Raw genomic sequence first — 70,530 nt, forward strand, 5'->3', positions numbered from 1 at the left:
ATCTTAGTTTAGTTGTGTACAAAGTCATATGAAGGGAACTCGCAAAGTAAGAATTTCATTGCTTAGTGTAACCTCTGCTGTGTAGTCGGGTAGTTAAGAGTTACAGCTTGATTTGAATCTTTTCACGTACTGGAGAAAACAAGCAAAACTAGGGGCATTAACATACTCTCTTATTCTGGTTATGTTTTGCATGTGTGAGCATCTTTTTTGTGCTTTCACCTGAGTGCTGATGAAACAGTGTAAAGTGTCATGTCAGCAATTTGTGTTTCTGAACTGCATGGCTGAAATGAAACGTAAAAGATGACCTAATGATCACATATAGTCATATTTCTCATATCCAGAACCAGGATACTAATGTGCAGTAAACATCCTCACTGATGGTTTGTAAATAGCCATTAGAAAATAAAACATCACATACGAGATACGTATTTAATTGTGGATTATTTCTCAGTACAGAAATATTTATCTCTTCAACATTCTTCTCTGTAATGTAAAGTTGGCAGCTTTGTCTTGTAGTGGCATTAAAATGAAATTTCCCCAGTCTAGCAGTGAAACTGCCCATCAGCTTTCCTCAGATAATAACAAACATCCCGTCTCTGTACTACAAACTTTCACAAGACAAATAAATAGCATTCATTTTAAATGCAGCACACTATGTTAACTCAAACATTCAAACAGAGAGAGGAAAAGCAGATGACATGAAATGGTCTCAAGCAGCAGAAGACAGTGTTCCGAGCATTATTATCTGAACAGGTGCAGCACAGAGCAGTTCTGCATGAAGGTGTTTACTGGGCACTGACGAGCCAAAGTGGTTTTTCACACAAGTCACATTAAAATGTTATATTTTCATTGTGTTACATTTATAACTAATTGGTCTAATGTACAATGTTACCAAAAACATATTTTCATCCTAGGTGTGCTGTACGCTGTATATGACAGGATTTGTCTTAAGAGATTATCAAACAATTATTTACCAATCCTCCTTTGTATCATTGGACTAAAATGAACTAAATGTTCAAATATTAAAACAAAAAAAAGTTTTTTTTAATCCAGTCCTTATTAACACTTTTCAAAATAGCACAGAATTGTACAACCTGTTATCGGTGTGAAACATTATTGCCTCGGAGGAAAACACAAAGTTGGATTTTTTTTGAACGCTCACCCCACAGATCAGGTAACAGCATCTTAAACAAACACACTAGCAAGAATCCACTTTAAAAAATAAAAAATAAATAGACAATCAAAAGGACAAACTTAATATTTGGCAGGTATGCACAGGCTCAGTCTGTAAACAAACATAATCGAATGGGGTGAGAGAAAAGCTTCCAAAACTCTCCTCATCATCAGGGATCACTGCTCTATTGGAGGCAGCAGTGGCTTCGTCATTCAGGATGAAGTGGAATACTGTATGTGCTCTGTATGCATCTCCTCTGCCCTCGATAATAAGTCTCTCAAGCTCCCCCCAAACTTCAGCTGTAAATAAGAGCAATCGAGGGAGGGGGCCCTCTGTGGACTATTGAGGTGAATACTCAAAAAGAGTCAATTTACAACATGCAGACAAATTCCATTCCCGTCCCTATTCCCTCATAGAACAGACTATCGGATCCTGGTGAAGAGGTTCAGCACTGAGACTGATTCCTGAAATTAGGCAGAGAAAGGCGATAAGACAAAACTGGGAACTGTAATGAAAATGTGTGTGAAAAATGAGAAGAATCAATACCTTTGTTGATCTCATCTTACTGAAGACGTTCCAGAATCTAAGTGTTTCATCTCCAGCCCCTGTCACAATGGCCTCTCCATCGGGTGACATGGCCTGCATGCGACATTATCATACAATGAACTTAAGAGTGTTGGAATACTGTGTGATCAAGGTTACCATTAAGCTGAGGAGACACACACATGTAAACACACTATACTGACCAGGTAGAGAACTCTATAGGAATGTCCTGTAAGTTTGGCCACTTGAGTTAGAGAGGGATACTTCCACACCAGGATCTGGTTCTGGGAATAACCGTGTGTGCTGACCTGCCAAACACAAACAGTGTTTCCCACATATTGTTAGTTTAGGTCATGTGTAAAACTGGAACCATTATTGATTCATATTGATTCTGTTTTACAGTGCACTCACCAGTTCATTTGTGTGCTTGGACCAAGCCAGGTTGCAGACCTGAGAGCCGGTGTCGGTGCACTGCAGGGGCTGGCCTGTCAGGGTGTTCCAGAAGCGTATGCAGCGGTCGGCGGTGCCACCTCCAGAGGCTAGCAGGCCGTGCTGGTGAGGAGACCAGGCAATGGCCTTTACTGCAGCCAAGTGCTCCGTATACTGCTGCACTGGAAGGACACTCGAGTGGTTCCACACAAGAAGCTGCAGACAGCAGGGAGAGTACAGAAGTCCGTCTGTGATCCTCATACAGAAGTGTAGCTTCACAGGTGAGATTCTCTGTCTGCATACCTTGTTATCGTTTCCTCCTGAGGCTAGCAGCTGATGGTCTGTGCTCCACTTGAGGCCGCAGACTTCTTGTCTGTGTCCTTGGAGACGCCGCTCTGATTGGAGAGGCGGGGCTCTAATGTCCCGCTGCAGGATCACCCGATCACGGCTCCCAGATGACAGCTGGTCTGCATTCCATGCCAGAGCACCTGGCAACAGAGAATGAGATAAAGAGGGGAAGGGCAAAAGGAAGATGATTCAGGGGCCATGAATGCATGAGAGATGTTGCTAAACAACTTTGTGAATATGAATGGGAAGTCAATACTTTGACTCTTCCTAGTATCTCTGCCTCCATCAACTCACCCACTCTGGCTGTGTGTCCTTCTAATACAGAGAGCTTCTTCCCTGCTGCTGCATCCCAGATCTGTACATATCCTTTATGAGTACCCACTGCTACCAGGTTACCCTAAACAGAAAGCACACTCTGAGCATCATAGTGACTCATGCTGGACTTCAAATCATTTCCTAACAGAATTTGCAAACAAATGAACCTGCAATGAAGACACTTATGTTACAACATACATTTTTATCTTTAAAAACAACATTTTAATTAAGCAACTTAATTAACCCACCCTCTCTGACCAGCCCACTGATGTCACAGAGTCACCTTCTACAGAAAGGTCACAAAGTCTTGTCACCTAAAAAATATATAAGCACACAAAAGAGATAATTAACAGGGACAGCCTATTCATTAAATAAGTTACATTACTACTACATGATTACTTTGTAATTTAACTGTGTTTGTGATAAGAAACACAAGTTAAATGACAAATTTGAATGGGAAATGAAATATTCCGGCACATCACACACCTGGCTGGTGCAGGCACTCCAAAGGTATACGCAGGTACCCAGCCCAACACTGAGCACATTCAGAGAGGACCAGTCCACTAAGTTGAGGTAGAAGTCATCTTGAAGCTCTGGAGCATCCAGAACTTTGAAAGGTATTTTGGAAATCTTGCGTGTAGGTTTACGTGGCGACCGTAACAGTTTCTGGCTGCAATGATGCATGATAATATTTAGTTATGACTGTGCTAATGTTGTTTAACTGATACCTGATCAACGGGAAAAATGTATTACCTGTTACTACTGACAGGTGATAAAGAATATGGAGAGACTGTGTTTCCATCCTCTTCTGGCAGAGCTCTCTTAGCACTTACAGAATACTACAGGACACAAACAGAGGATTAACAATGCCAGAATATCCACAATCAAATGAACACTTGTGATACAGCTAGGTTGTGTGTTTTACACTAAAAAGGCTCCTCTTGGCAGGGGTAGATGGCTGCAAACGACGATCTTCTGACTGGGGATCTTGGACTTTCTCAATGCCCGCTCCTAGCAGCTCATTCTTCAGCAGAGCTGAGTAAGCCAGGCCATCCGCTGAAGACAGAGGGGAAATCAAACCAGGCTGTCGATATGATTAACTTCAAACGCTACACTCCCTCAGCAATTTCTTTGCTCACTCTCACATCTCTAAAGATCAAGGAGAATTTTTCTTCCACTAAGCTTTGTTTACTCCTTATCTCCAGTTTCCATGAACCTTGCCAGGCTCAGCAAACAAGAGAAGGTCAAATTATCAAGTTTGACTGGAGAAGACAAAGATACCTGTGGAAATAAGCCAAAAATGGATAGAACTATACCATACATACAGCTACAAAAGAAGAGGGATGGGTTTTGGGGCAGACAATTACAAAGTAGCTGAATAATTCTTCATAACTATGATAAACTAAAGCCTCACAATACATATATAATTTGCTGCAGCTGAAAATGTTTAGCAGTAACTTCACACAAATCTAAAACAGTAAACTGTAAAATAAGGTTAAGTAAAATGAACCATTTGCAACCAATGTAGCCAAACAAAGCCAGCAATAAAAGCTAATAGTTATGAAGGTGATGAATTACCTTTGTTGCTGTCGGTGGTGCCATCTTTAGTTTTCCTGTTTTGATTGTGTGACTTTTCAATTTCCTGTATCACAATTAAAATAAATAAATGAGCCTTCTAAACCATTTCATTACACTGTGGGTCATATCACACTTTGAAAGTGATAACACTGTTCTTTTGGTAGGACAGGCAGTGCAGTCCAGGGTGTATTGCAGTCGACTCACATTAATGCGATGGAAGTTGACACTCCAGTTGGCTCCAGCCCGGGAGGGAATGAAGCGATCGCCATGCTTGCTAGGAGAGGACAGGGGGGAGCTGGTGGGTGTCAGAGATCGCACCGCTCCTACAGCTTTCTACACAAGGGAACAGAGGAGCAAGTGTTTTCTGACTGGAGGTCAAACACAAACAGGCTTTGGACAGTGATTTGATGAAAAAAAAAAAACTGGATAATTTAGGCGGCAGATGGTGCATTTGTTTGAGGTGTTACGAACAGGAGGCAACATTCACAAATGTTTGTCATTTGGCTGGTAAGGTCTTGTTTTTGCTCAACACTAGTGACACTGTCAAATGACAGGCTTGTTAAACTTTTTCTTTACTAGCAAAGCATCGAGAGTAACACCTTTCCCACTCATTTGTAAAGCTCACTGGTTAACAATTAATCACTGGGAGGGTCCATCATCATTTAACACAATACCTAATCACACCAATTGCAGTCTTTACTTCATAGTAGAGACTAGATGAGGCAATTTGTTCAATTTTCGGAACTAAACGTAAATGAGGAAACAGCTCACTCGAAGACGAGGACATCAGAAAAAGAAAAGAGTACTTACTATGGGGCTTGCATTCTCATTTTGGATATTGATTTGTCTGAGCAGTCTGCACTCGTAATCCTGATCCATGATACCTAAAAACAGGATAACACAACAATAAAAATCCCAAAACAATTCCTTACTATACCCGTTAATTAAACATTATTCATTTTCTTAAGATTAGATATTTCTTTAAGGACAAAATATAAATGTGGCTGATAAACAAGCATTCAAGCATATCGTGTATTTTGTAATCAGACAAAGAGACCTAGGTTTCAAGAGATTTAAATCACTTTAAATGAGTGCCAAAGAAACGATAAGCAGGCAGAAAGCAGATAACGAGAAATCACTTTGTGGTAAAACATTAGGCATAAAGCTGTGGTTTAACATCCTCCGAAACAAAGACAAACCAATCATTTGCTAAACATTGGAGCCTTGGTTTAAATCTCCAACTAAAACTATTAGTAAATGACAATGATATTAGTTAGCGAACAGGACCAGCTGCGGGTGGGCTCAGTCTATACGCTTACAACAATACTAATATTCTTGTGAGAACTAGCAATGTATGTCTTCACAGTCTCGCCAACAGCAAGTATGATGATGCCGAGATAGCAGATACTACTGAATCGAAAGCCAGAATAATACAATCAACCAGCTGCATACAGAGCTATGCTAATGCTAATGCTAGCTCAGCTGGGCGACTTAACCTGAGAAACGCTAGCTGTAGCGCTAATGCTTTGGCAACAATGTTTGTTTTAAAATCGGCACTAATATTTACACCTACCGTCCCACAAATTACGTTTTCCTTTACACGCTGTTGAACTCCTTCTATTGGCTGCGTCCGTACCAATTGAAAGGCCTTGTAATTGTTTTATACGCTTAAAAACAACACATACAAAATACAAATGTTTTCTTTTGCCGAACGTTCAATTTGTGTTCGCAAAGCACCACGGGAAGGATGTGACGTTGCTGTTTTTGAATCACACACTTGCGTTGCTAAGGAAACGTTTCTCTCTCACACACAAAGGGCCTCTTCTGCTCTCTTCAGTTAGCATCTTGGCCTGATTCAGAAGACGAGCTGCTGAGTTTATATCAAGTCAATACATGGACTGAAGACAAAGTAAAGTAGCTATAGATTAATTCACATACGAACTGAGCTTATTTCTTTCCCTCTCCCATGAACCCTCTGATGAAGCTTTCAAATTAGTTCAACTATCTTCACCTCCAGCAGTTTATTATGTATGTGGAATAAGAAATTTACTGAAAACAATCACAAACTAATAATAAATAGACTAGAAATAAAATCTTAGTTGGATTTCTCTGCTTAAGCAAACATGGCTTTTTCCTGTTTTACTTTCTGTTCAGACAAATCTGACATCAAGCTGGTGTTTTGCTTGTGATGGAGTTTTTATATTGCTTATTAAAAGCAAGTGTTTCTACCTGGCCTCTACCAATATTTTCTGTGGTGTGTGGCCCCCATCCAGTAACAAGAGAAGAGGTGCAGGGGAACAGATCTCAGGTTAATTCCCTCCTTTCTGGATGCCGTGGTGAAATAAAGTGGGATGAAGTGTGCCCTTCACAGATAACCATCACATTTATTAATATTTGTATTCAACTGAAATATCTTTGACAGATGACACTATGCATGAATGTACAGTATCTTAAAATGGCTTTATTAGTATAAAAAGAGATGCCAGTGAAACAAGTGTATTATAACTAAGTAAAACAGACTAAATGCAATTTATGTGCAAAAGTTTTAAAATGAAAACACATTCAAATATGTAGGCAATCTGAACTAAGGAAATAAATATGTCACCCACTTGCATGATAGAGACCCTTTCAGTAAAACATAGTTACATTTCAGTATCTGCTAAAAGTAGAAATCTGGATTCTAACAGCTTAACTAAAGGAATCTGACTCAAAGTGCCACAGAAAAAGTACAGTAGATTCAAGTACATTACTGAAATTTCGGTGATAACCCTCTAGTGATGCATACAAACGGACTTTTTAAACTACATGACATCAAAATATACCAGGGCAGCTAAAAATCATCTTTATTCAAAAAAAAAATTGAGCAAAATATGTGGCTCAATACAGCAGGTCCGAGGGCTCACGAAGTTTAGATCAGGACTGCAAACAGTTCATTTTAAGTTTTTTTCCTAACTGGCTGCAATTGCTAGATTAATAAAAGGTCCAATATCTTGGACTGACTCAGTCACGCTCACATTATTATTAGTCCTGAATGAAAGTGAGCCCACAGCTTAAGAAACACAAACAGAGGCTCATAAAATAGTCTCAACATACAGCATGACCTGAATACATTCTATGAAACATGAGAAGTGAGTAACTAAGACAGAAGTCTGAAAATCCAGAAAATGGCAGGTTAAAAAACTAAAAAACTATGATTTTTTTTTTCTCTGTAATGAACAATGACACAAAATGACACAAAACGCTATTTGCTGAAATCACTGTGGAGTGAAGGTTGGAATGGCAGAGTGAACTCAACTGAAATACATCTGCATGCTGGTCTAAAGGGAGGAGGTATGCCGGTCTCTGTGCATGAATTGAGCACCATTGCTGACCTGGAAGCGAGTTTCCTCTGATATACCATACTGCTCCAAGGGGTCCTGTTGGGAAAAAAAACAGGCAGTGAGCAAAGATTGTAAGAAAACAGTGCACAGAGCAAACTCCCTGCTACTAAAGCAGAGTTTAACCTTTATATGAAATGAAGGTTCACCACAAACACAGACACAGAGTGCAAGGTACTTATGCAATAAAACTGACATAGCAGAGATGGGATTTCACTTGTCATCCTTTCTGCTTAATACAATAGCATCGTTCTTCTTCAACTTCATACTTGAACTTCTATATTCTGCTGATATTGACAGTTATGCCAGTCACGGCACACACTGCCATGTGCAATCCACACTGCAGCCATTCCCATGGTATGACAATGTTAATCAGAAGCACCATCTGCGTGGCATTTAGTGCAGCGACATGCTGTGAGGGCTCTCACCTTCCCAGTGAGCTTGTGGATTTCAGTTCGATAGAATATAAGACTCTTCCTCATGAACTCATAACTGCAAGAGATGAGACAACAAATTAATTTGACATTTAGAGGGCTAATGATGCATATATGTATGTAGTAGTTAGCACAATGAATAAAATACATGAATAAATAAAAGGTATTTAAATATAAGTTCATAATTTCTGAGTGAATTTGTCTTCTTTGGAACAATGAGATGGCATGACCAATAATCAAATAACAGCTGTTCCATTATTGAAAGCTCTGCAACCCTTAATATTTGCTATAATACTGGTAAGTAAAATAGTCAGTCTTACCTAGCTTTGGTGATGGAGTCCATCCATTCTTTACACTGCTCCTCAGTGTTACACTCAAACAGATACTTCCTCTCTGCTTCATCCAGAAATGCTACAAATAAAGATAAACACGGATTCAGAGTTACACAGAACAGATGTACAGACATTATATAAGTAATGGACTGTGTGTCTTGATGTTCAGTGACACTCATCTTCACTAACTGACGGCTGATGTGGAAAGCAACAGAGGATGCTCACCAATAGAGAAGGTCTGGCTGTCCACCTTTGTCACCACACATTGCTCCAACAGCAAAGCTCCAATAGGCTGACAAAGAAATATTTGAATATGTGACACTGTGACAATAAATGCAGTATGCACAAGTGCTCAAACATTGACTCAGCTGACCTCCTCCTCATCAGTCCGGAAGTAAAAGAGGAAGTTGACGATCAGTTTCACCAGTCTCTTCTTTACAACTATGTCACGACATAGAGGAAACGAAAGTAAACATTACTACAAAGACGTTACATTATCCATCTGTTTGGCTGATCCTAAGAGTGTCTGCTGCTCAGAATAACATAAAACAGAAGTGCGTCTGATAGAAGCTGAGGACGTGTGTAGTATTACCGTCCCCTTTCTTGGGACCTCGCATCCCCAGCTCAGCTGCCATCTCCGGAGGCTGTCGGCTTAAAAAAACCAGCTCCTTCTCGTTGAAACGCATCACGGACTCTCACGCAGATACACAAATGTTGGGGACAAACAGACGGACACAGGGACTGAGGTGGCTAAGACTGAACCATTTCCACTGCCGAAAACATACTAATAGAGTTGACTAACAGCAGAAGAACATAATAACTGTTGTTTATATCACGAACCTAACCAAGCCGCTATCTGATGTCCTGTCCCGATGTGACGGGGTGTGTTTGGTCATTTCTGCGGTCAAGTAAACACAGCACTGACGGACATCTCCTTCATGCTAGTACAGTACACACCGGACACACATCGCTCTGAGCACTGACACGCCTCTCAGCTGGTGCTAATACGGCGGTCGGTGAGGATCAAACAAGGCGGGCATTTGGGAGACCTACAGTCAAAGGGAAGTTCCTCAAACCTACCACTATTACAGCAAGGTGTGAAAATTTCATAATAAAAAGAGGCCAGCTGTTATTTGACGTAAGAGAGCAAAAACGGCAACGTTAAAACAGCCGGTACTCCAAACCACAAGGGGGCAGTAGCACGCCTGAAGTTGTCACCGGCCGATACCGAAGCCAAAACAGGAAGTAGCAACAACCGGCGCATGCGTAGTATAAATCTACGCCATTCTGTCGTTGTGGAGCTGGTGAGTGTTTGCTAGACAGCGTGAACTGATATTAATAACTTTTCTTGTCGCGTAATGAACAAAGCGCCTACCAAATACACAACGTTATCGATTTATATCAGATAATTTTGTGTTTGGTTTGTTATTAAAATGATTCATTTCCAGCTTGTACCACCATTAGCTTAGTATTAGCATGGCTACAATGAATTCAGTAGCTAGCGTCACTGTATGCTAACAAACCACAGTTTACTGGACATTGTGGCAGAAAGAATTTGTTCTATGGTAAATTACTAAATGTACTTTAGATTTAATTTTTGGCTTTGCTTTCTGTTTTGTAAAATCATCTTATGCTTACAAGGCCTACAGTAGCCGATGCTTTATTTAAGCGCTCAAGCAGTAGTATAACTACACATTGCATCGTGTAGGGCCATAATCCACTGCACGGTACAATGTATTTAGAATAATATAGCAATAAAATGTTGTTCCTTGTTTGCATCGTCCAATGATTTGTGTTTTACTTCGTCTCAGATAATCAGGGGGGATCTGTTCAGAGTAACTGTCCAGTTGTGACTGGATACTCGACTATAGTTGTCTGTGTGACCAAGTCCATCACCTTGCAAAGATGGATTTTCAGCATCGAGCTGGAGGGAAGACAGGGAGCGGTGGGGTGGCATCTGCCTCTGAGAGTAACCGGGACAGGCGAGAACGGTTACGTCAGCTGGCCCTGGAGACAATTGATATCAACAAAGATCCCTACTTTATGAAGAATCATTTAGGTTCATACGAGTGCAAACTTTGTCTGACACTTCACAACAATGAGGTGAGGAGGCATATAAATCGCACCATTTGCACTCTGTGTTACCTGTTGTTATTTGGATATATATCTTGTTTGAAAAGTAAACAAGCAGCTCTCTTTTGCATTACAGGGCAGCTACTTGGCCCACACACAAGGAAAAAAACATCAGACCAACTTGTAAGTCCACACTCATCTGCTCTTCTCAAATGTCACAGACTGCAGCTGTATCTGTGTTGGTGTTTAAACATGACTGCATTCTCATTTATACACTTTGGGTAATTTAGAGCGAGGAGAGCAGCCAAAGAGGCAAAAGAAGCTCCAGCTCAGCCAGCCCCAGCAAAAGTAAAAGTTGAGGTCAAGAAGTTTGTTAAAATTGGTCGACCTGGATACAAAGGTTAGGCTGCTTTGTTGCTACACATCATTTGCCATAATAATGTAGAGTATGATGAAGTAGATTCATTGCAGATGTACTGTGTTTTTATATGTGGTCCCTTTTCATCTGTCTTTTCTAGTTACCAAACAGAGGGACCCAGAGACTGGACAGCAGTCTTTACTTTTCCAGGTTAGTACCTTCAGAGGGAATCCGGATCACAGTAATAATACAGGTGTCTATTCTTTGTGAAAAAGTGGAAACATTTTTTGATTTACAGCAATGCAGACGTTGATACACTTTGCTTTGTATGTCACACAGTTTTGTGTTATATTTTCTTGCAAAACTGAGATAGAGTGGGTCTCAGTATTGTCTGTCCGAGGAATCACTTGAAGCTGTAATCAGTGTGCGGTGTCTTTCTGATGACTTGCAGTATTTGCTCAAAGTGCAGTTAGTGTTTCGGAAAGTGTCATGCATGTCCTTATTTGTGGAAATGTGGTAGTTAAACTACTGTGCAAATAAAAGTAAACCCCTTTCAGTCACAATATTGTCCATCCAAACAACTTCAAACCTGGAATGCACATATTTTGGTGTGGAGTAGATCAAATGAGTTGTGAGTAAATGAACAGCCACACACATTATGATAAAGAAAGCAGCTGTAAAATGAAAATAAGATGCATGTACAAAGCCTCACCTTATATTCCAATGATGTTTCTTAGTGCAATATAAATGACTGAATGGAAAGCCCTGTGAGTGTGAGTGTTATCGTCCTGTTTCATATGTCTGTGCATCAGATTGACTATCCAGAGATTGCTGAAGGAATCGGACCCAGGCATCGTTTCATGTCTGCTTACGAACAGCGCATAGAGCCCCCTGATCGTCGCTGGCAGTACCTGCTGTTTGCTGCTGAACCATATGAAACTATAGCCTTCAAGGTTAGTGTGACGTGCAGTTCTCTCATTTGGTTTATCTAGCTGCAGTATAACATTGATATTTCTCCTGTTTTAGGTCCCTAGCAGAGAAATTGACAAAGCAGAAAACCGCTTCTGGACACACTGGAACAGAGAGACTAAACAGGTGCCAAGAAGTTTTGAGTTACAAAGCTAATTTGACCCTGTTAGAAAAGAGGACATGTTTGTTTTAACTTGTCTTGTGTGTTATTGTTTGTTACAGTTTTTCCTGCAGTTCCACTTTAAAATGGAAAAGGCTCTTCCCCAGGCCGGTGGTTCAGCACCTCCCCCTGGTGTGAAGCGTCCCCCTCCTCTTATGAGTGGAGTTGGACACCCACCAAATGACGGTCTGCCTCCTCCCCCACCAGGAGGAATGTCCATTCCTCCTCTTCCTCCTGGTACTCCAGGTACCCATCAGATGCCACCTCAGATGCCCATGCCTCCCATGCCAATGAGACCGCCCCCTCCAGATGGTCTTGGAATGAATTGATCCCCGACCACTGTTCTGTTATTGGTTTCTTGTGCAGTCACACTCGCCCTGCCTGTCCACAGCGTCCATCTCTGTTTTTAGAAATAGACATTTGGTCTATGTGACTGTGCTGGGCAGTCTGAGATTGCAGGGTTATAAATATGACCTCACTTTTATACCTAAATCTGCATTCTGAATATGGAGTTGTCATTAATAGATTATCTTTTAAGATTTTGTTTTTTGTAATTAAATACTGTGGAGAAAAAAAACATTGTCTTACAGTCTGTTCTTTCACAATCACACAGAAACATTTATTGATGCTTCCCGTCTGTTTAAACTCAAGGTTGCTGATCAGGATAAAAGCTTTACAACCTTTTAACTGGGTTCTCTGAAGCAGATCTTTGACAACATTACAGGCTTGGTTGGACGGATTATTGATCCTTTGATCTAAAGTTTGCCATGTTAAGTCTCTACTATCCACAGTTTATACTGTTAACATTTTACCAAGCTTCTCATGTGATTCATTAGCTGTCTTATAACCTTCAACAACAAATCAAAGATCATTCATGGTTAATCCATCAAACAAAAATCACGTTACCAGGAAAGAAACAAGGAAGATATAAAATTGCTGTTAATTGTTCTGCCATTTAACTGTAAGCATACATTCTCCGTAGCTGAGTTGTTTCTTTGTCTAAACGACAAAATTACTTAAATAAGTCATAGTCTGCCACTGTAGAATCAATCAACCTTTTTGAGTCTTTTCTTTCTTCTCCACCGACTTCTTTTTTTTCTTGGAAATGGTGTCGTCGCCTTCACCTTCGTCTTCTGTTGCCTCTTCGGTGTCTTTGTTCTCTTTGACTTCTTCATCCTTCGCTTTCTTTGCTTTTCTGTCCGTTAACTTCCTGCTTTTGCTTGACTTCAACAGTTTTTTATCTGGCAATGGCTTGTTTCTGAGACTGCTTGGTGCCCTTGTTGCTCCCTTCTTTGATTTTCCTTTTTTGACCACTCCATCATCATCATCATCTTCCTCTTCATCATCTTCATCATCAAGGTCAGGCAGCCACCAAAACATGACTTCCCACAGAGATGTCTCAGGCTTCATAGAGAGATCAGTAAAAGAAACAGTTCAGCTGTGTATTCTGTTTGGATGATTGAAATGATAATACATTATAAATACCAGTTCACCTCTGGTGGATGCCCTCTCTGTCGTAAAGTGCCCAGCCGTCTCGTTCTCAGTCCAAACTCTTCTTGCTCCTCTACTGGCCCTTGACCACGCAAGGTTTCTGTTTTTATTTTTTTAAAGGAGCCTTTCAGTAACAGCATGTTTGCAAAGTGTTATCTCATGTTTGTTTACTTGCCGTGAACTTTCTGAAAGCCTGAGGTGAGCACCAGGATGGTGATGGCCACAAAGAGACAGCGGTTCAAAGTGACATTCTCCCACGGCGTTTCAGTCTGAGTGAGGCCCTGGACAGACAAGGTTTTTTGCAAGGACACTGACAGGATGGCAAAAAAATAGAAGGGGAGACTTCCTTAGAATCAAAGCATACAAAGGTTGAGCAGAAAGATAGAAAGGACTCACTTGTTCTGGAGGAGGTGGGTTCTCTGGGTAAAGTCTTTGGCTCTGCTCGTAGTTGAACTGGTGCTACTTCCTGTTGAGAGAACAAAGTGAGGCTCAATATAAAAAGATATTTTGGGATGTAAGTGCAACATTTACAATTTGTTCTCCAACTAACCTCTCTAATTTTCCTGGTGGCATACATTTCTGGAAGAGAGAGAGAGAGATGTCATGAGTCAGTAACAAAACTCACAAGCAAACATGGCCAGATCAGCTTCATCATTAATAGAACAGAACAAGAACAGCCCCGCTTTCTCTATAACACTGTAGCCAAGCTGACAAAGAGTCACAGCTCTGTTGATCCTTGTTTTCCAGCAGCTCTTAGTAGTAGCTCTTAGAAGACTTCATGAACTTCTTCACTGATAAAATCTTACCTAATCTAACTCTGGACTGCTTCATGTCCATAGACCTCCCCGGGCTGACCACCAGCATCAGTAAATCTAAACCAACTACATGTCCTTTAGACCCCATCCCATCTCGGCTCCTCAAGGATGTTATTAGGACAGATCTGTCTCTGGCAACAGGATATGTACCACAGGCTTTTTAAACCTATGTGATTATTCCTAAACTTAAACAATCTTTGTTTTAATTATTATTAACTGAAATTATAAACATCCACTATAATATAAACACAGTAGTTTCAGCTTCTTGACAACATCAACAACCTGTCGTTCTCTGTAATGTATGATGTTTGTTCCTCTCACTCTTTTTCATCGTCTCTGTTCTTTCAACCTCTTCTTCTCCTCCTCTACCCGGCCGGCCTTTCGCACGAAGGTTCTCCTTATCAGCCGGGTCCTGCTCAAGGTTTCTTCCTGTTAAAAGGGAGTTTTTCCTTGCCCATTTTAAGGTGGTTGAGGCTCTGGTTTTCTGTAAAACGTCTTGAGACTATTTTGATTAATACGTATCTATAAGGACCCTGCTGCTGCTAATTAACTGTTAAATTAAAAGTAGATTTAAATAGTCCAAAGTGGGTTGTGGTGTGCTGCACTAATGTAATATAAATAATTATTACAACAATTAAAACCTGTATAAAATTTGAAAATGTAACCATATCTATCATGTTGAGAATAAGAACCTCACTCATTATAGATTATCTCTACCCACTATGAAGCAGGAAGTTCAGCGAGAGAGTTCTCTTATGTTGCTATATAGTTTAGCTTGTTAGCTTGCTAATATTTAATAACAAGCCAAACTAATAAAAAGTAATAAAAAGACTGAGGTTGCTGCCAGTCCACCTCAGCCTTTTCAATTTTAAAGTAATACACCCACTGATGTTCACTTAAGAACATGTCAGTGTATGAAGGCACTAGATGGAAAGTCAGGGTATCACCACAGTCTGTATCCACTGGGGACCAGCAGGCAAGGCTGCAGCAGAGTGGGAGCAAATGAAAACACATTTTCTTTATAGTCTTTGTAGAGCCTGCCTCACAAGATGGATGGTGTGTTTGGCGGTGGGAAGCTTATTCTAGCCGGCTGCATTGTAAAAAGATTCATTCAGCATGGGTGAGCCTCATTATCACTGTGTTGCTTTTGACCAGGAGTCATATTTCAGTAGCTCCTTGTTCCTTAGTATTTATAGACTTGTACAATATACTGCACATTTACAACAAATGAAGGCAATTATGTGCATGCAATACAGATTCTGTGTGTGTGTGCTGCCACCTGGTCTGCGGATCTGTCGAACAGGCTTCTGTGGAGGAGGATCTGCTCTTGGTGACCCCAACTCCTCCTCAAATGTCTCATAGCTTTCTTCCATTCCTCCCCTGAGATAAAAAGGAAGCTGGTCACTAAGTATTTTAAATGAATTAGCAGAGTTAATGAGTTCAGCGTCCTTCGTCACTTTCTACCATAGAGATTTTTTTTTCCCAGTGTCATCAGCATTCATTTTTTATTTTAAAAAACAAGTAAAAGGTCAACTTCTCCACTTGGTGAATAAAATAGAAGCAGTTTCCTGACCTTCACATTTACAAATGAATGCTGTGAGGCCTTATGTGTTACATGACATTTCTAAACGGACATCGAGCTAATGTCCTTGCTGCTCTAAAAATAGATAAAGCAAAGCTACTGCAGAGACAGACTGAAACACGCTGTATAATACACAAAAAAGGCCTAATGTTTCTGCTTTACCTCTGACTCTTGCGATGAAGCCTGACCTTTGACCTGTAATAAAATAAATACCTACCTGCCTTAACATTCGGGGTCCCCTGGGCAGCTCTGGGGGGAACCTTTGTTACAGAGCTGTTGTTCTTCTGCAGAGATGGCAGCAGTCAGAGTCAGACTATGAGCTGTCTGACAGCCAAGAACAGGTGCTGGAGAATAAAAAAAAACAAAAAGCCATTGAGTGTCAGTAAGAGGTGTTGACTGAGGCAGGGGCGACATTACCACGTCTAACATGGCAGTCAGAGCCCACAGAGAGGAGAGAGGCGTACGTGACGACATGTAACGACACTTTTTGTGATCCACAGTGAATGTTACAGCAAAAATACACTTAGAAATATTTTGTTTTTCATTTTAAACAAACAAACAATGAGTGCCCAAAATATTTTAATTGAAGTTTTATGTTAATAAGAGTCTTTGGATGCTTTCTCATTGTTTGTTTAAAAGTTGGAGGTCATTGGTCTGGCTCACCAGCTGAGGGCGCCACTGCTCTGTTCTACAGTCTACAGTCTGTATGTTGTCACACTGAGTAGCTGTCACACAGATTAACAAGGGGGCTGACACATTTCTTTTTATGAGCTGCCCAACAGCTGCAATATCAACACATTGCCTTATCACATCACACACGTAGAATCTTTTCCAATCTTTCTCGCCCGATGAAGGACAGAAGTGGTCACACTGTGTATTGTGAAGCCCAGAGGGAAAGACTCGCCTCTTTACGTGAATGGAGGCTGCTAACAAGAGACTGTGTAAACAGATGTAAAAATGATTGCGTTATATCGGGGTTATGTGGTTGCAGGCCACCTTTATGTGGGAGGGGAGTGGAAGTGTTGATAAACAGACTTGTGGCAATGTTGACTCACACCTCTGCTGCCCAAATCCAGCTGAATCACACATCAGTAATAACTGGACGTTAGCTCTGTAACCTTTGATGTGGGTAGACTGACCACAGGAAGGAAACCCAGGCCTGCATCATAGCAGTGGATAGTTGACGCAGCAAACTGATACCTGCAGTGGTCATTCCGACAAACAGGGTGTTTGCTGATGCTGTTGTGTCGACCTTTAACTGAACCTCCCCTTGAATCCGTTTTGTGGTTGCTTCCCCTTTCCTCATTAACGTTAGGCTATGTGTGTTCTGGCAGATAAATTGAGGCTGAGGATGCTCACTGTCCGCAGTGACATCATCATGCTGAACTTTTGTTATTTGCAAAAACATATTTTATTTCATACAGGGGGTCACAATAGCTTGATTGAACCAACAATTTCAGTTGAATTTCAGCAACTCACATTAAAACGTATATTTACATCTTCTCTTACAAGGCAATATATATGAAGTACCTTAACCAATTTGTAAGTCAGACTGCAGTTTACTTCAAACTCTTCCTCTAAGTTTATATTGTTCCTTAAAAAATAGCAGGTTTCTGGAAACAACTATAATCCACTGAACTCCAAACAGCCCATAGTAGACTTTAAGCTGCTTATTGTGTCTTTTAGAATGCAAAACAAATAATGTATTTTTGACGTTCGTGCTGTGAGACCTTGTAGTCCAGAACACATAGCACAGTCTGAACAGTACAGCGACATCATTGTGTGTTTCTTCAGTGTTGTTCTTGCTTATAATGAGTTTGTCTGCAGACTTAATTGACCAAATGCACACTCTCACCCCACTGATTTGTCAGAGCTTATTAGTCCCAAGGATACAGCTTTGCCTCTAGTTAGGCTGCATCATCTCTGTGAACAGTTCTTTCAATTATCACTGATTGAAAAGCGTGTGTGCTGAGTAATCCCTGTATTTTATTCTCAGCACACATGGAGATAAAATAAAAAAAAAGTCTAACCAGCCTGGGCCAAAGTCTTAAAGAATGTTTGAAGGGCAACAGAAGTCCCCTGTGGACTCATCGTACCCAATAACGTGAACAAACATTGCTCGCGGACATCTCTGTTCTAGGTTCAAACACTAGAGAGATCCAGACTGGGTGAAGCTTTCTGTCCCCCTTTTGTCCTTTTGTCCTCTCATAATGAGAACTGTGCTCAGAGGACAGAATGACTGTCCAGTACCCAGTGGGAGCTGCCCTTTCTCCTCACTCACTGAGGAGCAGCAGCATTAGCTGCAGTCTGTATGGACCTCACAGGCTTACAGAGGCTTTACATTTGTTTTTATTTGAATGAGTTTATGGTTAGCATGTTGGCTTGTTGATGTTTCCAGACATGCAGACTTGAACTGAAGCAGGCAGTGTTGTGTAACATATAGCAATGCATTGCTCTGAACGTAGTGCCAGCTCTGCTGCTTATAGGCTGCAGAGCTTTGCAGGTGCATGTGTGTTAGTTGTAACTATACTTTCTCAAAGCAGACAGCATGGAAAATAAGTGTAACAATCAGAGTTGCTTCTTTTGTTGGTCCCTATTCCATGCTCTCGTGTAAACACACTGGAGTCTACACTGAATACAAACAACCGCCAACATGTTGCCATTCATTTGCTTGGCCAGTCATACCCATCAACTCTGCAAATCTCTCTGGAATTCCTCCTTTTCACAGCCAGGTGCACTCAGTAGAAACCCTATAACACATTTATTTGAAATATGCAACGTCTTGCTGTTGACTCGTTTACAAATATGTGCAGAATCTTCATGTATTTGTCTTGCAAAACCAACAATGGTAATTCACAAGTGCAACTACTCCACTGCACACGGCTTTGGGTGTATTTTGGTGATACTATGACTGCTTTACATGCTTCATTTCTGTGACTGGTTGTATGTAAATTAAAAGTGCCCCCTGAAAATCCAACTTGAATCCACAGGGACCGAAATACCTCTTTGAATTGAACAGAAAAGAATGGCTGCCCAGCGTAACCGTACATCAGAGGTGCATCAAAATACCTTTCACCCAGAATGAACAGGCAGTATGAAAAGGGCAAATGTCCACATGATAACCTTTTCCAGAGCGTTCTATTTTAGCACATGTCTCTGTAAGTGAATGGAGATGACCGTGTTGCTATGCAATGCAAATTTGTTGTTCCTCTACTTACGGTAATCTCATCTTTAGACCTTCTCATTCATGTTTGTTCTGAACCTTGGTAATGGTTCTATTAAAAACAGCTCCTACTCTGAGCTCCACCACTTTTACTTACTACAAAGATGATCTTGGCTTTTCCAAAGCTTTGATACATTTTGGAGGAACAAATTATTTATTTGCAAGCATTGAGGCCTGAACTTGAAATTTGCAAAAGAGTTTTGAAAAATGTGATATAATGCACATTTTGACAGGTGAGAAATGAAGTGTGATCCTAGATGTTGGAGAAGGAACTAAAACTGAACTTAGCTAGTGGATAAATGAAGAGCTGGGGCCGAGGCTGCCATGCTGCTGAACAAAAGTAACAAATGATTCATACTTTCTTGGTCTTTCTGCATTTTCTACAAGTCCTGTAATCCACTTCACAGCCAAGCTGCCCCATTCATCTCTGTATGGAGTGCTGTGCGTCTGTGAATCAAACCTCTGCAGAGCAGCGTCAGCAGTCCTGCTTCAGATTATTCATGTATTGAAGTTGTATGTTCAAAGTATGGAATATGCAGTGTGTATGCGTGGTATATATTGGTAAAGAGTCTTTATCACTTTATCACATAAATTCCTCACATAAAAGGCTTCTGTGCAACTTCTGTGTAGAATAAAGTGAATCCATAATATGTTTTTTTTGCCTCTTTTTAAACTTAATATTTTATCTACTGTAGCATTTTTACTCTGATTAACTTCATCTGTACACATAGTTTTATAAGTAACTTTTAATTCCTGCTGCCCTGAGAGCAAGTCAACAGAACCAAACCAGCAACCCCCACTTTCCAGACAGCCTCCCAGGACAGCCTGCCTGCCTGCCTGCTGGTGCAGCTATCTGCCCATGTGTTAAACATCCTCCTTCCTCAGATATGCTGAGACAGTGTAAAACTTGCATCTAAAGAGGAATGGCACCGGATCCTCAAGGAGTCGATCATTCGTCTCTGCTCTGCTCTCCCTTCACTTTGAATCTCAAACCAAAGCCTTCATGTTCTCCTGGAGCCACAGTGGGACTCTCGTGTGTTTCTCTGCCACTCTGGATCTCTTCAGGCAGCTCATTCAGCGTTTGAACTTTCAGAGACCACAACATGTAACTGCCTGGATCATAAGCATGAGTCCTGCTGGGTCCAAGCAGAGGTGGGGAGGGCATGCGTGCGTGTGTTCTTCTGTAATCCTAACTGCACCCTCAGGCAGATGAATGTTCATATGTCCAAACAATGTGATGAAATGTCCATCATTTACCTGCACAGGAGAGGAAAACACAGGACCACAATGTCCACAGAGTACGAAGAGAAGGAGCTGGAATGATCCAGACTCTGATTCAGTGAAAAGCAAACAGACAGGTTTCCATCCATGAGCAGGCGTCATGTGTTTCCTCATTCCCTCATTGATCTTTTTTCCCCCAAATACCTTGAAGCCTTGTTTCATCATTAAGGGATGAGCACACAGGAGATCGAGGGAAGATGAGAGAAGCAAAGAAGGAATAGAGGGGGCAGTAATTGGTTAGGGGTATTGGATTTCTTAAAGGCAATGGAAATCCAATTGGTAGTGTTTGATCATGAATAATAAGGTCACCATTATCATCTTACTGCTACAGAATGCATAGTCTTATTTAATGTAACTTTGGTGCTGAGGTGGTTTAATTCTGATATCTCAGTCCGTCCTCAACAGGAAAACGTAAGATGAGGTCGATGGCTGCAGCAGGGTTGTACAAAATTCAGAATTGATTTGAGAATGACCCCTAAATTCCAATTCAATTCTTGACTTTAAATTGAGATTGCAAACAGTAGCAGGATTACAATTCAAATTTAAATTGAAGCTTTACAGTATTTATGATGACAACATGAATTTCATACAGATATTATTGTATGGACTTTATGTACACAATACTTTATTATAGTAAATAAAACACAAATTACCTTAACAAATCATTAAAATTGTAATAACTTTCAAATGCACTTCATTTCCCAGAATACCTTGCTGCTATCAAAGTCTTCAAAATGGTTGTCCAAACATTTAGACCATTTTGTTTGGAGTACACACACTCTCATGAATGAAGCTAACTGAGGGCCAGAGCTGGTTTGTACTTTTGATTTTTGTAATTACAGCACCATGCAAAGTGATAACACACCTAAAAGAACATTGTTCAGTTTGGTGAGCCAATTCCCACAACACATGGAAACCACAGAGCAATCTACCATTACTGCAGTGCTCCAGTCTGTGGTGGCTTCTTCAAATTTCAAACGACAGCTCCAGGTAAGTTTAAAGACTTGTAATCTGTCCTTTATTTTGATGAACATGCCATGTATTTGCATTGGGAACTGTGAGGGAACTGTGTGTACTTTGCAGTACAAATGTAATTGTAGTATAACTTCAAATCATGAACAGTCAGACCAGAACAATGCCGCCTCAATGACAAAACATTTGAGGAGCTGTTCACCATTAGATGCAACAACCATGTCACCCTGTAAAGGAGCCTTCTTTTATTCCTGGTTTTGTTTAACATTTTCTTCCTATTTTCTCCTTTGACATTCTGTCTTAACTGTTTTTCTCCATAGAGACATGACTGATGGATGGCCATCTTTTTTTTCTATCAGACACCTCAAAGTTTCTCAGTACAGCGCTCTTCTCATTGTGTCTGTTGGCCAATGTATTGATGGAGCAATTTGACCCAAACTTGTACTGCAGCCTCCCGAGCACAGTGTGTATTAATTACCATCTATTCATCTGAGGCCGTTCAGCCTTTCAGCATGCTCCAAAGCAGTGGTTCCAGGCCAGTGCTTCACAGCTTCTGTCACAGCCCTAATGCGCCGACAAAAGTGTGTGAGCCTGTGGGAGACGAGTAATGTGAAACTTCATGCACTGCGGAAGCATGTGATTTATTGCTACTGCTCTGCGGTGATCACGTTGTTGACATTTAGAAGAAATGGAATGCAAACCCGGACCTACACGATTTTGGATCTTTGCTAATATAATAGAGAAAAGACGCAGAATGTTGTGTCTCCATACTCCCTATCAGCATTATCCTTGTATGTGAGCCTGGGATCAATAACTCTAAACACATCGCATTAACATGGAAGATGGGGAAATGTGTGGTGTTAATCCTGTTATCAGTTTGATTATTTAGCGAAAAGAAGCAATTTGCACAATTTAAAATGTGCATATTTGAAAGACCAGCTCAAGGTTCACCATGTTCTCACAAAAAAATGTCGCATTAAATCCCCCATCGCTATCTCAAGCTGAAATGAGTGCTGCCTGACAACATGTTAAACCCTCCTCTTACTCATCCATCAGCCTTCTTCCCAGTCTAATCAAGGAGCCAACACATGCACTTAGTTTCTTTCTGCCCGTCTCAACCATTAGCAGCAGTGTTCAGTCAGTCTGTGTGTTACTATAAATGTAATCTTCTCAGGCTTTAAGGATATGTTTAAGTTGGAAGGTGGTGAATGTGACAAAACACCTTACAAAACAAGCAGGCTGCTTTCTCTACCTGCTAATGCCAAAAATACACTTTAAAAATATGTCCCTTTATCCCCACATCACCAAGTTTTATATGTCAAGGAGTGTATTTACTCAGTTTTCTGAGAATTTCTAAAGCAGAAGTGTGTCATTAGTCATACCCCACAGCCCAAAACAATATGTAAGATAAGTCACCAACATCTGTTTTTAGATTTTAAAGGAAATAATGAAATGTCATCAGTGGGTAAATACTGGCTCATGAGTGGCAGATGTTTAAATAATATGTTGGTATAGGAGTTTATTTCGAATGGCTTTGTGACGTCTCATCAAACAGGCACTATGTAAATAAAATGTATTCTGTTGAAAACTAACAGGCATGACTGTATAGAGACATGAGGCTGTGTGGGACAGAAGAGACAGCAGCCTTCTTCTGGTGTCGTTTCCTCATCTGATTTGTATTCACATCTGCTGCAGCTCCCTTTATGATCTCAATTATATCACGCTTTTCACAACCTTACAGCCTGATTTCGAACATCGCTGCCATTTTTTTCCCTTTTCTTGTCCCTGAGATATTTTACCCTCCATGCCCCTTGATGCCTCTCTCCATCCACACCATGTTTGTGTGTGAGCAGCCTTTCAGCCGGCCCCTGGTTGTCAACTGATTGCAGATAATTACAGCTATTTGACTGCAGCTTTCACAGCCAGTCCTTTCTGGAGGCACTTAAAGAGGGAGAACATGCCAAGCAGAGGCCCTTAACTGCCTCTGGGGATAACTACAGGCACAAGGGCACAGTGAATATTAATCATATAGCTGACTGAGCCTGGTGCTATCATGTGTTCACGCATCAAGCTATCTCATACTGAAAATCAATATTTAAACAGCCGTGGTTTTCAGTTAAAATGTAGATGATCTTTCTACACGTTAGGGAAATTAATCTAATACTTTTTAAATGCAGAAAGGCTGTGAAATGTAAGTTAAGATATCCCGTCTTTACAAGGATATATTGATTTAAAAATGAGCAGTAAAATAACTTTCAGCCAGACACAATCATCAGTCTCGCTGGAAATTGAGTTCTTCTCAGTCTAGATTTACAGACTGGCCCGCTCCTTCCCATATTATGAACCTAATCCTGGTTTTGAAGGAATGTAATTGTTCTCGAGCTGTCGTACATTAACTACATTGCTCTCAGCTCAGTGCTATATCCAGCACAGTAGAAATGACTCAGACTCTTTATGATGACAGCTCTCACCCTGTCTTTCTCTTTCTCCCCCAGCCTGCCTGACACTGTCTTCTTTTCCCGTTCTTTTTCGTCTCTGCTCGTCGTCTTCTGCGTCCTCCCTCTCTGCCTCTTTCCATCATCTCCTTCTTACATAAGCCGCATTGTTTGCAGTGACAGCAAAGACTTGAGAACTCATCACAGTCCTCACTCAACAGGAACACCCCCTTTTTTTCTGTCTCCTTGTTTCATGGGGAGCTTTGACAGCCGCACACTTGACCGCAGGCAGAGTAGATAATAGCAAGAGAGATCAAATCAAAGTAGGCTAACACAGACACATGCTCTTTCTTTCTTTCATCCTTCTTTACTTCTCTCCCACATTCACTCCTCCTCTCTGACTCTTAGCCGACATCATATGTGCGTTTTTTTTCTTTTTAAGTGGGACCGAAAGTCCAAAGCAATAACTTGTTTTTGATTTTTTTCAATGTATGATTTATGAAGACTGTCAGATGCTGTCCCTCTGATGAAAGGAGATGCAGTGTGTCAGGAGTTGGAAAAAGAGGCACAAAACTTTTGTGAATGTAAAAGTGAAGAAGACATGAAAAGGAGGATTCATCACAATTAAGTGTAGAAGATGTTGTACACAACTTTTCTTTGAGTAGTATCAGTACAGAAACTTTACATTAGCTTCATTTAGATGCTTTTTTTCTTATTTAAGATCTTTTTCTTAAAGATTCAGTAACTTTGAACTTAATTAACTAACTTAATTTGATCTATTCCTTCAATGGAAGTGGCACTTTTTTCCTAGCATACATACACAAATCAGCTATTTTCTTCTGCCAATAAATAAACAAAAGTCAGCATCAGGAGGCAGCGGACTCTTACCCAGGACCAGAGCACTGCCGCCCTGCTGTGAGGATGTGCTTCATTCTGTCCTCAACATCACATGATAGGGTTTAAACAAGATGTTAAAAAACAGGGTAAGGTTGTCATGCTGGTGTACATTATGTCACTATTTAACAGAAAAAAGGCTGTGGGCACAAAACTCAATTCCCATTGAAATCCATTATTTTTGTAGACATCCTTCTGCCTGCCAGAGAAAACTGGAACTTTCTGTCACTCTACACAAAACAATACATTAAAAATTACATTACTCTTTCACATTATGGGATGAGACCAGGATGTATCATGAAAATGAATAATGTAAGTAATCAAAGAAAGTACTGTGCACTACCAGTCTCTGCAGATATTTTGTTGTTAAGCAACAGTGTGCACATTATGACAGGCGAACATGAACACAAAGAGCTGCTCTGGTCGTGCAGTGGTAGGAGTTTATCTTTTCCTTCTTGTTCCTCCATCACTGGTCTCAGTTTGTATTTAACGGCTGTGAAATGAGGCAGCTGAAGGAAAAGCAGGTGATAAAAGAACTGTGAAGGGGAAGATGGCAGTAAATGTATGATTATTGAACTGAAACGTGCCCCTGGTCTCCTTCAGGCTTGTATTGTCCTGGAAGCTGGAGATTCAGATGCACACACACACATAAAACACGCATGCTGACAAATGGGCAAGCCTTTGTTTTTTGTTTATCTCAACACTGCAGGCTCTCAGACAAACCCCTCTGATTTCACATGCAGGCTCACATATGTGATTGTTATGCCTACTGAGTGTTTACTGGCAACTGACGACAGATTTCCTATAGCCTGTTTTGCTGAGGGTATGCACACAGTGTACATGCTTGTGCACATTCTCAGCGGCGATACAACCAGCAGTGAATGTTTTTGTCGATGAGGACGCTTTAAGACAAATTTCATCCCCTGTTCAGTTGAGTATATTCCTTTACATGTGTGAATGGATGAAACGGATTTGCTCCTGTCTCCTTTGATTCACCCCCCACACACCTCCAGGCTGTGTGCATGATTGTAGCTCTGTATGCCATCACAGATCATTCAGACGTTTGTGTGTGTGTCTGTGTGTGTGTGTGATATTCATTCCCTCCATCTTTTCTTTGCTTCCTTGGTGCTTTTATTTATGTGTATTTGACATTTACAGTAATCCAGAGAGCCAGATATATAGCTAATTTTAATCTAGCACAGCAGTGAAAACAATCAATACGTGATCAATATTAGGGGATACGTGTGACAGGATGCCTGTGTACTGTAAGCATGATGAGATGTCGGTTTGCGTGTGGACCTGCAGCAGGTGATAAGAGTGTGATCAAATCATGCCTTGTAATAATGGTCCAAGATGTTTCCTCTCCTGCCAGTAGTCCCACGCCAGGTGCCAAAATAAAATATGATCATTATTATATTTATTATATCAGTGCAGTGAGAGAGCAGTAATTAATGTAAACCTGACGCTCATTTATCAGTGTTTTCTCTTCTGTATGCATCAAATGCCACGGCTTTTGACCGAGCACTTGTTAATTTGTAAATATATCATAGGCTAATTGGAGCCCAAAGTGAGAATGGGTTCTGAATTAGTACCCAAACCATAATTCTTTCTGCAGATGTGATGCATTGTAAAACAAAAAACATAGTGTGCTTTTTTTCTTTCATGACTTTGCCAAGGCTTGTGTTCAGGCTATAATTCACAGTGTATGTGCTCTCTATAACAATGAGGTCTGCATCAGCTGTGATTGGCTATGCCGCCTTGGCCCTGGTCTCAGCTGTTAGGTGGTCATGCCAGGCAGAAAGCAGCCCGGTCTGCATCAACACGCATCATCTATCCCTCTCAGCCTCCTTCTCCGCCGAGAGATAGAGCTCTCATCACTCACCCCTCTCCATCAGCCTCAGTGATTGGCTTATTATCAGATGTCCTGCACAGAGGAAGAATGAGCCATGCATCACTGCACATATCACTGCTTCCACACACACACACTCACACACAAACACACACTTGTGAGACTCTGTATACACAAAATGACTACACAAACATACACATCTAGAAGCACTAAAGGGATAACACCTTTGTTTGTCTCTGTCAGATATAATGGCCTGGTGGGACACACTTGAATGTGAATACAGGCTGGGGCACACATGAGGATTCATAGATACAGACAATGCCTGTGCTGCTGCTGCTGCTGCTGTAACACAAAACCTGTGTGTTGTCATAGTTACATTGACATGATAAAGTGACACTCCAATGTCAAGACAGTTTACAAGTCATGGTCAGTCTGTAGCTTCTGGAGAAAATTTACTTAAGTCTAAAGGTCATCAGGCATGAACAACAAATCTTTCTTTTGTCTGCAGTGAGAAAGGGTACATTCAGCCTTTAGTCCCAGTTCCACCTACATGTGTATATATATATATATATATATATATATATATATATATATATATATATACTGTATTTATTGTGTATGATTTTTATTATATAGGAAGTTCAGGTATTTTCTGGCTGCAGTTACAAAATGTGCCAATATATGTGCAGCCAGCTGGGGCTCCTTTGAGGTATGTAAATTCAACTCATGCTAACTATTCTATACAGTATATATGGAAAGTTTAACTTGGATAAATAAGACGGCAATTTACATGCATTGGTAAATATAGTGTGGGAGTTTAAATTCTGTAGTAGAGGTAAAGGAATTGGAGGCAGGCATACAGAGAGGTTAGGGTGTTTATCTGCATCCTCACACATGTTCTTACCAAACCCATGCATGCCATAACTCTATCCTGCATGGCTGCAGCAGGCTATTTATAGCACATGCATAGAAACTATAATGCCACATTATATCACATCATCAAGTTCAAAGTGCAGTCAAACGTATCCACTGCCAGCTGTTACTACCTGGGCTGTTTATGGAAAGGTATGCTGCCCATAGGCTTACTGACTTTCTCTTGGCTGAGGGCCTCCCCAGTCATCCAGGATTAGTCTTCTCCTCCAAAACCTTTATATAAAATCATTACTAAACAATGAGACAAGTGGCGAGGGTCTGTGCAGTCTATTGGCTGAGCTCACAGGATGCATCTGCAGCAGAGCGTGGCTCTGGTGTAATAAACTGCAGTGTGCTGGAACAATCTCTCCACGTTTCAGGCCTGATTTCACATCAGCCAGAGAGCAGGGACGGAGAGAAAGAATGGAAGGGAGGCACAGGATCCATGCTGGAGTCAATGGGTCCAGAGATCAGCATCCTACCTTGCGTGTGTTTGTGTCTGACTAAGTGTGTGTGAAAGAGGCCGAGACAGACTGACAGAGAACTTACGTATATGGGTGTATTGGGTTTCCCATAGCAAGGGATATATTTTTCACTCAGAGGTGAACAGAGGTAACCACCGCCAGCCTTAACACTCTCCCACCTTCCTTCTCCCTTATCCTCTTTGTACAATCCTTTCATTTTCTGGCCTCTCCACCATCACTTCTCCAAATACACTCTAATTCTGCAACCAATTTCATACTGTATTTCTGCCCCAGCCTCCAATTTCCCTTCACTTCTACCCAGTCACTTGTCAATCCCCCCCTACTTCACACTTTATATACTCTCATTTAGACCTCCCTCATTCAGACCACTTAATCTCTTCCTCTGATGCTCCAATCCACTCCTTTTACTTTCTTTCTTTCCTGGATCTTCTTCTCTTTTATCCCCTCCCCGCCCTTCTCTTTGACCTTTTCTAACCTGGCTCTGAGCCTTCCTTCTCTAAACTCTGAGAGTTGCCCCCAGAGCTTAAACAGCATGGAACTTTTTCCAGACTGAGTTTGAGGTCTGTGAGGTTTAGTATCTTAAAATGTAGGGATGTCAGGTGGAGTTGTGAGTCCTACCGGTTTGTGATTAATGTGCCGTCGTTTCTCCACTCATGCAGATAGATCGGACATCCTGGGAAGAGAAAGGCAGCACAAGGACAGGAAGTGGGGCAGCTGAAAAGGGGAAGGAAATTAATGAAGGAAATGGATTCTGCTGATTTTACAGGGAAAAGGTGCTGACAGAGTGCGGTGCTTAAGATATAAAAAGATATTTTTCATAATACAGTCAAGCAGCCAGTGTGATGACAACATGACAACAAGCTCAGAGAAATACCTTCAATGATGGTGTTTCCCCACAGAGCCCTGGTCTGAACATCATGCAGTCCGTCTGGTCTGGGAATACGAGAAGACACATAACATGCTGAGATGGCAGGTCAGGTACAGGTCAGCAAACTGAACATACTGTAAAATTGCTGCTGATCATTTGTCAGTATGGTATTTCATATACATAGCTTCCAGTTATTATCAATGACAAGCAAGACGAAAACTTCCTTTAGACACTTGAGACAGAGAGGAGCAACCTATTAGTGGCACTGCAATAGTTTTTTTTTAAGTTTCTGCCTGTGTGTCTAAACTAAATGAGCAGCACTGAACTCCTTGTGCAGCTGGTGAGAGTAGACAAAGATCACAGCAGACCTGTATGGCATGAGTGACACTGTAACCAAGGCATTGTTCACAAAGCCTCCAGGCTTAGAGCCAATTAAATGTCCTTGACCTAAAGACAAACCGTTGTACCAGCACTAACTGCACTGTCGCTTCAGATTCTCAATTTCAGGCTATTCTGCAAAATCCCACATAATATTAATCATTGCTTTCCAACAAAGAAAATACAGTATGGTAAAATAAGGTGTGATGGAAAACTTCTGATTTTTGGCAAAATTGAGGAAAAGGACAACAATTCTTTTAATAATAAAACATGATATTAACTCCTGTGAAAGTTCAAGAAAATAATATTCGTAGTTATTTTAAACCCCAAACTGAGGCACCAGAGCTGTGTGATAGTAAGTGGAGAATTTTGTCACATGTATAAAGCTGAGGTGCGAATATGCTGTATTTACTTGTGAAAGTTGAAGCTGTCAGGTTGGGGAAAAAAAGAGTGCACGCTCAGCCCTCTATTTCTGGATGAGGATTTTAAAAACGAGAGAACCTGGATGGATGTGGTTATGAGGTGTGATAAGACCGTTGAGGAAATAATTGCAATTCTCCCGACATGGAGGCTTGGGCTTGACTCCAGGTTACGTTCTGCCTGCTAGGACTATAGAGGAGGTGGATGGAGGGAGATATAGACGTGGAAATTAATTAAAATTCTTCCTCTCCTCCTTTTCTCTTTTTATGCATACATAACCACTCACTGCTCATGACCACAGGGTGGAGAGCCTCAAAACTAGGAGGAGGGTGGAGAAGGAAAAGGTTAGGAGTGGGGCGAGATGCTGAAACAGAGAGAAGGGTGGAGAGGCAGCAGAGTGATGAAGGTGAAAGATTAATAACCACCTAGTCCCTGGCTAACAGGCTAAAATGTACTTAATGCCATAAGAGTGTGTGTGTGTAATAGTCACAGAGGTGTTGTGGGATTCATACCAGCAATGTCAAGCTGCATGTTTCAGTACTACCCTTCAAATAAGAGATTGTAAATGCTCTCATTCCCGCTACACTGAACTCTTTCTTTTCACACAGATGAATAATTCCTTAAATATTTTTATTATACTGTAAGACACAGTCATTGTGAGAATAAAGCACAGGGCTGAGAGCTTGTATTTTCAAAAACAGATGTGGAAAGTGTGTGTGTGTGTGTGTGTGTGCGTGCAGGCTTTCATTGGGTTTTTAATCAGGGCGTCACGCTCGCGGTTCCGATTAGGTACAGCAGGCAGGGCGCTCCAGCCGGCTGCTTCTGAACAACAACACCCTCTAAAGAAGCAGATAATGCTCTGACACTCACGGCTTCAAAGAAAATGAACTCCCCCCATTTCTCTTTTTTACTCCACCGCATCTGCGGCCCGAATCAGATCGATGGTGGGAGAAAATGAAACTCAAAAAAAAAAAAAAGCAAGAAGGTGAGGGCTGCTGCGTGTATTGTCAGGTGAAAACAAGAGAATCTAATATGAGGAATAACCAATATGACTCAGTGTTCTGTCCTCTGGCCTTCCACATGTCCCTGATCACTTTCAAAGATCATCAGATGCAAAGGCACAAAAACACACACTGAACAGACTGCAAGGCATGCACAGCCACGATGATTGTAGTATTGCTCATCTTCAGTGACAATATGTGATCCTCACAGTTCATTCCACATGTCAAAAGACATTATTCCTGCTGCTTACCATTAATTGACTCATCTTTCTTTCATTTTATCTCTATAACCAGCATGTACAAGGATTCATCTCCAGGCTCTATTGGGGACATTATAATGAACAGAAAAAGGAAAGTTATAAAGATGAATATGTGCATAAATTATCACTTCTCATGTTCATGAGTTTATGAATAGAAAAATAAAGTCTGGGAGGAAAACCCTTTTTATGCAGTGAAGCTGGTATCATAATGAGATTGACCGTTTAAAAACAGAGGAGAGAGGGCGACTGTTCAACAGCAGCTCCATTGTCTTCCCACTGTGATGATATTCATAAATACAATTCAGCATGTGGTGGAAAAAATGTGCACCTGAGCACCCACACAGCACAATCAGAACTATTGTGAAACAGTAGAAAACACAAGTGTGTGTAATAATGAACAGGTTTGTATGCTAGAATTCATTCTTTAGTGCATCTGTTTTCTTTTTCTGTTCATAAAGAGATAAATAACATATACGGTACTCCTTTTAAGATATGGAGGATATGCATGTGCCTTGATAGATTAATTTTTATTCCCAGAGTCTGGACAGACTGTGATTCATGCAAACTGATTCACATTAATCTGCCTGATAAATTGGCCAGCTCTCCATTAATAAAGTCATAAGCCTATAAATATAGGTTTGCTTGCAAAAGCTCTGACTGGAATTCATAATACAGATTTATGTCTTATAGTGAGGAATGTGTCAGCCACAAGTGTACAAAACAAATGTGAGTAATTATTTCTTTAATCTTTAAGACAGGCTGCACCTTTGCAGCTTCAAGCCATTGATTTGTTTTGCAATTCGGTTCAACATTAGTGTTATTAATTAACACTTAGAAATTCCACAGACTCATCCATTGTACAAACAGACCCAAAATGCACTGCAACACAACAACAAGTAATTTCAACACAATCCATCAAATCAACACTGACTGCAGTCTGATGTGTTTACAACCTTGTGTTTGGACAAAACGGTCCATAATACATCCAGCTGATTGTGTAGACGTTTTATTCAAGACCACCTATGTAAACCTGAGAGTCTTATCAGTGGAAACAGACCTGGATTTAAAAAAATCACCATCATCCAGGATTCATCCTCTGAAGATGATAAATGTGTACCCCTTAATGCCACAGCAGTCCATCGACCACTGAGATGAATTAGTTTCAACCAATAAGGTCGACAGACAGGCTGCCGCTTGATGGCTGAAAACAGCGTTAGCCTATAAGGTGATGTGAGCATCAGTGATGCTGGCAGAGATAAAACAAATGTTCTGGTGTTATGGAATGACTTCTCTGTAAACTCTTTAATCAAAAATAGAGACTTAACACAGAGAATTGATGACTGCTTCTGTTGCAAACCAAACACCACATACTGTAATAAAATGCTTGGTAAGATACCCAGAATTTTCCTATTACCCATATGGTGTGGAGCGACTGTGTGATGGAATATCGCATGAGCAACTGTGACAGACGCCCTGTTTCTGGCTCTGAATGGACACTTTTGATTCACAGCGAGGATACCTTCTGCCTCCTGTTTATTTCTACCATGTTTCTGATAATAACATTATATCAGCAGGTGATGTGAGGCAATCAGCCACAACCCCACCACTGACCAGCAGGTACATGCATGCCAGTGTTTGTGGAGGCAATGAGGTATTACATGTTTCACGCTAGAGATGTGGAAGAAGGGGCAGACACTAGATTTATTCTCCTTTTGGCTCCACATGTCTCCTACTGATGAAATCTAAACACACATCAGATCTGCTGCTCTCATCTCTGCAGTGGCCTCGAGAGATTTTTAGATTTGATAGTAAGTTTTAATTATAGCATAAAATACCTCAGTGGGTCTTTGAGCTGAGTCCATTTTCGAGCTGCTGTTTCCTTTTTTTCAGTGAGAGGGCCCTCAGGTCCCAACAGGAGTCCTGCCCATTAGAGTCCACATTCAAATCAAGAAGCAGCCAAGGTTTTTTTTTACAGTCTGAAACCAACAGCGCGTCTTAATCTCTTACTGTGTTAGCGGCAAAATGACCTCATTGAACCAGAGAGGGATCTCACACCAGTACATTCATCCATCTTCCTCTAATAGCTGACATCAGATTTACACCAGCCGAGTAAAGGACGTGAAACACTTCGATTTTAGTCAATGAGAGTATTTACAGCAGAAGTGTAGCTACGTGCTGCTCTGCGAGTGAACTCTCCCACATTTAGCATTGCAACTGGTGGAGAAACACAGACACAGCCATGTACGAAGAGAGGTTCTTTTTGGAAGTAGAGAAACAGCATTTTATATGATATAACATGCCTTTAATAAGGACAGCATCAGGCGGTGTAAATCCAGGGTGAGACAGACTGTCAGACTGTATTTATAAGAACTTCATCTGATGATGATCACCTGACTTTAGTTAGATGGTGCTTCTCTTAGTATGTCTGAATAATTCTTGTCACTTGTACGTAACTCTAAACAAACACCCTTATTTTAAACAAATACAGACATTTTTTTATAATTAACTTGTACATAATAATTGGTCTTTGGCCTTTGTTGTCATACAGGTATGTGCAGAATGTGTCACATGCATATAAGTAGAGTAGTGGAAAAAAATACATTAAACAAAGGACAACAGTCAGCAGAGTTTATAAAGTGCAGCTTGGGAAAAGTGTGAACATCTGCTCGTTTATGCATTCATGAAATGCAAACTTTACAGCGTGGGCTCTGCTGCTTACAGGCCCCCGGAGGTCAGGAATGATTCTGGATACAAATAAAACTGCTGTATTTGCTTGTTTTTACACCATACACCAAATTTGCAGACAGTAAACAATTGATATTCTATTGCCCAAATGTGACTACAGTATCTGTATATTCAGCGTCAGTAGTCCTTTTGTCCATCAACAGCTTTAAAGCATTCAGACACCTGTGGCGCAGTCTGTCTCGCTGCAGACTCTGCTCAGTAATCTGACGGCCTGTGGCTGGAAGAGTAAAGACAGGTGGGGTAACTGGTATTTAGGCCATGCGGGGCCCAGTTTAGCTGTATGTGAGGGTGAAACAGATGTAAATGAGCTTTTAAGCTGGAGCTAGTGAAACAGCATTCTCTGAAGCTAACTCATTTATCCCCCCTCATCCTCTCCTAAGCTGGGGATCCAGACAGCCGTTGGAGGCTTGTGCTTGAGTTTTTGGAAGCAAGGGAGTCATTTGGGACGGTGACCCAGATGCCCTGATCTTCTGTCCATCAAGCCTCTGTTTCAGGCCTGAAATACTCTCATCTCCCAGAAGCTATGCTTGTCACTGTCTGGGTTCCCATCAGGAATTTTCTGACTAAGAGCCCTGCGGTCTGCAGTGGCACGATAACAAAAACATCTCTTCCCCGTTAGGCTGCAAGCTCTTCTCTCCTCTCTCATGGTAAAAATAACACCAGGCGTGGATTATTACAGAAATGATTTTTTTTTTTTTTTTGGGGGGGGGGGGGGGGTTTCTCAAAAGATACAGCATCTGTAATGGCACTGCCACACCTGATACTGTGCCTTCTTTATTTGCGTGTGAAGCAAGTGGCTGTTACTAGTGGATTACAGTTGCCATGGTTTCTTCTGTTTTGATCATTCTTATATAATGTTATTGGTGACTGGTTGCTGTGAAAAATGAACACACACACACTCACAGTTTGTGTCAGTAAATGTTGCTAACCACCCCCACATTCTTGTCCTTCCTCGAAGAGAGCAGCCTGAGGACAAACAACAGCTTCTCTCACATCATCTTGCACTCTCTTATATTCATCACCCTCTCTCTCTCTCTCTCTCTCTCTCACCCTTCCGTCTTTTGCCCTTCTTTTGGCTTTATTGTCATCGTTCCATCTCCTCCTCTGCCCCAGTTCTTCTCAATCCACTTTATCTCTCTCCAGTCATAGCTGTATTGATTTTCACAAGGACTCTCCTGTCATATCTCCATATCTCTTAATTCGTGCACACTCCATCTCTCTCCACCTTGCAGGGTTGTTTTCATTTTACTAACACACACATATATAATTTCTCCCTCCCTATCACATCTCTATCTCCATCTATTACTGGCAGCCACACACTCTATCCATCCTTCCCTTCCAGATATGATTATTATTAATCTCTTTTTCTACTTTTCTATCAATCCTCTCTAAAATACACACTATCTCCACCCCCTGAGGCTGCCCCACTCATTTTTTTCAAATTTTTCTGACACTCCTTTTCATCTTCCTTCTCCTCAGCTCTCTTTTTTTTATGTCAGAGCTTTTGTTGTGCCTTTCTGTTGGACGTCACGTCATACACTGACTCTGGCTGCCTGCTGCATCTTCCAAGCGAGGCGATGTGTGTGTTTGCAGTGCCTTCAGGGCACCAAATAGCTGCAGAGTGTTTTTGGGGCAAATCACTGATAATGCCCTTTTATTTCTCTCTGATGGTATCACTGATATACACACATACACACATTGTGTGTCTGTGCCATGCTGCAGATTTACATCCAAGTTCATGGTTCATGGCAGCTGGTTGGGCTGTTGCTGCAGTGGCAAATTAGAGAAGCAATCTTGTGTAGATCGACATTCCTGCTGCTGAAGGTCCTTCAAAGCCTATGTGCTGAAACAGGAAGCATTGTTGGATCTTGCTGCTCTTGGAGGTAGTGGGCATGGCTTCATTATTATTATTATTATTATTATTATTATTACTATTACCTTTTATCATTCATCATGGCTTAAACTAACTTTTATGCATCTTATCATAATTATTGTCATTTTTATCTATTTTAATAATGAACAGATCAACATTATTCATTTCACAACATTAAACACATCTTACAAGGCAAACTTCCCCTGCTGCAACAAGCCTGTCTGTTATTTTCCTTTCTGTATATTGTACATGGCCTCCAGCATGCCCATTTCAAAGTCATCAACCAGCTGGTGAACAATTAGCTGCTAAAGAGGCAGACATTTCCTTTAGGAGCTGGACACGTGAGACAAAAACCAGAGAGCCAGCTTTCATCAGGTGGCTTGAGAGAAACCCCCTAAGGAAGGCTAATGTTGCAGTGTGTCAGCTATTGTGTAAATGAGTTTGCTAACACAACAATGCAACTATATTAAGGTGAGACAATATACACACTCAGCTGCAAAGTGAACAAAACAAGCATTTAGATCAGTTTAAGCTTTGACCCATTTACAACACATTTTCTACTCAGAATTCAGTGTAATATATGAATATAACTGATGATGCAATTTCAATCTGTCTTTTTGTCAAAACACACTGCACATAATGTTTATTGTGGGCTTCAGGCCAAACACAAGTCACATGGAAACACTCTGGAAAAGTGCCACAAGTGAGAGATGGAGGCATCTGGCCTCCCTCAAGGCACCTGCACAGATGATCAGTCCATCAGAAACCTCATTTCTGAAGCCTGTCTCCTCCCATCTGCCCAGTCTTCCTTATCACCTTTTAGGCATCTTCTTCCTTCACCAACTTCTGTTCTCCTCTTCCTCCCCAGTCCCTCCCTCTGTTCCCACTTTCCACCCGGATCACGTTCCATTTGCTTCATCTTTCCCTCCCACTCTCCTCCTTTTTTGTCTTTTATCTCACACTGTCCTCATTCATAACCCATTATCCCTCTCTGATATCTTCCATGTGTCTGTCGTCCATCTCCCTGTCTCTGCCTGCTTCCAGTCTCCTATTTATTTTCTGAAATCCTTCAATTTCACTGTTGCCTTCCTACACTACTCCCCTCCTCAAACCCCCTCTCCACATCCTCCTCCTGTTCGCCACCCTGCTCACGTCCAGGTCTGTTTCCACTGATAAGACTCTCTGTAACACCCACACATTCACACACACACACATGCAGATAACAATGTTGCATTGGCAACTTCAGCATCACAGTTAACTGCTATTCCTCTCTCTCTCCTAATATTCTTGCTAATGAATGTGTCACCAGCAATCTTCCTCTCACAGCCAAAAAATAAGAGCAGTGAGTGGACAAGGAAGAAAAATATGGAAGAGAGGGAGTGGGCGAGCAAGAGAGGACAAGAAGTAGTTCCTTTTTTATGTTTTTGTACATCCATTTTGTTTTAGGGCTGCACTGAAAATAAAGTTATAACCTGACATGTGGTGGCCAGCTCAGGTAGAGAGCAGTTAGTGAGCTGTTCTCTGAGACCCAGGCTGAGCCACAGGCACAGGCAGACCCTTTATTGTTGTCAGACACAGATTAAATGTTTCTGCCTGACACACTCGCGCTCAGAGACTTTTCTCGATCAATAACCAATTTACACATCCTACATACTACATGTATATGACCATGATGTGATTTCCCATTGTTATACTGTGATACACATATCTGTGTAACACATTCTGCATTCTACAGACACACAAAAAGACATGAAAATGAGGTGTGAAAACAGTATTTGCATTATCACAATTTTGAGATAATTCTCTGATTTTCTCTGGTTTTTAAATAAAAATCCAATGATGGCATGATAATTTAAAATAATGAAATTATTACTTACATCACCATCAACTATAACTTGAGATTTTTTTAACCCTTCTTAGATTGAGATGTCTGTTTTTTGGTGCAGTGCGGTGCTTTGTCTTTGCAAAGTAAAAACAGAAGGTCAGCTCTGCCACTGTGGCTTTCTGTGACTCAACAATATGCGTGCTTGTTACACTGGATGCTCATTTTTCTCAGACTTAATCGTGGTTCGAAAAAAAACCTTTAGCTTGGTAAGTGGTTGGGTAAAAATCAACTTAAATCACTTTAGAAGGACAATCGTTCTTCATAGGCACCATTGTTGGCTACAAGTGCGAGTCCTCACCCCATGAACACGATGCCACTTAAATAAACACACATGTTGAAGGACTGAAGCATCGACCTCACCTTATGTTTTCCTGGTGACGACGTGCTGATCATTTTCGTCACAGGTTCTTCAGAATAATAGCTGCAGTGACTCATAACCTTTTTTGTGCCGACAGAATCTGTCATGTTTTCTTACTGAGTAATTCATGTGTACATTTATAACACAACATGTTTCAGAGTTTCTGACTGTTGCGTCCCAGCATAGAGTTACTCGATGGGAAATATCTCTGGTCATACGAGAAGCGCCTGGTATTTTTGTAAGTGCCACTGCAGTAACAGATGTAATTCCAATGGCTTTTGACTGTCTGCCTCTTGAACACAGTGAAATGCAGAGAAGTTGCCAAACACAACAGTAATGAACGAGGCTGTGATTAGTCTCACGACACAGCTGCTGAAAGAGAGCATGAAGGCTGGGACGAAAAGAGAGTCAGCCATAATGTATGCATGCTTCAATTCAATTTTCTGTTACTTTACTGAGAAGTTGCTGTTATTATGGAATTCATTTGCATATCTTTAAGCATAAGGTGAATCATTCACACAAGTGAGATTAAAACCCAGAATTATGAAGCAGCTTAGTTTATCACACACTATATTTACCTGTTAATACTAATTGTAAAACTTTTCGTTCTGCACTGTTTCACATTCGGCTTCCTCAATTTTTTTTTTGTACTATATTCCATCCCAGCCATCTGACACATTGATGTCTGACCCATGTCTCACATATACTCAGAACTCAAATGCCATCCTATTCTGTGTAAATGTCAGCGCAACTCAAAGTACCCCCAAAAGTGAAGCTTTGAGAAAGGAGACTGTCACTTGGGGGCTGAGTGTGACCCACAATTTTTACATTTCCAGCCATTATCTTTACACCCTGCATTCAGTGGGAAGATCATATTATGTATGCAGTCCCCATAAGGATGGATCTGACACAGCCATTAAACAAACAGCAGAGTTTTAGGTGGAGCGAAAGAAATGATTCAATGACCTTGAGGATTTCTGCATTTGTGGGGGTGACGAATTCTGCAATCAGAGCTGTGATGATACATGTAGTTTACTCAAGAACATTTATGTGTTTATTCTCTGGTAATACAGTTGAAAGGTGGTTCATAAAGTACAGAGCAGCAGAAAAAAACACCATCTGCTCCTCTGCTGTTTCAGCCAAATGGCCAACAGTAATATCTAAATCATCAAAAGATATCTCAGTAATCACATGTCACAGTAAATGATGTTACATAAAATGTCATTTCTTGGAACAGTTGAGCAGGTGAAGAACATTTACTCAACAACATTTTAAAAACAGAGGGACAACTATAATGAATTCTGCCAGATGTTTAACTCATTCACTTCACACACCTTTCACTGCCATCAGATAAGAATGTTAATCCGACAGTCACTGCCTGAGTTTATCCTCAGATTAAACACCTCTAATTGACAGTTAATTGACTGTTTCAAAATATAACACAAAGAGGATAAACTGTACAAATAGATAGACGTACTTTATTACACAGCAGCCTTAATAGTTATATATATGAAGAAAAATGTAACCGTTCTTTGTTGCAGTGAAGCTGAATGAGTCTATTTGAGAATGAGCTCCGCTGTCTCTGCACCACGCTGTGGAGTGGGTGGGAAGGATTGTCCATGATGGAGAGCAGTTTGTTTACTGACCTGTTCCTCACTGACTCAAACGGCCGCAGATTCTGTCCAATGATGCTGCAGGCCTTACGGATGAGTTTGTTCTTCCTGCCACTGATGCTGCTTAACCAGCTGACCACAGCACTCACAACATCCGACTGAATGAGAACATCCAACATCTTGCTGCACACAGAAAATAGACTTCTCATCCCCTTCTTGTACCCAGCATCAGTGTGGGATCCTCAGCCCAGACTGCTGTTCGAGTGGACACCCAGGTCCTTGTAGATCTGAACATCTCAACATCCTCACCCATGATTTTATGGGTTTGGCCTCCTAGAGTCAACCACCATCTCCTTCTTTTTACCATTTAGAAGCAGATAATTCCTGCCACACCACTCCACAACATTATCCACCAGCTATACTCCAATTTGTGTTGGTATCTAATACAACCCACCATCACAGTCAGAGCCATCAGACAATTGTGGCATAGTTCAGGGACGGAGACAGGACAGCTCCCTGTGGTTTTCCTGTGTTACTAACCACCACATGAGCCACTCGCCACATGAGGCTGCTAGGCAAACCCAAGTTGGTTTATGCTCTACAAAGCCTTATATCACAGGAAAGACAATTCAGTGTGCTCTGTTGTTCCTCGCATAGGTGCAGAGCAGAACCAGCTGTGCATGATGCACCAAAAACTGGGACCATAGGCACCTACCAGCTCTTTACATTAGTCAACCACCGGCTTTTGAGTTTAAAGTCATGTCACGTACATGTTCTTAGCCAGAAATGAGACACTGGGTGAAAGCACTGCTTCACTTCATTTGAAGGAGAACATGTATATGTAAAAGGCCACCGCATAGCAGGCTCTGCGACAGAGCAGTCAGTTCCTTTGTATGTATACAGGGCTCATTCTAAGCAATTAAAAACCCAATATTCTACACATTGAGTTGCACTCAGTGGTTCTAATGTTATCTTAACCATTGATGCAGATATTTTATTCCTACTGTCCAGAATTCTGAAAATGTACTGTATGATGTGTTGAGGATAAAACAGCAGGTACAAGCCTGGAGCCACTCAGTGCACTGCAACAGACCTCTGACATGTGACAGCAGGAAAAGCACATGCTTAAGTAATAAAATTAATAAAGGCTGAATTCCATTAAGTTGCTTCAGTTTCAGGGTTCTGTTATTGTGCACTTCAAAGGGACAGGGCTGTTGTTAATGTTATTAGTTAGATCTGTGCTTTCTCCACAATGACAATGACATGCAGAAAACCACATGTAGCCTGTCTGTCTGTCAAGCTTATAAATGGACTTAGGTGAAACCAGCACATTTACAAAAGAGTGTGGCAGCAAGGAGAACGTATCACAAAATAAATCTACCTGTGCGTTGTAGATACATTGTGTTAAAAACTTTTGTTGCATTCAGACATTGAACATGCAATATGCGTTACTTATGTGTATATATATGTGTGGGTGGACAGGTCAGATTGGCCCAGAGGTTGGAGTGGGAGGTGTTTGTTGGACTTGGCCTCCACCGGGCATCATGACTTGCCGACCCCTGGCCTCGGGGTCACAGGCCAGACTTCTCCTTTCCTGCGATGAGCTGTTAAGTGACCTCGGGGCCAGTCAGTCAGGCTAGAGGAGTGTGTTTCTGTGTGTGTGTGTGTTTCTCAGTGTGTGTTTCAACCTCAGCTCCCTGTGAGCTGATCTACTCTGACAAGGCAACAGGACCGAACAATAAAAATGTCTATTTTCCTTCTCTCTCATTGGCTCTCTCTCTCTGCATGCTTGGGGCAAAATGGGGGAGGTGATTAAACCAAACGAAACCACGGAAAGAATGACATTCTGAAAGAGCTGTTTTTCTAACCCAGATTCTTTTGTATGTTATAATGTCACTGTGATCGGGAACACATTTGGTTCAGAGAGCTGCAGCAAGATGCAACAGATGGAAATCTCACATATTACTGTCTCTGCATCGGTCAAAGGTTTGAATGTATCAATCAGAAAACTAGTGCCACCTATGGCCACTAAGTAAACTGCAATAACACATGTGAGGAACCGTGCTTGATTGATCCTATGTTGTTTAATTGCATATTTTTGTACTGAAAAACCATTCAGCTTTTTGTAATATTTATTTGCTACCATGTTGTCACATATTGTTTTTTTGAAGAGTGTTTTTCTTTAATCTCAGTATGGCGGCTCAGCTGTGGAGCAGCAGCTACATTAGTCCACCTAAATCCTGGTTAATCTAAATATGGGCAAGGCGCTGGTGCTCGACTGGAGCTGATGTGGTGCATTTTAATATGGCGCAGTGTTAGGATTGACTCACGTTTGATGCCAGCAGCTGCAGTTTTTGTCACTTCCATCATAGCTTCATTTACCACACCGCTGAACACATAGGTTAGCTGGGTTAGTTATATGGCAAGCAAGCCAACTCTCATATCTAGTTATATTGAAGTGATATCATCATAATGCTAGCCGATAAAATCATATTTAAGCTAGCCAATCTGTTTGTGTTACTGTGATGCTAGTGAGCTAATGTAACACTAATCAAAGAGTGAACATCGATTCTATTTTTTTCAGATTTTTGCCTCTATAAAAATAATAACAATCAGCTGAGAAATGTGAACATTGATATTTTACATTTTTAAATATTTGTTTGTGATTTTAATTAATTTATATTTTATTCCACTTTTCAAGTCTGTTCATTTCTTGTTTTGTTTTTGTGTTTATGATTAGAATGATGCTTTTCCATGGTTGCAGACATTTTCCTATCTCCTCTTTTTGCATCTTCTAATTCCTGTTCTCTCATTTCTCTTCCAGTCTGGTTGTTTAGAGAGACTCCCTCAGCCATACGCTCGGCAGCACACTGAATTGCGAATCCAAACAGCCAGCAGATAGACAGTGTCTGAGGGAGGGGGGTCGTGAGAGAGCGAGAGAGAGAGAGAGAGAGAGAGAGAGAGAGAGAGATGAAAAGCATGCTAAGCGAGAGAGGTGCTCATACAGAAGGAGGCAGAGGCAGCAGCTACAGCAACAGCACGCTCGTTCTCCATCCTCCTTCTCTTCTCTCACAATCCTACTTTATGCCGGGGGAGATGGAGGGCACCCTGACCCACTGAGGAGCACTGACTGAGAGAGAGGAAAGTCTCATGTGAGCCCCCCCTTTCTGTGAAGGCCTGGATCTTTTTTGGGGGGACAATAACCAAGAAGGAGTGAAAGGAGGTGTGTACACACGAGCCTGCCGGCGGGAGGGAGGGAGGGAGAAGGAGAAAGCAGAGTGGGATGAGTGGTAGGTTTGGTACAGCTGCTGATGCCAGGGTCTGAGAGTGAGACAGACTGAGGGAGATCTGAGTATTGGAGGGCTCGCACGTGTGGAGTGGTGTCGGCAACTTGTGGGCCAAGAGGAGAGGAACACTGATTCACATACGCACACAGCTGGACAGATGAGGAGGCATCAAGGACCACCTTTCAGTCCTGGGTATGTTCACTTACACTGCACACACACACAGGCATGGACATTTTATTCTCAATGGTCGCTGTGCTTTTACAAATAGAGCACTGACACGCTTGAAATGCAACAGTGCGCGCTTGCTGATCTTCAGGGTTGACGACTACCCACCCTGACAAGTTTCCCTACATGCCCCCAGATACTTGCAGCTGAAGGAAAGAGGATGAGGAGGAGAGGTTACGAGTGCGTCTTTGCCGATGCTTTCTTGCCATTCACATCTTGATGGTACATTATTGTATGCCACTGGAGGCCTTTCATAATGGCTTTGTAAGCTGTCCGAGTGATGCATGTTAATAAACCCCCTCTGGTGTAATGTTGTCATGTTTCACGTCGCTGGGCAGAACTCTTCTCTGGCTGCCACACTGCTCATTACATTAACTTACATGAGTTGCATGTTGTGCACACTGTGCGCGGTCATAAAGTCTGCACGATAAAAAAGAAATCTGGAGTTTTGTGGGTGCTGGAGAGAGGACTGGTTTGTGCATATGATCTGTGACATCTATAGCTCTGCATACTCAGGCTACTCTGCAGAATGCCATAACATGTGTGGCCGTGTGTTATGTCACACTGTGGCAGAGTTCATATGGCCTCTGACAGCAAGTTTGCATGAGGTGTTTCAGGCAGCAGCCCCTGTTTCACATCATCTGAACCCCCTCCCGTTTTTCACCATATTCTCTCTCTCTCTTCGTTTCCAATTATAGACTGTCACCTCTCTCCCTTTCCCCCTGATCCTATCTCCTGTTTCATTCTCTTGCTAAGCAATTACCTTTACCTGAATCTGCCCCTCTGGACAGCATGGCTGGCTAGTTTCCTGTCAGGCTTCTTAACAATGAAAGTGAAAGATGGGGAGTGATTCCATGGCCATTTTTTGTGTGTGGTTGCTTGATCCTGAGCTAAGAGCAGTATCAGAGAGGCCTGAGCACAGAAGCCATGTCGTACTGCTGCTCTCACAGACCCTCAACAGATATGTAAATATAAAGCACCAGTGTACAGAGGAATTATGCCTCTAATCATGCAATCAGCTCATTATTTCCTCCTTCTCATTAGCTTGTTTGGGTTTCAAACTTTATCGCTGTTCACAGTCTTGTCATCCTGAAAACAAAACAGTAAAAAAAAAAACCTCACCCAGACAGAGCTGGCGGGCAGATTGCTTCTGGCATATGGGCAAACTTGCTGTTGGTGTCTGAGAGACTTGCCAGAGAGATCACAACCCCTCCTGCTCACCGGCTCTTTGCACTCATCTTTGCAGCTTCTTCTGCTTCTCGATCTTTCTCGATCTCTCTATAAACCTCACGTAATGATCTGGCCTTATAACCTCTTTACCTCTATGAGATAAAATCCAGCAGAAACTCACATGTTTGTATAAAAACATGAACACACATCCCTTTTAATGCTGCAGGATGACAGCTACCTGAAGCAGAATATCACTGCCCTTTCTGCTGCCAAGTCTGTAAGACTTGAAATAAGACATTGTTGAATCACTGTGGAGACAGATAAGAGAAAGTGGACAAAGTAGATGGGAACACAGTGACATAAAATTAAATAAAAGTAGGCGACAAGTGAAAAGCACAGAGGGGACAGAAAGAGTTTGGAAGGTGACAGAAAAAATGGGAGAATGTGGGTGAAACGGTTTGGCCTCTGTGTTGACAGCTGCTGATTGCAGATGTCTTTTTCCAGTGAGTGGACACAGTGGCAAAGTGAGAGTCTTCAGCCACCCGTGGGGAGAGGAAGGTGAAGAAAGACACAGCGAGAGGCAGAGACACAGATCGCCACTAAAAGCCGAGAGCACCTGATTTATTTGTGCCGCAGAATTTTTTCGAGAAAAACTCGAAACTCGTTATTACAACATAGATGCTTTTTTTAACAGTTTTGGCTGCTATGCCATTTGATAAGTATGCTGTTATTCACTGCATGGGTGGAGCAGTTATTGAATTTATCAAGCAAATCCAGAAAGTCAGTGGTAATTCCATAGTTCATACACTCACAGCTGCTGCAGTCTTCACACTGTTTGACAGGATTTCAATTTAGTACCTGTATTATTATTTTCACGGTTCTCTTCCACCTCACAGGCATAGTAACCTGCTGGTGAGAGCCATAGACAGACATTTAAGGAGGCTAGTAAGCCAAAATTAAGGGTAAAATGAATGTGAGGATATTTGTTGGCTGGCCAGAAGTATGATGTGTAAACACGCTGTTGTGGAGTATCTCACTCCACATATCAGCTTAATAACTTTGCTGTGTTTACAGCTTGTTGTGCTGCCCTCAAGTTGACAAAAATCAATACAGCCAATCAATTGTCTGCCTTGTTTTTAGCAATGTTACAGCTTGAAGCATTGTAATCGACTCATGGCCAGAGCTGTAAAAATAAGATACAGGTTGTATGATTTTTCTTTCCCTTTGAGCGTTAAAGTGATGAGCTGAAGTAAGATCCTGAAACACAGGAGGTTAAAGCTTCAGGGAGAAAAACATGGGCGTCATGTCTCTGCTGAAGGAGATGTGTGGAAAGTGAAAAGGATCTTTGACGAGCTGCAGTGAGGGGATTTGATTGGGAAGGTGACTGGGAGTATGTGGGTGTGTTGAAGGAGCTTTTGATCTCTGTGTGTGTGAGGATGATGATTGACCTTGAGAAATGTGCGATGGGTCTTAAAGATGTCCTACGTGGAGAATTGCTTCTATTAGATTGCTGTGTGGTGATTGAGGGGATCGGACGGGCAAGGGCAAAAGACTCACAACACTCACAGCTACACGCACACTATCCATGGTAATCCACACACACACAAACACGCACAATAAAACAGCAGTCTTTATTAAAGAGTGGAATTACAGTACAGAGCTTTGCCTCGCATCAGAGGTCGCTCACAAAACTGAATTTAATGGCCTCGCTTCCAGAATCATCCAGCGTGGGTGAGTGTGCAATATTACCACAGTGTGTGTGTGTGTTTCCAGAGAGGTTATTAGGCTTTTAAGGTGCTGGCTGCTTGTGCTGTGGTAAAGAATGCCCGCTCCAGCCTTCCTTACCACTTCATTCTAACCTCCTGAACTCCTTCTGCACCTCCTCTTCCTCTTACTGTTTCTCTTTCTTTCACCTCTCCTTCACGATAAGTTATTCTCTCGCACACTTTGCCTGTTTTCCTCATGCTGCCCTTTCACTTTCCATTACGCTTACTTTAATTTACTTTCCTCGCCTGCGTTTTCTCAGACGTGACCTCGGGCCTTCAGATTCTGTTGTTCATTCTTCCGCTCATGGTTTCCATCCGTCTGTCTCCTTCGCTTCCCCCGTCTGTCTCGTTCTTTCTCTCGAGCTGCTTGGGTTTGATAGGAAAGTTTTAAGGTCACCTGCTATCTCTTGCCTAGCGCTCATAATGAATTAGCATTTGGCTTTGCTTCATTATTCAGTCTGACACAACCCTCCCCCGAGTCACTCTCAATGTCTTTAAAATAAATGCTCTAATTCAATTTAGTAATGATCGAGTCCTTCTTTTCTAATTACAGAAATTGTACCTTCTGAGAGATACAAAGTCCTTGCAGGTGTTTGCACCCCATCACCACTGTGATTAGAGCCACTACAAGAGTCTCACTTTCTAACTTCTTGTCTGATGTAAATAACATCATTGTGTTGTTTACTCTGTGTCTTATTAAGGACAAAAAGCCTCAGTGACACCTCATTTGAAAAAAGAGGAGCATCATTTTGACAATATCATGTGCAGTTAATACATTACTGCCAGCAGCGCCTATTATCACGCATCCAACAGTAGTTATAAAAAAACATGCCGGCTCAATGTTGGTTATGAAAAATACACAGTTTGGCTCCTGTGATGGTCACATTAAAGCAGGCAGCTTGTTGACCTTCAAGCAGCGCCTTGAACAGGCTTTGTTGTTGCTCGCTGTGAGCGGTGAAATTTATAAAAGTAGTTTTACTTGTATTAGAGCAGCATTTAATCTTCAAAAAAACATGAAATAATCACCACCTTTCAGTTAATGAAATCACATAAAGATGTGATGAGGCATTACTAGGAAACGTTTACAGTCAGACTTACCTCCGCTCGGTGTGACAGTAAAGAGGAAATAAGTGAAACTTTAAGGATTATTAACTCATGTCACACCTATTTTGCAAGAGTTTCTTTGTGATTTTCTAAGTGTGTGTGTGTGTGTGTAGCACACTTCTCATTATTTGAATTAAAGACTCGTGTTTCTCAGACTTCATTAAATGTTGATGTGGGTCATAAAGTTTGTGGCTCTGCTCAGTGTCCAACCCCCCGCAGATGTTAGTGTAGGTCAGTGAGATTATGTTTGTGTGTGTGTGTGCGTGTGTGTTTCCATAAAAGTGCACCCGCTTCTGCTCGTGTTAATTGAATGTTAATGCAGGTTAAACAGTATCACCTTACCTTTTAATAATGCAACTCAGTTAATGACCACACGTAAGAGCTCTACTTTCTTCACTCCACTTTTCTTCTTTCCTATACAACGTGTGTGTGTGTGTGTGTGTGACAGACAGAGATGAAAATAATGGAAGTGATTTGGTTTGAATTTATGTGATAATTTGTGCAGTTATGTAATTTAAATCAAGGCCTGTAAGTGATTGGCCTTGATAGCCTGTAGTGTGTTTTTGTGTGTGTGAAGTGTGTCCGTGCATGTGTGTGTATGTGTATGTGTTACCATCCACTGCCATCTGTAGAACCGACCTTTGGGGCGAGGGGGGGGGGGCGTTATTCATTAACTCTAACAGCATGATTTCTAGGCAAGAGCACTATCGTCCCGTGTCTGTGTGTATGCGTTGTGTGTCAGTACATGTGTTTGTGTGAGGAGCACGCTCTTTTACACATACAAGGTCAACAAGTCTTACTTGTACGCTTCACTTTGCTCCTTTTTTCTTCCCTCTTTTTCCCTCGGCCTCTCCTCTTCGCTCTTTCATGTGTGATTCTCGGCGGATGAGCAGCTTTCTGATCCGTAAGGACTCTGTTAATGAATGCTGTATTACTATTGATTCCTGCTCTGATCCTTCAGTTTTTCCCGGCACAAGACAAACCACGTTTCCCTGCAATGTCTAGAGGAGGGCTCAGCTGATAGCTGTGATGGAGTGCTCAGCCCCGGTCCTGCAAATTGGATTTTAATGATTCAAGTATCATTTCTTCAACACAGCACGCTGCTTTCTGCAGAAATTCAAAGGTGACGGCCTTCATGAAAAAAAACAAACACAAACATGTGAGTCTGAAACAACATAAATGTTGTTTAGCTTTAAGCACCATGATCACATGGTTAGGTTTTGGAAAACATTGTAGTCTGGGTTACAATGTTCCATCAAAACCATTTTGTAACAAACTTCTCCATCATTTTCTTGATGACACGCTTGAAAGTTTATTCATTACATTTATAAAACCACATGAGGCAACTACCTACATAAACACAAAATATAAAAAGCTAAAGAAGAGCTTAAGACCGTGATAAACCAAAGTTTAACTATCTCCTGCACTAGAAGATGATGTTTTAGAAAAAAGTGTGATTGCAGAGTGATTGATTTTGAAAATGGATGGAAATTAGAACCAAACCGGCTCCCTGTTGGTGGAAAAGCCTTTTCTGTGTTCTCACTTCAACTGGATTCTTCTCACTGAGAGAAATGCAAATATCACAGCATGATAGGTCTTATCAAATGAAATGAGAATTTAGTTCAGTTCAACATTAACAAATGCAAACATCAGCACTGTTCCCTCACAACAATTTGTGATTTTTTTTTTATTGTTGACGCTGTGGGAGTAATTTGTTTTGGGTGAATGTGGATGGACAGATTTTCTGTACTGTCCTTCAGCACTGACCCTCTAATCTACACACACACACATACATAGAGACGTACACACGCACAAACATACATTTCGCTCTGAGGAAGCACAGATTCAGACATTACTTCTGCCTCACTGCTACACAAACAGGCTTGCAGAAGCCCGGGGTCTGTTCACCATTAGAGTACGTACACACACACACACACATTTATGCAGTCTCACATGTGCGTCACACTCCCTGCTCCAAGACTGGAGGCATGTAGAAGTCACTTAAGGATGCCACCACATATGTGTTGCTTTGTCCTTTATGTTGTGTCATGTATACCAAAGAGGCCAATGGTTGAACCACTTGTGTAAATGTATACAGTGTTATGTTAGCCGTCAAAGTGAAATCCCTTTTTGCTTGATTTCTCTTCTTGTTGTACAAAGAAACTGCTTCCAATCATGCGCTCCATTGCGTGATGAACTCTGTTTTTCACCAGCTTTAAATTGGCCCCAGACTTGTTGCCTTTCAGCAAGGCAGGAGTGGTATTTGATAAATACCAGAGAGTCTGTGTGCATGGAGAACATCCTGTTGTTCTCCAAAACATGAAACAAAGACAGGAAGGACTGAATTATTAATGTGAATATTTACACTCGTTGAATGAATAGATAGAACTATATCAGCTCATCATGGCTTTGTTTCTGCAGCTTCTCTTCTTCTTTACTGTTTTGCCTCTTTTTCATAAACTGGCAACCAGATTACATCTGCAGGTGATTTATGTGCATGCTGTTGTCTCAGCTGTTACTGGTCACCGTGGGAACCCAGAAAATGGTGGAGAAGTTTGACTTTTTCTTGAGTGTTACCATTTTTATGTCATAATCTGTTGAATATGCATTAATTTTCAGAGGATATTGTTTTCAAAAAGAATATGGCAAGTTGTGCATGGAAATTTACTGACTGACCTTTAGCTAATTGTAGCTAATGCTAGCTGCCACATTTGGCGGCACACTTGAATGCAGACAACTAAATTAACTCCATAAATATGACGGTTATAACCTGACAACAGTATAATGGTGTGTGGTCTGTATGGTTGTGTTGCAGAGCATCCAGTCTTTAATAACAAGATGCCTGCTTTTTATTTTCCAGAACACTTTATCCTAAATATGTATAGCATTCACAAACTTCATTTCATCCTCACCCTGCCTCTCGGTTTGCCTGTCATCCTCCCTTCCATCTGATCCTGTGTTAATGTGCTGTGTCAGCTGTGCCTTCATGTGTGTGAATTTTCACAGAAAAAGCTACTTTAACAAATTGAATGTCCTGTACTCTCTACATCTGTTTTCATTTGATAATCTTGTCTCGCTCCCTCTGCTCCTGTTTCACTCCTCGCTCTGTTCACAGTCCTGAGCCCTCAGCTGTCTCCACCCCTCCTTCCACCCCCGCCTATTCTTTCCCTTTTAAACATCTAGTCATAAATTTATTATGCGAATCAAAATAGAGCAATGACTCTTTGTCCCCTTCCCTACATGTCATTGGACTAGAATGAATAATTCAGTCACTGTGGTTCAAAATTAGGATCAGGGATAAAAAAAAGGGAATTATTTTGAACCTACTCTATTCAGGCTATTTTGGAATGGCGAGCTGTCAACTCCTCTCCTGCAGCGCTTGCTCTTTCTTCTCCTTCTCTTCTTGCTCTCTCTCCTTCCTCCCACCAGTTCACTCGCTATCACATGAAGATGGAACAGATTCTTCTCTGTCTTCTCCGTCCTTGGGAAGGACTGCATACTAAGCAGATATAGGATGGGAGTTGGATAAAGTCACGCTTTGAATGTGATTGTGGCGTGCATGTTTTTATCTAGTGTCTTCCAGTCCTGAAGGTTGTTTGATAATTTAAAGATGATGATAATGAATGTTGTTGTGCACATTTCTCCTGAATGGCTGTGATGACATAACGTGCAACAGCCAGTTCACTTTGGCAGCGTTTCCCCCTCAGAGGTAGTCAGTGATCTCATTATGGGTCACTTTCTGCCTCACTGTTTGACACGCAGTCGATGTTTGGCACTTAAGATGACGGTTATTGAATGCCTGGGAATGAATCCCATTTTGACTTTTATGATACTTTATGAAGAGAAAACCACCAGGGAGAGGCTGAAATGTTCTTCGCTTCACTTCAGATGGCCTGCTCCAGCTGTGAAAGGGTGCGGTGACCGACCGACGGGCGATCTGATGATGTGACAGAGGTCAACAGGCAGTCGATCACCTACACATCCGTACATGATCCTCACTGTGGACAAAAACACAGACACATGGCTTTGTATGCACATAAGGTCAATCATGCGCTTGGATACCCACACATAGATGCAGATGCACACTTGGATGATTATTCTCAGCATCCTGGGGCATCATTGAAACTTTTCAGCCGTGACCTCGCTAAGAGGGGAGAGAGGGAGTGAGATGAGCTCTAGAGGGAGCAAAAAAAAAAAAAATATCAGAGATGGAGAGAGTCCTTGAATTTTAACTGGATGCTCCCTGGGGAGTACTCCAATCATCTTTGTGTGTCTTCAGTGCCAGAGTCCCACAGCTTCCTTTCGGAGCTCAAGGACCCTGACGGCACTAATATTCTCTCAGGGAAGAGGGTCTGTCATCATTCACTTCACAGCTGCTTTTTGGGAGAAAACTCATTCGATTAATCAGCAGTAAAGGGTTTCTCTTATCCGTTTGTTGCTTTGGATAATGACATTCCTCCAGCAGTAGCCAAGTCTTCCTGAGCAGAGGATGTACCACAGGATAAATGTCACTATCACTTATCAGTAATGTGATTAAGGTTCCAACAACATCAACCACAGAGCTTTGTGTGCTTTAAAGGAGATTTTCCTGCAGCATGAGATTTCTTTGTAGTTGTTAAGCCACCTATAGATAGACAGACAGACAGACAGAGCGAGCACTGGGTGGTCAATCATCAAGGTCACTGTGTTTTTGTTTTTTCACTGTACATCCAGTTTGTTTGTCCTTTAAAAGGGGTAAAATCATCATCAGTCATCATCTAATCTACAGCCAATTATTGTAATTGGGAGGGGGGAGTCTTCTGACAGATTCTTGTTATGACCTCATTGGTGAGCTTCGATTTTGTCATAAATTTAAACTAAATGAACTTATTTTTCCTCCTGTACAATCAGTAAAGGTATAAAGTGGGTAATATGCAATATGTATAACCTGTAAGATGATGTCAGGTGTGTGTGTGTGTGTGTGTGTGTGTGTGTGTGTGCGTGTGCTTGAAGGTGCAGACTAATGGAAGCTGTCAGTGCTGAGTCTACATTCTCTCCTGTCAGTCAACAAACTGAACTCTCCCCAAACCCACTTGCTGCCCAGAGCTCGTTCCACCTATACCGCTTCCTCCCTTTAATCTCCTCCTCTCATCTTTTTCCCTTTCCTGTGTGTTTTTTCATCATTTTACTTTCTTCTCCCTTATTTGATGACCTTTCCAGAAACTTCCTCCCCTGTGATCCCTCTCCTCCTCCTCCTCCTCTTTCTCCTCACAATGATTCTTTTCACAGTTTCTTTTCACCACCTTGTTGTACAGTGTTTACAGAGCCGTCACAGGCATATGTGCATTTACAGATGTGTGTGTGTGTGTGTGTGTGAGCGGGTGTATATGCTCCTGTGGTATCTCTGGTGAGAAGAAGACCTAGGAAGTGTGATGATCACCTAATGTTCTGTGAAGCACCATCTTTATACACACACACACACACACACACACACACACACTTGGTGTTGTACAACCACAAGCTGAACGGCTTTATCAGTGCTCAGGGATTGTCGCCTTTGTTTCCTCAGCACAGAGATTTCAGCTCTTTCCCTACATTGCCTGCTTTCTTTCATCCCACATCTCCATCTTTGTCACTCTCCATTTCTCTCCCCTCCCTACATCATCCATTCCTTTTCAAATCTTTTTTTTTTTACCTTCACCTCTATTTCACCGTCTTTCTCTCCCCCTCTCTTTCTGCCCCTTCATCCCCACATCTGAAACGGTGGCGACAGCTGCTATTGGTTGTGCCAGCAGAATCAGAGAAGACGGGCAGCCAATAAACATTCAGGCTAACAGGGTCACTATTATCCATGAAGCAGTGCAATTACTCTGCTGTCTACTCTGCTGCCATGTTTGCATATGCAACACTTTCACCATCCTCCACTGCACATTTGCACTGTACATGAACATCCTTTTTGGGCATATGGTTTATTTAGAACACCTTGAGTAATAGTGGAAGGTCATTTTTATATGTTAAAGGCTCATTTGAAGTGCAGCCTTTTTTTTTATTTTGGCGTGATGCACTTAAAAAAAATAATGATAGTGTCTAACTGAAATCCTATCATGTCAGATTATGCATTCAGGTCAAAGCTATGTACATATTCATCATAATTTCTCCCCTTGTGAATCCAGCACCATGCTGCTCTTCAAAGACTGCGGAAGGAAAGCTGTCACACTCCTCCCCTCCCCCTTCTTTCTCCCTCCAACTTCTTCCTTTTCTGGCTGTTTACTTGCCACACAGACAGTTATATATTTGTACCAGTCAGCCAGTCAGGCTGGGCAGATTACCCAAGGTTTGTTTTTTTTTTTTGCATCCTTCTGTGGGTAGATGTGGCCTTTTCACTTTCTTGCCATCAACGCCCTGCCATTGTTTTAAAATGAAAATGTTAAAATATTAAATTTCAGGCTTTAGACAATCACACTGTGTGTGTTAGTGAGCTTCTCTTGTGGCATTTGACTGAGCGTCAGTCCTAATTTGCATCATCAGATTCTCTCAGCTGTGGAATAGCTTTGACCTTCCTCCATCATTAGTGACAGAGTGAAACAGAGTGTCCCTCTTATACCTCCCTGCTGCCTGCTCTTTTCCTCCTCTTTCATCCATCATACTCACTTCTTCCATCCTCCATGTCCATCATCTCTGCCCCTGACACACAGCTCTATGTGGTCTTATTATGCAACTGTATACTTACCAGTTTTCATCTTTTCCCCTCGGTTGGTTTCTTCTTGAACCCATCTAATTTATGGTGATATATTGAGGAGGCTATAAAAATGCCTGTCCAGCTTTTACCTATATAAGAAGCTTGAAGAATTGAATTAATTTCTTTTCTTCTGATACCAAAAGGATATAAAAACACACTCCCACACGCTGTAAAAAGCAGGCGCACACACACACTAAGCTGTGCAGGGTGAAAACGGGGCTGTTGCCTTTCAGGTGGGATGTCTCCAGGGAAATGTTTTTCTTCACAGAAGTCGCCCAGCTATCATCGCAATCTGCAGCTGCTCCATCGACACTGCAAAGAAGACGTGATTTCACTTCTCAATGACCAGCCCTTGGGATCGCCCCACCATTTTGTTATCTGGAAATTCATTAGCCTTTAGAAAGGAATTGACAGCAGGAAATAAACGCCTTTCTAGACCCCAGTAATCAGAACTGCTTACAGATTTTCCTGCCTGAATGAAGATTTGTGCTCTTTAGCAGTGACCCACAAATTTTACAGCACAGTATTCTGTGTGTGTGCATTTAAACAAACTACCAGGAAATACTCAAAAAAAGAGCTGATGGCAGCAGTGACCAAGCCTTTTTTGAAGCATGTGTGAGATAATTAATGAGTCATTTCAATCCACACCAGTAATAAGGCCACAGATCCCCAAAGGGCAAGACTAATTCAAGGCTGTTCAGACACTTGTCATGGTGTGTGTCACTCAAAATGATTGGTGTCTGCATGTGTGACTTTTTTCCTCCCAGAGACAGGGGTCAAGTTTGATTAAATGATTTTATCTCCCTGCTATTCTTTAATCTCAAACTTGCACTTTTGCTGATAGTGTAATAATCTCTGCATTGCTGGGTTAATTACACAATTGCCTCGCTAAATGCTTTTCATCAATACACATATAAAAAGCCATGTAAACACAAGGCTTATTCGCGCAGCTCTGTGCCTCAGCAGTACACGAGGCAGACTTAATAACTTGTAAGTCTTCTATCTGCCTACAAGCTGGCATGTGTCCAAACCTCTGATCTTCGTCATTCCTGAAAAAAAAAACGATGGTTGTCATGCAGCAACCTCTTACACACCAGCACCGTTTTTGTTCCACATCACAGTGTCTCTGTAGAAGAAAACAGTGATTTCTCTACATGAAAATATCAGCACTGAGCTGCTCACTAATGAGGAGAAGTCTGGATAACCGTACTGCAAGTTAGTGACACCACTGTTACTGATGAAAGAGGTTCAAATGTGCAGGAGGAAATCCCATGTCTTACTTGTGAGTGTGTTTTTATTGTCTTATGTTGGACAGTGAAGTCTGAGTCTTTGCTTTTGAGCTTATGTGACATAAGTAAATATATGTTTGGAGTTTAAACAGACCTAAATTTAGTGATAATGTGCAGCTGACTTTTGTTTGGATGTAAACCTATCTGCTCCTCTTTTAGCCTTGGCATGCTACTAATGTCTGCCACCTATGCTAAAAAAGGTCACCGCGCTCAAGATTTATGATAACGCCACGACCCTTGAACCTCCAGATCACATGACCTCATTAAGAGGGGAGGGTGTGATGTCATATGTAGAAATACTGTGAGTGAAGCAGTAACACCTGAGCACAGACCATATGGTAGCAAGGTTAGCAATCTAATGACAGACGCCCAGGCTGCTCTCTGTTGCTTGTTTACTACAGTATGCTGTATGTATCTGTGTGTGTGTGAGAGAGAGAGAGAGATAGCATGGGGCGCGTGTTTCTTCATGTGTCTGTGCTCTCAGTATGTGTAGCCATGTGCTCGGGTTTGAGCCAAAGAAAAGCAGGTCAAAACACCACAGGGTGTGAGAATCATCAGAATAGCTACAGCTAATTAAACGTGCCATGCCTTTGAGTAAAACAAAAAGATCCATGTTCACTAAAGGTGACAGAAAATATCTCTGGTTTTACAGTATTTACCTCTGATGTGTAACAATAACAGTTAACTTTTTCGCCTCACAGAAAGAAGGTTCCTGCCCCTTTGGTCTGTCTGTGTGTGTTTTCGTTTTTGAACTCAAAAGTGGTCATAGGTGCAAACGGTTGTTCATGTTAGCCCTGGGGAGATGGATGAAGTGCTTCATCAGTTCAAAGATGATGAAGTTATTTTGGCCAATAATACTTAAATAACAGGATCTTGAAGAAGATGTTTTGTAAAGCCACACTGCACTGATCTATTCAGCATTGTTACTAACTCTGCTACCAAGTCAGAAGTGCAACAAGATTTGCAAATGGTGCTTTCAGGGCAGCTCTTTCTACTGCATTGTGTAGTCTTTATACTGGTGGACACGGTTGGACACTGGGTTAGTTTGCAGCACAAATAAGCAGTGTCTATGAGCAACAGGTTTTAATTCTGGGCCCTGCTTCTCCATAGCTTCTTCATTCTTCAGGTCATTCGTCAGGTTTTTATGTGGTTAAAGACACCTGTGGGTGAATCAGCTTTGCTTTAAGCTGTTGAATAAAAATGACCTGGATGACTGAGGATCTGACAATAAAAGAACAACAGAATTTGAACCCCTACAGTGCCTAAGTCCTGCCCCCATCCAGTGGACCCTATGGGACCATATACCCCCGAAAAAAATATGAATAGGATCTATGGAGGGAGTCGAAAGATTTTTTGATCCTGTTTAAATTACACATAAGATGTCTGCCAATATCCATCCATATTCTGAGCCTGCTTTGTCCTGTAGTACACGGTCACAGGGGACTGGATCCTATCCCAGCTGTCTGTCTGCCAATATATGATATAATTTTACAAATTAACAAATTCACATTTTTTTTTGAAAACTCAACTGTTGTTCACCTACTACAGCTTTTGACTGACCAGAGGGATCTTTGCTGTTTGTAAACCCTTTGACGAAACCTTTCAGTCATTTTAAAGGTGATTCTGAAGTCAATAGTGATCTGAGAAGTGGAGTTATGTGCTGACTTTTTTTTGCTGCATTGTGAATGAGCTGTAGCTGTCTGATTGCAGCAGACCTGTGAACAGACCGCTGCAGCAGTCCAGCCTCCCAGACATAAAAGCATGTACCAGTTTTCCAAGCTTGTGTTTCCACATCATGTCTCTGATCCTTGTGATGTGTTCAAGGCCATGGAGGTTCATTCTGTTATTGATTTACCATACTACAGACATTTATTTCTAAATCTAGAATAAGTCTCAGCCTGATTTTTACTCTTGAATGACAAAAGTTGAGCAAGTTTTTCCTCATGAAAACAGGAGAAAAGGGTCAAATATGATGCATTGACAGGATGGCAACAGATGGACACAACAGGTTTTTAGATGAATTCATAGATGTTTGTTCTACTTTTGGAAGAAACAAACAGCTTTTGAAGTGATTCACTGGATGCTGCAGTGTTTTGTTTGTCTTTTTGTTTTCCCCTTTAATCCCACCATCCCTCTGTGTATATTTATCACAACTGTCAAACAGGACCGTCTTCAGCTGTCAGATTACAGCCGGGAAGAGAAGGAGGAAACAAAGACAGTGGGGGGAAATGAGATGGAAACAGTGTCTGTCTGTCTGTGTGTGTGTGTGTGTGGGTGTGTGTGTGGGTGTAGGTTTACATGTGGAACTCCATTTTAATCTATTTTAGGTGCACAGGGGATTTCTCACAAAGTCTTCTGTGAAAGCTGAGATACTAAAAACTAGTGCTTAGTTTTCATAGCTCTGAATACTATGAATACTTTTGACAAATTTTCTCTTTTTACAATCGGCAGTTATTATTATTATAGTGATCCGACTGACTTAACGTGACACAATAGACGGTGGTTTCTTTGGACAGGCGGACGGTTTTATGAAGTTTCCAGTTTGTCTTTGCAGGCAGCAGAGTAAATAATGACAGCAGAAGAAAAAAAACTGATGCACAGATACAGTCACCTCAGAGGATTGAAACACGCCCACACACACTTCATTGATGTTTGTCATGGATTTGATGATGTGGACTGCAATGCACTGTTGCTCATTATAACAAAGAGAGAAATAACAACGCCAGTATTGAGTGGGAGCAAAATCAAGTGAGGAAGAAGTAACAGAACACATCAAAGAAGTGAATCAGTAATATTGTATCTTTCACAATATGCCTGTTCTCATTTGATGCAGCATCTGTCTTCTATAGCAGCAGTGGATCAAGTATGCAGCTGATCCTGACATGGTCGATGCGGCAGTCACAGCTGCACAGTAAGTCCATGCCTGTGCTGCTGCCTGATCCACAGTAAAAACCTTTAGAGATATTCTGAACCAGTTTTGTCACAAAGTTGTGATTATGACCCTACAATAAGCAGCCTCTTCAGGTTCAGGTTGATGCATGTAAAAGCTGATGTCCTGCTGGGACTTGTCACCATGGTAACCAAGAAGATAGGGCAGTTTGCCTTCTCAAAACCAAAGAAAAAAACATTTTTTTAAACATAACCAGCTACACAACTCAAGTGGAGGCAAAAACCAAAACAGCATCTGATGACCTATTTTCCTGATTGTGTGTATGAAGGAGTGCAGAAAGTCAGTGTACCCAGAATGTAGTGTGTGTTTCTTTGTATCAGTGGAACTGGATGCAATAATGACTCTTAAGATATAAACTGATCAGTTGATTGGTGCAAAGACAGACATTACTTTGATACAGACACCTTTGACATTTCTTCACATTCTGTTGATACTTGAACATATCATGTGTTGCTCCTCTAAACTGTCATCACACACACTAATCAATGGCTTGGCTGTAGACCTGGTCTGAGGTCTGCACCTCATACCATTCAGTAAAGCTGTGAGCTGTCAGCTTTATGTTAGCAGTCTGCTTTTACCATGTAGCCTTCATCATGTGGCTACTCATTGATTAATAGCTGTCATGATGGTATATTTTATGGATAAACCTCATCTGACTAATCACTCTGAGTACCCACTGCCGCACACAGGGAAACTGATACAGACTAAAGCTATCAGTGTCGTGGGATTTGCCTGCTCGACTCCCTGCTGCACCCGGCGCCCCTCACTGAGCTCTCAGTGTTGGTGAGGTTCAAAGTGAAGACATGACACACACACACACACAGATGAAGCAACCTTTTGGGTTCATCTCACTTCTAATCCACTTAGTGTTGTCTGCCTTCTGCCTATACACCCAACCCAGACAGCTACTGTCTGAACTCAGGGACAGTTTGTGTGTGTGTGTGTGTGTGTGTGTGTGTGTGTGTGTGTGTGTGTGTGTGTGTGTGTGTGTGTGTGTGTGTGTGAGTTCTCAGCAAACTGTTCCAACATTATAATGGTTTTTAACATGTGAAAATAAACTGTTTCATAGATGTTCATTGCATAAGTCATTTGAGGACTGAAGAAATTCCTTCCTTAATAAAAAAAAAATCTTATTTTTATAAGTTCGTCCTCCGGGCTTTACTGCAGCTTAGTTTAGCTTTGTTCATTGTGTTGTTGTTGTTCCTCCGTCGCTGACAGGATTGCTCTTGATGCGTCCTTCCTGCTGCTCAGTTAGCTACAGTGTGATTTTGACTGACTTTGATGCAATTAAACAACTGAGACCAGAGTTTCCTTTCCTTTGCCTGTGCTACTTTTTTTGTTTGTTTACTCTCAGCAGTAGTTTGCTGCACTTCACAGAAAAAAGACGCAGACACACATCAGTTAAGAGAAATCATAGAGATCTGTGGAGTATTTTGGGGATCACCCACTTAGAGGGGAGTCAGTACAGTAGGATACTGTGTGAGTCAGAAAGCATCTTTCATTTGGTGAAACATCATCCACTGTACGATGAGGAGAGAGTCATCAGCAGAGGGGGTGATGCTTCCCCAAAGGATGATGAGTGTTTGGATCGGTGTGTGTGTGTGTGTGTGTGTGTGTGTGTGTGTGTGCATGTACGCCTCTCACTGTGCTGCAGATTTATGTTGTCAGGAGTATATGAGAGGATTGAGACTGACAGTATAGATATGTTGCCTTACATCCTCAGCTCAACTGGCTGTCTACCTGCGAGCAGTGAGTGAGTGTGAAAGGGTGTTAATAAAAGATACACTTGGTAATAAAAACAAACATCAATCCACTTACTATGATTTGTTGCAGAGCATAAATGTCACAGAACTCTCTAAAGGTATAGATCAGCACTTCAGTCTATAAATAAGTTTATTAAATAAATACACAAATAATATAAGAATATTTCTCCCCGCAGATCAGACTCTAAACAAGCGAGTGTGTTTAAATCCTACACACAGCAATGCACTGTCCAGTGAGACATTACTGCAGCAGTCATGTCAAAGTTTTGTGTTTTTGGCTCTAATCAGCTGAAGGTCAGAGCAGGCAGGATGTCAGTCTCAATCAGTCCACACTCGCTGCCTCACTGACTCAGAGGAGCTTCTTAGAGGAGGGAGAGGATGCAGCTATCGTAGGATTTTATGGCATCATCAGGACTATCATCTCTTTTTTTTGTCCTTCAAATTTTATGCTGCAGCCCACTGATCTGATGACAGCTTGAAAAATGTTGTGTTGGGAGGAGTAGTTTACGTTCACCTCGTTGTTGTCTGTCACTTTGTGCCATGATGTCAGTAAGCCTGTGAATATTGACCCTGTGTTTCCCTGATTTTGCTGCAATCTTTTGTTCCAGTTTTTATTCATATTTTGTCTTTGCTCCCTCTTCGGGCTCATCACTGTGGGGAACCTGCTCTGTGAGCTCCTTCCTGGGGATTCTTCCGTTTTCTTCCTCCTAATTATATTGTGATGGCACTTTTCCCTTGTTTTCATGGAGGGTTTAAATTTGGCTGTTGTTTTTATTTTTCTCTTTCCAGATTACAGTGTGGGAGTTGTTAATCCTTTGAGGATTTTCATGAAGAGCCACACACACACACACACACATTAAACTTGTTCTGACTCACATATGTTGGGTTGCACAAGCTGATATTTATTGCAGATTACAGTGATAGGGCCTTACAGAGATTTTTGAGACGTTAATGAAATCATCCCCTTGCTCCTCTTCCTCCTCCTTCTTTCATGTCCTCTCCCCTGACCATTCAACATTTCTTTCCTCTCTCCCACTTACTGCTGCCAAACCAGAGAGCTGCTAAGCTGTATTCCACACTTGACTTGAGCTTAAAATGGAGTGACTAAGCACAGATTTAATATTAGACTTATAGCTACTTAGCAAAAGAAAGTACAAACTGTCAGCATTCCTCTGAGATGTAAAGACTTGTCAAGTTTGCACCTCGGTTTGTTTGCAACAATAAAATGTAAAAGCTTTCTCTAATAACCTGCTGACTGCTCGACTGCTCCTACATCACAAGTGCTGAACTGTGTGTGTTTGTATGTGTGTGCGTCAGAGAGAGACATAACCAGAGAAAGCAGAGGAAGGAGGGACACTAAAGAAGGGATATTGAGGAAATCCACGCTCTGCTGATCAAATATAAAAGCTTATAAAGGCTACCAGTCAACATGCATGACCTATTTACTGCCATGCACACTGCCACACAAATACACATCAGATAATAAACACAACAGTATTTTATCCCTACGTTTATTTTGAAAGCAACATGGCTTGTTTGTGTTTTTTTTTTGTATCCTGAATGCAGCAGGTGAAACAACCGGTGCCTGAAAACATCTGGCTGTGTGGTCATCAGTGCCGTGCAGGTTGCTGATGTATATATGTATGTGTGATTAGGCTGGGATGTTATTCCACAACATCTGTTCATTAGGTTAGTATCTGAAACCTGGTTATTTTTAGCTTCTGGGCTGATTCTTCATCCATTCCTCTTACGTTTTCCTTCCCAGCCAGCTGGCTTGTGGCAGACTCTGCCTCCTTCACACTCTAAAAAGATGTGAGATTTGCCCCTGCTGTTGCCCTAACATCTGGCAGATGGTAATTTACAGTTTATAAAGTAGATGTGGGAATTTGCAAGATGCAAGAAAAAGCTGTAAGACTGACCCTGTGTAATTTTGAAGATGGATCTAAAGGCACAGGAGTCTGAGGCACTGATCAAACAAACAAACCTACAACAGTAGTAAAAAACTGCCCTCCTCACCATTTGGTAGTGTATTTATTCGCCTGATCGCTGGACAGACTCCTCTGGGCCCATGTGTTTGATGGAGTGTGCGTGTGTGTTAGTTTTAAGGATCCCTGCCTGTCCTTGAGTCAAGCAGTGAGGACCTTGCCTGCCTTGACGATGTCAGCTCACTGATTCATGCTGTGACTCTGCCACTGACCCGTAGGATGACTCTCGGTGGGGGTGTGGAGACAGGTTGCATCCATCACACTGCCTAAGAATTTGGCAGATGTGCGCGCGCACACACACACACACACACAATATACAGTACACAGAGTGCACTCAGAGAGAGTAGAGTCTACAACCAGCTGTGTTTTGACATCTTCATTTTGAATGCCACATTGTGAACTTTACAAAAAATAACTCTTAATGTCTTGATGTACAAAACTAGCTGAAGACATAAGATGTTATACACCTTTCACAATCTGATGAAAGAAAGCAACATAGAGCGAGAGGAATTCAGGATGTGGGAGTGAAAAGGAGCAAACTGGTATAACCAGATAAAGGAAAAGTTGCAAATATATTTTCACATAATGTGAATGTCAACACAAAATATTAATAAAAAAAATCTTGTAAAATGTCTCTACAAGATTTGGTGCCAATCCACCTTCTAAAAGTTGAATTATTTGACCACTGTTAAATAAATATTCTATATGTCACTCTGAATGTGGCTGCAGGCAGTGTCAGGATTTATTCTCCAGATACTTTGAACATCTTCACTGCAGTCCATCTCATGGTCATTGAGAAATGACCATGAGAAAAAAAATCTGGAACAAAGTGTTCATCCAACTATAGAAGCAATGAACCAATACTGCAAAGATCCAGGAACCCTTCACGCTATAGTTGTTTAAGGTTGTCTTTTAAATGGCTCATTATTTCAGAACATCTGTATACCAGTGTTAGTTTTTCCGAACTCTCTGTTCCTCTCCTGGGCCCTATTCCATTGAGACACTGAGGTTTTCTGCTCGGTTGTTGTGGTCATGGTGAGTTGCTGCTGGTTGACAGCGCGAGGAGGAGTTGCTGCTGAGAAGTGGGTCAGTTTGTGCAGCAGTCTGCACAGCAGCCTCTCTGTGCCTGAGTTTAGTCTCCCAGCGAAAGGAGCAATCGTGCCAGATTTCAACCAGATCCTTCAGATACGGGATGTGTAAACAGAGTGTTTTCCAGGCCTGTCGAAAAATTGAGAGACTTATCCACCCTGAGGCTCAGCCGTTCAAACAGACTCTCTTGGGGGGTTGCTGCTGTTTGTGTGTGTGCGAGGTCATGTGGGAAAATATGTGTGTTATGCACAGAATGTGTCTGCCATCATTTAAATTTAGCCTAAATCCCATTTCATCCTGTTTGATCCCATTGATGCCAACGCATTGAAACAGTCAGATATGATCAGGCGTTCAACAGGATGTTTTCCATTTTCCAAATCCAACTTGCTAGGAAGACACTTGAGCAACAGCCCACAGCAGAGAGAGTGAGAGAAAGAGAGAGAGACTGGAAACTTTTGGTTCTCAGAACACTGAACACTGTCCGTGTAGCACAGACCAACCCATATATTTTTAATCTGGCTGCACATCCTTCCACTGCCAGCATCAGAGTGCGTTTTAGCATGATACTCCTTGGTGGTGGTGATGTCTCATTTCCTTCATCTGTAAAACAAACAATGAAGGAAAAAGCATGGTCATGGTTTAACATATAGTGGTTAAAAAAGTCTTATCAAACATTATTTTTATCATAATTATGTTAAGTTGTGTTCCAAAGCCACTGTCAGGTGCTCTCTGACTGTCTCTGTTTAAAACAGTGTGTGGGATTGATGACCGTTTGCCTGAAGGAACACTGAAGTCATTCATCTTCACACAAGAAGGACAAACAAAAAATGTTTTAATTCATACCTAGAAAAATGCCAAGCTTACACAAACATCAGCACATACCTGATCAAACACATATTGTTGTGATTCAAACATTTCACATTTCAAATCAAATGCATCAAATGTGGCTTCCAGGCCTGATGTGAATGCAGAGGAGTTCGGTCTGTGTTTATGCGTGGCAATAATAAATTCATTGTGTTTGTGAAAATGGAGCAGACGCCTCAGTGCTGCGAAGAGAGTAGAGCAGATGCAAGATGCATGAATTCAGCTGAAACTCCCTCCGATGGTTCCCAGCATCCCAGTTCTCCAACTGAAACTATAGATGAATTAGTGAGAAGACAAATTATTTTAAATATCTTAAAGCGCTCCGCGTTCCTGTGATGGGGTGTCATCGGTTTTATTTTAATGTCGTATCGTGATATGTCTCAACTCTCTACAGCTTTCACTACAATATTTAACTGCAGGAGACGTTGAAAATTTAAAGCAGGATGTGATTTTTATGAGCTTGGGAGATGATAGGTGATGGGCTCCAACTTTCTTTTTTCGTCTCTTCTCATTTCTCCTCACTGCTTCTCTTATATTAATGACTTCCCTCTGTCTCATCTTGCAGGGGTCTGGTGCACTGACCCTGCCTGCAATAGGCGAGGAGTCAGAGGACCAGGGCCATGACTGGCTCTCCTGGCCCTGGGGGGCGTGCCTTAATGCCGAGGGTATGGCAATGGGTCCTGGCTACTCTGCTGGCTGCTGTGATAACCTTGGCTCTGCCAGGAAGCAGTCACGCGTGTCCGCCACGATGCGAGTGCTCAGCTCAGTTGAGGTCTGTGTCCTGCCAACGGAGGCGCCTTACCAACATCCCAGAGGGCATCCCCACAGAGACGCAGCTCCTGGACCTCAGCAAGAACCGGCTCCGCTGGGTGCAGGCGGGTGACCTGGCACCATACCCACGGCTGGAGGAAGTGGACCTCAGTGAGAACCTTATCGCCACATTAGAGCCCAATGCCTTCTCAACCCTGCAGAGTCTTAAAGTGCTAAAACTAAGAGGGAACCAGCTGAAGTTAGTGCCCATGGGGGCATTTGCCAAACTGGGCAATCTGACCAGCCTAGACCTGAGTGAGAACAAAATGGTGATTTTACTAGACTACACTTTCCAGGATCTAAAGAGTCTAAAACACCTGGAGGTGGGAGATAATGACCTGGTTTATATATCACACAAGGTAGGTTCTCCAGCATAGCATGCCATGAACGTTTGTGTGTGATCTGAGGCCTTGTGCTACACTACTGGCCATCATGTACAGTATGTATATAGTGATAATGTTGTCTTCCTGGTCTTCAGGCATTCTCAGGTCTTCTGGGGCTGGAGGATCTCACAGTTGAACGTTGCAACCTGACGTCCATCTCTGGCCAGACGCTGTCCTACCTCCGCAGCCTGGTCACTCTTCGCCTTCGCCACCTAAGCATTACTGCCCTGGAGGACCAGAACTTCCGCAAGCTCTCTAACCTGCGGGGTCTGGATATTGATCACTGGCCATACCTGGAGTACATCTCCCCTCTCAGTTTTCAGGGCCTGGACCTCCACTGGCTCTCCATCACAAACACCAACATTACCTCTGTCCCCTCCGCCTCCTTCAAGAACCTGGTGCACCTCACCCATCTTAACCTGTCCTACAATCCCATCACCACACTAGAACCTTGGGCCTTCAAGGACCTGCTGAGGTTGAAGGAGCTCATCATGGTAAGCACAGGGTTGATGACGGTGGAACCCCATGCCCTGGGAGGCCTCCGACAGATCCGGGTGCTGAACTTCTCCTCCAACGACCTGCAGACTCTGGAAGAGGGCTCCTTCCACTCTGTCAATAGTCTGGAGACTCTCAGAGTGGATGGGAACCCCCTGATGTGTGACTGCCGTCTGTTGTGGATCCTGCAGAGACGCAAGACCCTCAACTTTGACGGCAGAGTGCCGGTGTGTGCGGGGCCGGTGGAAGTGCAAGGGGTCAGCCTCAGTACTTTCACCGATTCTGCACTCTTCGATCACTTTACATGCCAGAAACCCAAGATACGCAACCGTAAACTACAGCAGGTAATGTAGATCACGTTTAATATGAACACACTGATTAATAACATGAATAAAGGACTGTGCTTAGTGTCAGATATATTCTGTGTTCCTGGGATCTCCTACATTTTTTTTGTTCCTGCACTTTTCCCAGGTGATTGCTCGTGAAGGCCAGCCAGTAAGTTTTGTGTGTCGAGCCGAAGGAGAACCTACACCTGCTATTGTCTGGATTTCCCCACAACGCAGACGAATCACAGCCAAGAGTTCAGGACGCATTACTGTTCTCCCCAGTGGCACCTTGGAGATCCGCTATGCCCAGCTCACTGACAGTGGAACATACATCTGTATTGCCAGCAATGCTGGTGGCAATGACACCTATTTTGCCACACTCACAGTACGCGGCCAGCCGCTGGACGCCGCTTCAGCCTTCTTTCTCAACCGCTCACAGTACAGCGGGGAGTTCTTTAACGACACAAATCTAAACAGCACACGAGTTTTCCTCAAGTTCACCTTGGACCTGACAACCATCCTGGTCTCCACGGCAATGGGTTGCATCACTTTCCTGGGGGTTGTCCTCTTCTGTTTCCTGCTGTTGTTCGTGTGGAGCCGTGGACGCGGCCAACGCAAGAACAACTTCACAGTGGAGTACTCTTTCAGGAAATCTGAACCCGCCACTGGGGGCTCCTCAGGAGGGACCAGGAAGTTCAATATGAAGATGATATGAAACAACGCAGCCAGGGGTCCCTCGGGGGAGGCATGAGCACGTCCCAAAGACGTGTTTGACACACGCAAACGCACACAGCCACTGACGCGCAAAGTAAGCACAATAAAAGTTCCTGTCTATGGCTCCACTCCAAATTGAGCGCCCACATCAAAACTGGAGCCATGACTCAATTTGGTTTGATTTGAGAATGAAAACAAAATGACCCTGATCTCTCTGCCTCTCAGTGATTTTATTCAGCTTGTGGTTAAAATGTGCTTGAATAACATTGTTTACATTGAGCTACCTGTCATTCATGCTTGATAAGAAGAGAGTTAAGAACTGTAGGAGATAAGTTGTAAACTGGCATGATTCTTGAGCTGTAGTAGAGCAATGTAATGCAAGTGGCTTTATAGAATATGTAGCTATGCTTCTTTAAAGCCTGCCTTGTTATTAATTATGCATGTAGCATCGCAGTTCAGAGGTAAGTGTGTAAGTTCGTACCACTGAATAAAGCACATCATTTTTGAAAGACATTGAATATGTTTTTCTCTATACCACAGCTGAACATGGTAATAAATAGGGTCAAACACCTCATTAATGTCTTCGTATGTCATTTGCTGAATCTTAATAGATATGATCCAATAGGGGTCTATAGCTAGAAATGACAAATGATTTGGAATCTTTTGCGACATTAGCTGTGTGAGTTTGGGACGAGTGCACTGGCCGCAAACTGTCACAGTTGCCTGTGGCCCAGACGGCTTGGTTAGGAAGTCAAGCCCACCGGACACAGGCCGCTGCAGTATCCATAGCAACCAATACAAGAGAGCACAATGGGGGGACCGGGGCGGGCGGCCACATGAGGGTTGAGAGGGAGTAAGGACATAAGTCAATGTGACCTCTGCTTCCTTTCTCCTACATCACAAGCCCGACTCCTGCTATTTCATCAGCAGGAGAGGGTTGGCCCCACAGGCCCTTCCGCCCCCATCGCCCCTGCCCTCTGTTGTGTTGGTGTTTGCCTGACCTTACCGGTGCTGCCAGGGGGGAGCAGCCTGGAGAGTCGGGCCATACTTAGAGGCAGACGGAGGATACGCAGCCTCACAAGGAGGTGTTGACATACACACATAAACATCCATAAGTAGTGGAAACACAGCAGCAGCATGTGTATAGCACTGTTTCTCAGGAAAGAGGGAGATAACTATGGAGTGTGAGTGGTTTTCTAATCTCTTAGAATAACATTCCAGCAATATTGTACATAGAGCCATAAATTCATTCTCCCATGGGGAAACTGATGTAAATTTGTGACTGAAGAAAAGCCATAGTTTGTGTAGGTTGTTTTTTATACAGTAGTGTGTGCATGATTATTATTATCACTGCTATCTTACAAGCTGTCATGATTATCAGACTATCTGCTGTCACTAGGCTTACATAAAGTTTCATCTGACATGAAAAAAGAGGTAAGAACACTTCAAGGTCATCAGAACTGAAAGGAATGAAATTCACAGTTACACACCATCACGAAGTGTGACGCTGACTGTCCTCTATCTGTCTCTAAGACGGCCGGTGTGCGAATGTCTCTGCCCCCCTAGCCCAGTGCATCCCCCCTCCTCACCCCCATCCCCCATACACCCCCACTGGGTCCTCCTTTGGGAGGGGTCCCTGGCTGGAGACCGAGGATTCAAATGTAAATGAAGTCGTGTTAACCCTACCCACACCATGTGCATCGTATAGTGGAGAGTAGTACTGTGGTTTAAAAAAAAAATATGCACAAAGTTGAAGTTGAAGTGTTCTGTTAATTCTTGTCCTTCTTCCTTTGTCCTTTCTTCAGTTGTTGTTCTCTTGTGACCTCTTGGCTCTTTACCTTTTAAAAGTTCCTCTATGTCCATGTGGGCATGTTCTGTTCTCAACACCTGTTCCCCGTATCCATACACACTGAAAACCAAATAAAATACACTCATCTATAACATATCTCATTAGTGAAGTCTAAAAATAAATAAGCAAATAAGTCCATTGTATGTTGTCAGTACTGATCTAAAGTACACTTTATATAAGTAGTTAATGAATCTGTGATAATTTGTTCCAGGTAAGAGACTCATTCTCTCAAACATTTTGCAAAATAAATCCTGCATGTTCCATTTTTGTCCCCCGTAGGATGATGAAACCGCGGCTTCTGTGTCAGTGAATAACTGAACAGCTTAAAGATTCATGAGGCCGAATGAGAATAGATGAACAAATTGGCCTGGTTTTTAACACCGCCTTTAACTGTGTCTGCAGCCTCTTTGGCTCTACTGGTGCTGAGGACAGGATGCTGCCTTTATGGATATTTCCTCTCCCCGAGCCAGCCCTTTTGTGTTTTCATTTCCTGGTATTTCTCAATGGAAACTAGGTTTAGAAGACAGTGAGAATGTCTGTAGTGATTGTCAATGGTGTTATCGTGTAAACATCGAGCACAAACGTGAGCGTTAGATGAAGGTGTGTTTTACTTTGTTATCTTCTTCTCCTTCTTCCCTCTTTACCGTCCTTTTCCCCTCTTCCTTTCCTCCTTGTCTTCTTAGCATTACCAATCCTCATTGTCCCTGTTCACAGTATTAGGCTGGAATATGGTTGTGTGGTAGTAGACACGTGTTCTGTGTGGTCGGTCAGTCTGTGTTGTTGTGTTATGAGTTGTAGCTCCTTGTGATGCCATCGAACATGGAGCAGTGATCGGATCAGTGGAGACAAAAGATGAAAGGGGTGACCCAGGTTCCCTGAAAAACAATCAAAAAAAAAAAAAAAACACTGGTACCCATTTCACATCCTTCCCATTCCTGAAAAAACATGTCTGGAACTTTCCCGCTCTGCACAGTGCCGCTCTGGGATATGAAACCTCCATGGACTGTACTGTATGTATTTTATCTTGGTGATATCTTGTCAAAAGTATATAGGAAAAAAGGGGGGTTGGGTTGTTGTAAAACTGTGACTATTTATTTTCTGCCTACAGAGGTACACTGAGTCATCTTCACAAGGAGGCAGTCTATTCACTGAAAAATGACTTTGCAAAGACAGTCTGGGTTGAATAAAACACTTGGATCTTTTCAAGCAAAATAAGTCCTTTACAGGTAGAGGCATTCATTCATTTCACTTTTAGCTACATGAAGAAAAGTCTTGTCTTCATCACAGACAGGTGTGCTGTAATTGATAGGTGACACTGCTGCCAGTGCACACCAAGCCACTTCTCCACCATGGCTGACAGGCCCTCTGTGTTTGTAGATACCCGTGGAGGTGTGAGTTCTGAGTCTTGAAGAAAGTAGGCTGAGCCATCCCCTGCTCCCTCCTCTGGTTTGTCCTTGCCTGGGGTTGGTGTGCCTTTGTCTAGACGCCCCATTTACAGCAGCAGTAACCTCACATTTAGGGTACCTTTCACTAGGGAACTCTTCAAAGACATCGACCAAAATAAGAAAAACCCTCAGACACCATAATCAAGCTAGGCCTGAAATGTTCATATGTTTTCAGTGTCTAGCACCGTTTTCACTCTCTCGTTGTCTTCATCGTCTCCCCTTTAGGACTATGCAGCCTTTGTTTCCTGTCATTTCTGATTCTACATCAGCTCTAACAAAATCCGCCTCTCACTCCACGTCCTACAGCTGCTGTGATTGGATTAGGCTGGAGTTGAATTATCAGAACTGAGACGTGCAGTAATGGGATGACGGAGAAGTGAGCTTGGCTGATTGGGTGATTACTTGGCTTATTAGTCACATTTCCATAACAGACCTCTCAGAACAGAATGTCATACAATTGGCACAGTCTGAATTCATTTGTGTTTATAATATCTATATTCAGAAGTGGCTTCAGATGGATAAATTCATCCTTGCATGCATGCTGCAGAGATTCGTTGAAAAGCACCTTGAAAAGACAAGTGCTTCATCTTAACCTTGACCAGACAATTGCAAGAAAACCTTCCTCCTTCTATGTGACAGTACTGACCCCTGGTGGTCGATGTGGGTAACAGCAAACGATGTGGGACCACACTGCTGATGCTGATGTATGTGTATTATGTGTGGTGGTAAAATAATCAGCTCTAGATCTCATACAGTGAAACACTGAAGAGAGTTTATTGACTGTTAGCTTCACAAGTCAGTGCTTCACTGATGTTTCTTATAGCCATAATGTGACCTCCTCTCAGCACTGGGTGTGCATATGTGTGTG

General features: G+C 42.0%; 5 protein-coding genes across 6 annotated transcripts; 2 read left to right on the top strand and 3 right to left on the bottom strand.

Annotated features, from left to right (window-relative positions):
• Positions 1–454: 454 nt before the first annotated feature.
• Positions 455–6,120, bottom strand: LOC114450267 (fizzy-related protein homolog). Its single transcript, XM_028428275.1, has 14 exons — positions 5,961–6,120; positions 5,198–5,271; positions 4,592–4,720; positions 4,388–4,451; positions 3,735–3,865; positions 3,563–3,648; positions 3,296–3,479; positions 3,058–3,123; positions 2,789–2,891; positions 2,450–2,634; positions 2,129–2,362; positions 1,921–2,025; positions 1,721–1,813; positions 455–1,638 (listed from the first exon to the last, which is right to left on the bottom strand). Exons 2-14 carry the CDS (start codon positions 5,264–5,266, stop codon positions 1,597–1,599), a joined length of 1,491 nt encoding a protein of 496 aa, XP_028284076.1. The 5' UTR covers positions 5,267–5,271; positions 5,961–6,120; the 3' UTR covers positions 455–1,596.
• Positions 6,121–6,828: 708 nt separating this feature from the next.
• On the bottom strand, positions 6,829–9,501 carry plekhj1 (pleckstrin homology domain containing, family J member 1). Its single transcript, XM_028428268.1, has 6 exons — positions 9,123–9,501; positions 8,904–8,971; positions 8,756–8,822; positions 8,519–8,609; positions 8,193–8,256; positions 6,829–7,803 (listed from the first exon to the last, which is right to left on the bottom strand). The coding sequence occupies exons 1-6, from the start codon at positions 9,214–9,216 to the stop codon at positions 7,705–7,707; spliced, it is 483 nt and encodes a 160-aa protein (XP_028284069.1). The 5' UTR covers positions 9,217–9,501; the 3' UTR covers positions 6,829–7,704.
• A 37-nt stretch (positions 9,502–9,538) lies between these two features.
• On the top strand, positions 9,539–12,661 carry sf3a2 (splicing factor 3a, subunit 2). Its single transcript, XM_028428267.1, has 8 exons — positions 9,539–9,834; positions 10,342–10,633; positions 10,740–10,786; positions 10,894–11,003; positions 11,122–11,171; positions 11,774–11,914; positions 11,988–12,056; positions 12,153–12,661. Exons 2-8 carry the CDS (start codon positions 10,436–10,438, stop codon positions 12,417–12,419), a joined length of 882 nt encoding a protein of 293 aa, XP_028284068.1. The 5' UTR covers positions 9,539–9,834; positions 10,342–10,435; the 3' UTR covers positions 12,420–12,661.
• Positions 12,662–12,725: 64 nt separating this feature from the next.
• Positions 12,726–16,412, bottom strand: LOC114450008 (ubiquitin carboxyl-terminal hydrolase 36). Of its 2 annotated transcripts, none has more exons than XM_028427896.1 (7): positions 16,200–16,412; positions 15,676–15,776; positions 14,132–14,160; positions 13,978–14,047; positions 13,757–13,891; positions 13,584–13,681; positions 12,726–13,494 (listed from the first exon to the last, which is right to left on the bottom strand). In XM_028427896.1, exons 1-7 carry the CDS (start codon positions 16,205–16,207, stop codon positions 13,141–13,143), a joined length of 795 nt encoding a protein of 264 aa, XP_028283697.1. In that variant the 5' UTR covers positions 16,208–16,412; the 3' UTR covers positions 12,726–13,140. The 2 variants fall into 2 exon arrangements, with proteins under 2 accessions (XP_028283697.1, XP_028283699.1); XM_028427898.1 differs by having other exon boundaries at positions 16,196–16,412.
• A 47,848-nt stretch (positions 16,413–64,260) lies between these two features.
• Positions 64,261–66,581, top strand: lingo3b (leucine rich repeat and Ig domain containing 3b). Its single transcript, XM_028427796.1, has 3 exons — positions 64,261–64,809; positions 64,929–65,672; positions 65,800–66,581. Exons 1-3 carry the CDS (start codon positions 64,261–64,263, stop codon positions 66,367–66,369), a joined length of 1,863 nt encoding a protein of 620 aa, XP_028283597.1. The 3' UTR covers positions 66,370–66,581.
• Positions 66,582–70,530: the final 3,949 nt, after the last annotated feature.

The sequence above is a fragment of the Parambassis ranga genome, chromosome 17 (genome assembly GCF_900634625.1).
Source record: "Parambassis ranga chromosome 17, fParRan2.1, whole genome shotgun sequence".
In the NCBI taxonomy this organism is placed as follows: domain Eukaryota; kingdom Metazoa; phylum Chordata; class Actinopteri; family Ambassidae; genus Parambassis; species Parambassis ranga.

What these genes read in the sequence shown, in the direction of transcription:
- LOC114450267 (XM_028428275.1), bottom strand. Translation starts at nt 5,266, where the DNA reads ATGGATCAGGATTACGAGTGCAGACTGCTCAGACAAATCAATATCCAA. An exon ending in ATGAGAATGCAAGCCCCATA is followed by an intron (nt 4,721 to 5,197) that starts GTAAGTACTCTT and finishes TCCCTTGTGTAG; the next exon opens with AAAGCTGTAGGAGCGGTGCG. An exon ending in CCAAGAGGAGCCTTTTTAGT is followed by an intron (nt 3,649 to 3,734) that starts GTAAAACACACA and finishes TGTGTCCTGTAG; the next exon opens with TATTCTGTAAGTGCTAAGAG.
- plekhj1 (XM_028428268.1), bottom strand. Translation starts at nt 9,216, where the DNA reads ATGCGTTTCAACGAGAAGGAGCTGGTTTTTTTAAGCCGACAGCCTCCG. An exon ending in CAGCCAGACCTTCTCTATTG is followed by an intron (nt 8,610 to 8,755) that starts GTGAGCATCCTC and finishes CTTTATTTGTAG; the next exon opens with CATTTCTGGATGAAGCAGAG. An exon ending in TCCACAAGCTCACTGGGAAG is followed by an intron (nt 7,804 to 8,192) that starts GTGAGAGCCCTC and finishes TTTTCCCAACAG; the next exon opens with GACCCCTTGGAGCAGTATGG.
- sf3a2 (XM_028428267.1), top strand. Translation starts at nt 10,436, where the DNA reads ATGGATTTTCAGCATCGAGCTGGAGGGAAGACAGGGAGCGGTGGGGTG. An exon ending in AGCAGTCTTTACTTTTCCAG is followed by an intron (nt 11,172 to 11,773) that starts GTTAGTACCTTC and finishes TCTGTGCATCAG; the next exon opens with ATTGACTATCCAGAGATTGC. An exon ending in ATGAAACTATAGCCTTCAAG is followed by an intron (nt 11,915 to 11,987) that starts GTTAGTGTGACG and finishes CTCCTGTTTTAG; the next exon opens with GTCCCTAGCAGAGAAATTGA.
- LOC114450008 (XM_028427896.1), bottom strand. An exon ending in AGGCTTTCAGAAAGTTCACG is followed by an intron (nt 13,682 to 13,756) that starts GCAAGTAAACAA and finishes AAATAAAAACAG; the next exon opens with AAACCTTGCGTGGTCAAGGG. An exon ending in AGAGAGGGCATCCACCAGAG is followed by an intron (nt 13,495 to 13,583) that starts GTGAACTGGTAT and finishes CTCTCTATGAAG; the next exon opens with CCTGAGACATCTCTGTGGGA.
- lingo3b (XM_028427796.1), top strand. Translation starts at nt 64,261, where the DNA reads ATGACTGGCTCTCCTGGCCCTGGGGGGCGTGCCTTAATGCCGAGGGTA. An exon ending in TGGTTTATATATCACACAAG is followed by an intron (nt 64,810 to 64,928) that starts GTAGGTTCTCCA and finishes CCTGGTCTTCAG; the next exon opens with GCATTCTCAGGTCTTCTGGG. An exon ending in GCAACCGTAAACTACAGCAG is followed by an intron (nt 65,673 to 65,799) that starts GTAATGTAGATC and finishes CACTTTTCCCAG; the next exon opens with GTGATTGCTCGTGAAGGCCA.